Source organism: Pinus tabuliformis, chromosome 5_2, assembly GCF_031772625.1.
Source record: "Pinus tabuliformis cultivar Carrire ecotype Pingquan chromosome 5_2, CPIR1, whole genome shotgun sequence".
Lineage (NCBI taxonomy): Eukaryota > Viridiplantae > Streptophyta > Pinopsida > Pinales > Pinaceae > Pinus > Pinus tabuliformis.
In genome coordinates, this window is record NC_142306.1 from 726,757,959 (window position 1) to 726,830,047 (window position 72,089).

Consider the following 72,089-nt stretch of genomic DNA (forward strand, 5'->3'; position numbering starts at 1 on the left):
TATTTGTTGTACACAAACCACGAGATGGAAGACATGTAAACTCTATTTCAACCCTCAGGGGTAAACATCAAGTTGGGCCATCAAATTAACAATTTAATGGCTTCAATGATTTTGTATGAACATCCCATGAGTTTATTTTTTGGGGTAAACTTTGGTTATATATATATATATATATATATATACCCAAAAGCTTGAGAAAATATGATGTGGTTTGTTGGATGAGCTACAACCCATAAAAAAAAAAAAAAAAAAAAGAAAAGAAAAGAAAAGAAAAAAGATGTTGTGTTGAAAAGTTGATCAAATAATAAAAGTAATAAATCATAAAGTTCACTAAATTAAATTATATTTTTTATATTGTAAATTTGTTTTTATTAATAAAATTATTCAAAAATAAAAATCATAATATGCATAGCATATTTTAAAATTTTTAAATAATAATATTTCATATTTGTAACTATGATATATATATATATATATATATATATATATATATATATATATATATATATATATTAAAAATAAAATATTATAAAACATGTCAAAGAAAAATGTCGTAGATATGTATTATGAAGATTTTAATAAAATAATTTTTTTATTTATTTTTTTATATAGAGATATAAAAAGTTATATGTAATATAAATAATATTATAGAAAACTAGTATAGATCCATCTTAATTATGGATTTATAAAGAAATCAAATATTTGTAGGTTTAAACTTTAAAGTTTTACATCCAAAAAAAGATTTGCATTTTAAGAGATTTAATCTCTTTCAATGCTTAGTCTAGAATTAAAATGAATTTATGTAGATTAAATAGTTTATTGTTTAACTATAAATTTTAAAATCAACTTAACTTTAATCCATTTTCCATATTGATCATATTTTTTATAATAAAATTTATGAAAATATTAAATTTATATTTCATGTTGATCTCACTTTAACTTTATCATTTTTATGTTAATATTTAAAAATTATTAAAATTTTCACATTGATATTCAAAAAATATAATTAATATTGACAAAACTATAGAAATTTTCAAGACAAACAACATATTTATCTCTAGGGTAGTCTAACTTAGGAAATAGTATTTTTCAGGAGAATCTAACAATACAATTTCAAGCAAGGATGTGATTTTTGTTGTTGTTTAGAATGCATTTGGAAAGTATAGATAGATTAAACAACTTGAAAAATGGCTAAGGCACTCAAATTCTATATATTAAGCAACTTAAACTCGTGTTTTTTTAAATCTCTCTTGAATTTTGGTTAAAATTAACCAAACAAAATATCATGAAATTTTCACTAGAATCTAACAACACAATTTCAAGCAAGAATGTGATTTTGTTATTGTTTAGAATGCATTTTGGAACGTATCCATAGATTCAACACCTTAAAAAATAGCTAAAACACTCAAATTCTATATATTAAACAACTTAAATTCATGTTTGTTAAAATCTCTTAAATTTTGGTTAAAATTAAAAACGAAAAAAAAAAAAAAAAAAATCATGAAACCATCCTTTCATATGTTATGTTACTTTGACTATGCCTTTATCTTTTCCATAAAATTAAAATAATTTAAAAATATATTGTTAAAAGAAAATGTACAAGCAACTTGACTTTGCACATAAAATTATTTGGGTTCCATTCATGTCAAGACTCTTGACATTGTTAGTCATTTGTCATTTGATTCGGCTATTGAAAAACAACTTTACAATGGAATTTAAGCATTTATCTTTAAATTAGCGTGTTTTGCTGCTTTTTCTAGTTAATTAATTTGGATGCTTTTCAATATAATAATATTTATAATAATTATATATAAATGAAAACGTAAATGAATGGTTTTTTGTTTTTTAGGTAATATGAGTTCTGAGATTTCTTAAGTTTAATTAGTGGTTGAGTAATAAAGGCATTTAAGTAGTCAAAATCACTTAAGGATTATACCAGTCTTGCCTTAACATACCTAAAATTTTACTATGAAATTTCTAACCAATAACTTTTACATTACTAAATATCTTAACAAAACACCATATCACCATTTACTCTCCTCCATCACCATCAACTTTCTTCCAATAAAAATGAATTATTATTTAAAATAACTTAAATCATAAAAAATTTAATTAATTTAATTAATATTTGTTTTTATTAATATATTTTAATATTATATGTGAAGGTCTGTTCAACCAGCAGTTTAATACGATAGGTTCAACTACGTGTAAAACCATTGAAACTAAATAATGCGCAGTTCATGTTATTGTCGTTCAAAATGGTCCCAGGTTGTTCGTTTATAGAACCTCACTATTTCCGGGGCCCACTTTGACGTTTTGTTTTTAATGGTTACGGCGGCATCACTTGGCTTTCAAAACAACTGTTACTTTATTTTCTTGCTCTGCTTTACACTCCAACAATCACATGGTGAATGATTTTGTACGTGAAGACAGAGAGTGGACAGCTGGAAAGATGTTGACTCGTCCTTCGTATTCAACCGTTGGGAAGCAAGTTGAGTGCAGGCGGGGTCCTTTACTTCGTTTCAGCAGCGAATAAAGTCATTAAATATGAAAGGTTCAACATGTAAAGCCGTTAATAGTAAATATTCAACTACGTGTAAAACCATTGCAACTATAGATTATTATATTTACTTGAATACAATGTTGGGAAAAATAATCCACAAAAATATAATATGCTTAGGTGGTATTTGATCAAATTGCTTATCAATTCAACATATTAAGAAATTATGAGAGTGTCTTGTCTATCAACCCACCTACTCTTAAAGGATTGATTACATTTTCTTTCAAAACTTTAACAAAAGCTGGTGGGAGTCTACAAGATTATTTTTTCAAAAAGTTAAGAAATTATGAGAATGTCTTGTCTATCAACCCACCTTCTCTTAAAGGATTTGATTACATTCTCTTTCAAAACTTTACAAAACGCTGGTGGGAGTCTACAAGATTTTTTATAAACCATACTAGTCTCTAATTTTAAAATAAAGTTCATTATATTTACTTTTTATTTAATCATTTAATTATTTTCACTAAAATTATTGTCTTTGTCAATATAATGCACTTAATTAAACATTTCCATTTTATCTCATTTTGTTTCATATTTTATTCTAACTTTTGTATTTTATATTTTGATGTACAAGCTTTTTGTATTTTATACTTTGATATACAAGTTTCTATACTTGTAGTATTAATAGTTTTATTGAATATCAAGGTGAATAAATAAAATAGTTTTATATAATAAAAAAAAATCCAAACAAATCAAACGACAAGTTTAGAATCACGATATAGTTATATGATATAAGACATTTTATAGGTGATAAACCTCATAGAGGTTTAAAAGGATTTAAGAACCTATAATTCACCTTCATATCATGTAAGTAGTTATGGTAGCAACGGTATTATTGAAGATTTATTTTTATGATTATGATGATTTGGATCGTTAAGGAAATGGTCTTCCCTTTAGAATTGCATTTGTTCACAACAAGACTAAATAGTCGTTATATTTAAGGCTTACGAGTAATTAACCAACATTACCATGAGTGCTTTCCACAAATACATGTGTGTCAATGATATCCTAGTGTATAGAAGCTTGGGATCCATGACTATGTTGAAGCTTGGGATCCATCACTGCATTAACAATGTTTGAAGGGAAGTGGATTTGATGCAACCAAACTTAGATTGATTAAATATGATTAAGTGTGAAGTTACGAAAAATGCATTGTCCGTCTTTCAAACTCCCACAACATATCCCAAATACAATCCATTCTTATCACCGAACCATCATTTCCTTTGGGCACCTAATATATTTTACTTGACTCAACTCCACATGGTATGTGGTATAACAAGAGAAAGAACTAATCTCATTTGAATCACCAATTATTTAAATCAACTAAATTATAAAAATAATTTTACATCTTTACTTATAACTTCAAATATATAATAACAACAACAATAGAATCTAAAAGTATAGACAATCATTTTTATGAGGAGCCTTGAAATTTAAATGTAAAAGTTTACACCATGATATCAACATCATATATTCACACCCTCCCAGTAAATAAAAAAGTGAGTGCTATAGAAATTTCATAATTTTTTCAAAAACAAATAAGTTGGAAAGGGAAACAAACAACAAAAGATGAAAAAATAAAATGTAGAAGTAATTATTAGAATCTCTCACCTTTATTGAGATCATCATGCTTCCATATGGTGATGGACAACTCACAATTGGCAATGGAAATTCACAATTCTACCTCTTGATGGTGAGAGACACCTCACAATATTGTAATTAAAAAAATTGAACGTGATAAAATAAATAAATAATCAATATTAATATTGTAATATTATAAAATACTGGATTTTGGTAAGAATGACCATGTGTTTCAATCTTGTAACATCCCCCAGTAACCTCACATGAAAATGCATGGAGTTAGAACAAGAATTACATCATTTACCCATGTGTAATTATTCAAATTACTATTCCAAAATCATCATTAACCATTAGATAGAATCTCCATCATTACATAGAGTAACTTTAGTAAAGGAATAGTAAATTACATAACCATTATAACCACTATTGTAGCATATTAACATAAACTTTCTGATATAACCTTGCATCCATTTCATTGTTCTTTTAACTAGATTAGTTAACCACATACTTGATATTATAACATCACATCATACAAGGAATCAACATCATCAAACTAACACAATAAGCAATCACATTATTGAACACTGATATACCCTAGAAATTTTATGAGCTAATTTAGGGTATTATTAGAGTTTTTAAGTGATATTTCCTTGTAAGATTCTATAAAATTTTATCAGGCAATTTTATAAGTCAATTTTATGAGCCAATTTTATGATTTTGTGAAATTTCCCTCACTCAATGGTTTATAAGGGATTCCATCCCTTAACCATTGTCATAAAATCCTACAAGGAAATATCACTTAAAATACTACATATCTAGCTAAAAGATATTACAATCATCATCATATCATTTACCCACAAATCTTCAATATTTATATCATTGTGGCCTGGTTGTTTCAACAGTGAACCATCCTGCACCTCGGAATCATCTGCATGGACAATTAATTGTTTACCGGCCACAAAATTAAACATAATATATCCTTTGCACAATGTCACCATCATATCCTGTCATTGTTGTCGTCATCAAACTTTGATATCATGATCAAACCAATTCATAAATATATACTAGTGGTGCTTCATCGTCTATTCATGTACATTCATGAAATGCAAACAAAATATCACGACAAGCCTCCTTTAACAATACTGCATATGCATTAGTTATAAGCGTATAACCATCAATGCATGTTTATCAACAAATACGACATTAACTAGTATTCCCCTCGCACAAGTACACGTTCCTGCAAGACGAATCACTACAACTGTCTAGGAATTCCTTTAAAGGAAACTAACGCATCAATTATAATATTATTACATGTGAATTACCTAAACTTTATCAAAAGAACTAGTCCTTCAACTATTACTTTTGGTGCATGCAAATACATAAATAAATCTAACACAACATGTAGTCACTTCCCGCATGCAAATGTATATGCTTTCGAATGAAAACTAACACAAATCTTGCATGCATATACATCTTGTTCCAAAAGAAACTAAGATAATAATTATGATAGCATAAAAGTAATCACATATAATTTTTCTAAAGAAATATGTTCAATAGTTCTTGTATGTATGCAAAGAACACATCTCTATAACACAATGACTATTCTTTGTGCATGCAAGAGCTTATCATAATAGCCCTTCTTTAATGTACACAACATATATTCCCTTCTCTAGAATTCTACCATCATCAAAGATTATTTTCATGTAAACAATTTCATACTTCTCTTTCAAAAGGAAGTTAATATAACCTGATTTCTCTATCTTTCTATATGTAAGTTTCTCATGCTTCCCTTTCAAAAAATTACCATAGATAACCATCTTTTATGCATAAAACCCAAACAACAATAAAAGGTTAACTTAACCTTTTATGCACCTAAATCAAGAATTAACACAATTCATCTAGCTAGACAATATTTTCATGAGATTATTCTTTTCAAGAAAATTAACATAATAACTTTCTCTATCTACACGCAATTTTATTTTTTTTATATATCACAATGACTACCATTTTGTGCATGCAACAATGTTTGTCTAACACAATGACCCTTACTTCAATGTAGATAAACTTTTCAAGAAACAAGCATGCTTTTTTGTTCTTGCATGAACAAGATTCATACGCATATTTTAAGAAAACAATCTTTATTTTTCATCAATTCATCCAAAAAACTCCTATGCAAGTATTTCTACACTAAAATCCTTGGAGTCTTTAAATAAAAAACATGGGTAATATATACATACAAATTCATGAAAAAACTTCCAAGAAAATTAATCTAATTAAATTTTCTCTTTTCCAAGAATTCGATAATGTATGCAAAGACATTTCACTTCGAAAGATAATAAAATGATGCATGCAACTAATATTTTCTTTTCAAGAATTAACATAGAAATGTATTTCAACAATTCCAATATAATGAAAATTATTATTGTGCAAATATTCCTATTAAGAGGCTATAGGAATCATGCTAATATCTCCAAGGAAATTAATAATCTAATTTTTCTCTCATAATTTCGTGGAAATCTTTTCTTTAATAAAATAGCTTATTTTATTTCTTTTTAAAAAAATTAATAAGATTTCTTTATCTTTTACCAGACAGTTTTCTTTCAAGAATGACATGGTTATTTATCTTTTATATGCAATACCATTGAAAAGCATGGTTACTTATCTTAAAATGTGCATAAACTATGTAAATGATATTTATATACATCTTTCTTCAAAGCAATGGCAACATTCTCTTCTTTTAAATATAAAAAGATTTGTATGCAAATTATAATTTCAAGAATAATGATAAGAGTACTTATCTCTTGAGCGTAATATATGTGAAATCGGTGACTTGTAGGAAATTTGAAATGGAAGCTTGAAACATGTGAGGTGAACAAGGTGTCTCCAGTTGTAGCTTTTTGGAATGAAAAGAAGGCTTTGTTCCTCGTCCAATTATTTTATAAAATCACTCACATTCAGGAATTTCACTTTGTACTATGTATATACAATTCGAGAGAACATTTTTTTTCTTCGCGTCATAGGGTTCTTGCATAAAATAAGAATACGCTCTCCTTGTGTGCCATATCACAAATCTACTGTCGAGAAAGAATGACAAACCATTATCATCCAACAAGAGTACTGTAAAAACCACCCACCCTCTTGACCAAGAAAGAAAAAGTGAAAGTATAAGGTCCAAAACGAACTTACTTAGTTACAACCTTATTTACGACCAAACAGTTAACCATATATTAACTTTAAAATGTTTTACCACTGGTAAATACATGAGTTAGAGTAGGTATATTACAAATCCAAAATATATAAAATATTCATTTTTTATTAATATTTTTGACCAAAAATATGTGTAATATATTTCTTCCATTCTTCATACAATTTGGGAGTTAAAGTGGAGTCATTCTTCTATTTTTCATCATAGATTATTCTTAATAAAAACCATTTTTTTAAGCATCTAGAGCCAAAAGTAATTGAAGTTCGTTAACCCTCATTGAATTAAAACTATCGTCTCCTAAAGTTGATAACCTACCATGTGTTCTTCAAAATAGAATCATAAAAACATTATGATTTTGTGATGTAACTCAATCTATTTTCACCACAAATACATATAAATAAGAGCTTAAGGAATGATGTTTAGATGACTTGTTTTGCTAGAATGTAAATAATCGATCCTAATTGCTTCGATTGTGTGAAACAAATACTAGTAGTTTTTCCTGCAAAAAGTATGATTTGATGTAAAATTCTTCTCCATATATTTTGTCCTTTTAATTTTTTTGCATGCATTTCATCAAGAAAAAACTTCAATTGGATGAGTAATCAATTATGAGAGAGAATTATTGATAGCTAAGACCCATATCAAACTCATTTGTAAAGTTTATCTTTGTGTGTGGTCAAATACTTCCAAGTGATCTTAATATTCAATGCTAAAACATGCACTACATAATATAATAGAAATTCCATCACTAGTAGATGATATGCACAATTCATGCATAGTACATCAATCACCAATTAGTAAGAAACTTGTAAATCTACCCTTAGAAAACCAAAGAAACTTGTAATTTTGACATCATAGAACATAACTTATATGAATGGAATAAAAGAGAAGAATGTGATAGAAACCACTTCATTATTGTTGGCTACATGGATGGCTCCTTAACAAAGCTTAGGGTAGTGTAGTTCCCTATTTAGTATAATACCAAGAGGGGTTTATTAGTTAGGAAATAGGGTAATAAGTCCATTCATAGTCATTGTTTTAATATAATGGAAAATGAAATCAATATTATATCCACTCATGTGAAGGGGTTGAAGGGCTTCTCTTAATTGATTTAATGTTACAAATATTGTTGGGGGGTATAAGTGGGGGTATACAAGTAAGAGTTGGAGGTGTTACAGGGTCATTTTGTCGCATCGAATCAAATGGCTTGAAAACACAAATAAATTAACATCCTTAAGATTTTTTTCATTGTCATTCTGCAAAGCCCTAATCATTATCTCTCCAAAAAGTCTGAGTTTTTGGTTCAATTAGCTCAAACACTAAGTTTTTTGCCCCAACACACCTCACACTTCAGTCCATCTACAATGGTTGCAAGTTTCATAACTTAGCACCTGCACTGACTAATGTAGGTTACTCTCCTTTGCAAGTGCGATGGTTCTAGAATTTCAGAAGAAATATATATATATATATATATATATATATATATATATATATATATATATATATATATATATATATATATATATATACGAAACTTCTCCTTCCAAAAGCTTCTAAGGTGGTTTTAACCATTTACCACTAATAGAGATATCAAATTCCTACTCTAGAGGTCTTATCTCTTATCCTTGGAGCTTATCCTCCTTCATATGTGGATCTCAAGCCTAGATTGGTAAATCATAAACTACCACTTTCACCCTATAAATTCACTTCCTCCCATAAAGTCTAGGTTGGATTTTGGATATTACCAGTGCCCTCATGCTGCTACTTTGAGCTTAAGGAATCATCATCCATTGATGCATTAGCGTTGAAGTTGAAGGTTTTTTTTGTGGTAAGGAAGGACAAGAAAAATGGGGAGATATATACAAATTTAAGCATCTATAAATTGTTGTAACTCTCTCCTTCATTTATTAATAGAAAATGCACTATGTTTTTCCTACACTTGTGTCATATTGATGCTTATGTATTTCAATGCCTTTTAACTCATTTATTAGAGATATTGGTTTATGTTTTGTGGATATTGTAGTTCTCTTTCTTGTTTTAGTCGTTTTGCAAGTTCTATTGATAGCGCTTGGAGCTAAAGTTGGAGTTTACAAGCAAGGAGAAGAAGAGGAATTACTACAGATTCCAGGTAGGTCTTTCTTCGATATTTTAGTTCTTCTAAGGAAAACATAGTTTTTTTTACCCATTTTGTTTCTAGATGAGGCCACTAGATCTAGGAATTTCCCTTTTTCCGTAGAAGATAATTTTCCACATAACAAGAGGATTCCATAACATATGGAAAAAAAGTGTTTTCAAGGTAGAGGAAGCCTTAGAATATGTATCCCAGCACACATAGACAAGTTAAAGCCATAATATATATGTTATATAGCATTTTGCACATCTGGTCAATAGTCCTACAAACCGGATCATTCAACATCCTTATAGATTTTTTCATCATCCATTCACAAATCCCTAAGCATCACTTATCCTAAAAAGTATGAGGTTCTGGGACTGACAGCTCAAAATCGTTGATTTAATCCCTAGTGCACCTCGTCGTTTAGCCCAGTTATGCTCAACGCAGGTTTCATTCCTGATCACCAGCGTTTACTAGCATAGGCTTCTCCTTTCTACAAGTGTGTTGATTCTAGAAATTCAAGAAAAATTAAATACATCTCTGAAGCTTCCTCTTCTAGAAGCTTCTAAGGTGGTGTTGTGGCCAGCAACAACCCCCCTTTTATTTAGTTTTAGTATTAAAGCTAAATAAATGGGTACCCTTATAAAAAATAAAAAACTAGCACTTATGTTTCCCTTTAAATAAAACATGCTATCATAAACTTAGGAAAACACCCGCTAAACCGAAAAAAATTTAAGCTTTATGATAAGTTTCGAATAAAATCGTTCTCTTAACAATAAAACATTGCATCGCAAAGGATAATGGAGGACATCATATAAACTAACTTCCGAAATTGAGAAAACGCGATGCGAGATCGTGCACCTTAAAGACTCATCGCGCATCGCAGCTTTCATATGCCGCAAGTATCACCTAAGGTACAATATCCTAATCTAGCGATATGCGATAAGACATCTTGCAAATTGCATCTTGCAGATGCATAAGGTGATAAATTATTGTTGACAAAACGAATTAGCGATATTGTGATCTACGATATTGTGAAGCAAATCACAAAATCGCTTTATCTCAGATCTACAAGGCTCATCGTTCAATAGAGTTTTTTTCGTAATTCGATACCGAGTCATGGGCATTAACGTCAATTTAATGGTTAGTTGGTGGTCATTTATGAGATAAGATTTAAATCTGATTGAAAGGTTATTTCACGTAGGGTGGTATATTTGATATGATTTCAGAATTAAAGAGCTTTCTTGTCACTTTATCTCTTTCGTTACTTGTAAATTTGCAAGAGCGACAAGCAGAGTAATATACACAGCAGTGTGCAGAACGTAATGGGAAAGAAGGGAAAAGCTCCTGTTGCAAAGGACAAAGAGATGACGCCCTTATACACAGACAGCACCTATAAAAAAGATGCTGGCATAACTACTTGGGAAGGCATGTGTAGTCTGCTCGAAGAAGAAAAGCCGAGAGTTATAGAGGTTAAAGCAATAGCAGACTCATGCCGATCGTCTGAGGCATCAATTACTGAACTTGCATGTTCATTCTTGCACCGAATAGCAGCAAGACCGAAGATTCTTCCATACACAGACATGGTCAAGTGGGTATCGGACACTGCCGATATAACAGATAGACAGTTCAAGACTCAAGGCCAAGAGCTCATTGGGTCATTCACTCCATAAGATTTAAGGCTTATGTATCATTTACCAGAACCGCAGGCAACCTACAACAAGCAGTTCGTAGAAAAGTTTGCCAAGGAAAATGAAGATTTGGCAGAGTGCACCAAGAACTGGTCGGTAAGGGAAGAACCATTAAAAAAAGGAAAAGTGTGCTGACCAAGGCCCATCAAGACTGCGCAAGAGGTGAAAATAGCACATGGGAAGCCCGGATCAGAAAAAGGAAGCAGTTTCCGATGCGCAATTAGTGCATCGCAGGGAAAAACCCCTCGAAAAGGAAAGCCCCCGAGCATTCATTCACATGTAAGCCAGAAAACCATGGGGAAAAGCGCTAAAGGCTAAAGGTGGGACCCACGCCCCAAAACCGACGGTATTTATCAGGTGCACCCTTAGGTGGTAAGCGGATTTGGCTGAAATCTGGCGATTCCATTCAGCGCCCGACGCGTGGCATCAGAAGAAGAAACTACAACGACAAACACCGTCATTGATAGTGTCAATGAAAACCTACACAGAACAAATCTCATTTCAGAGACCACACCAAGATTTCTCTTAAAGGCACAGCAACTGTAGACAAGCTGGAGACAGAAAGCTGAGGAAAAGGCAGAGTCCATCAAGAAGTTAACCAAGTTAAATTGGGAAACTTACTGGCAGTACTTGGTGAAACCGCACAGTCAATGCATGACTCTCAAATGCCTTACGAACTCTGTTGAGAAGATAATGCCAACACTTGCCAATTCTGTTTTCGCAGGGCAACTAAAATCAGAGATCGGCCAACTGACACTCCTCAAGTCTATGCTGAATTCTTGTGACCACAGAGAACATATAAATAGATAGTTTATTCCAGATTCAGTTTTAGTTTTAGTTTTGATTTATTTTTGCCTTAGATGAGGATGGTCATTTAAACCTCCTCCTATATTTTTGTAATAAACTATTTTTAGTATTTAGGAAGTAGTATTTTAACCCCTCTCATGCATTTAGAGAAGGGTCCTGTAATTTTCCAAAAACATTTCCTCAGAACATGCACTTATGCACCCTCAGAGGAGGTTTTGATGAATGAATGGAACAAGATTTATTGATATTTGTGTTTAATGTCTGCTACTGAAATCCACTTTTGTACTCTTAGCAGATATTGAATTAGGAAAAGATAAATCTATATTGCTGAAGCTCATGAGTAGGACTTGTTATCAATCGTACTTTTATCTCTTAATGATTTCTTCTTATGTGTCCAAGTAATATTTTATGCTCAGTTATTTATATATGAAAGCTTGAATGTTTGAGTTATCATTTGGCACTTTTGTACGGTGATGACTATTCTGTTTATGCTCAATATATGAATGACTTATTATGCGATATGCTTCTCACAATTGTGTCGGCTAACTTTTTATACGAAACAATTCACTTTTATCAAATTCTTTTCCTGTAGCGATTGAATGATCTTTATTACCAATTGTTGTTCGAAATCATTTTAGATCACATAAGTAAAAAAGTTGACATCCGGTTTAGTTTCAGACTTAAATATTTCTATTCATTAGAATACAATTGCATTTTTAAATTAGACTTAGATTAAAAGCATTTTACTTAGAAATATTTAGAAAACAGAAATATTAATCAACACACACAAGTTGGGAAACTGGTCCCATTATCCCCAGTCGGACCCACCATCCCAAACGGAAAAGGAGTTGCTTTCAAGGTCCGGACCAGGTGGGTATCCCCCTTGTTGTAAACCCAATTTTTGGGGCTTCAACATATTTGGCACTAGAAGGAGGGCCCCGAACTATGAATGGCTAGTAAATCTAAATCTAAATACGATTCTGAGAGTAAATAGCCCTCAACATCTCCCCCGACTTCTCCATCGCATTCCAAATCTTTGAATCCTAAGAGAGAAGTTAAGAAAACAACAACCACTGCCACAAACCCAAAAATTTCAAAGGAATCTACTATTGAACCTCCTGAAGTTGAATCTTTGATTCATAAACTTCAAGGATTTTCCATATCACCGTAGAAGTCTGAAATATCTCAAGGTAGTGTTACTTCGCTATACAATCCTTCCCATCCTCTAACCAGATTGCAGAGTGAAAATTTTGGTATCGAACCAACAGAATTACCTCTACCTAAAAGGAAAAGAGTAAGGAAATCACCTCAAGGGTCTGATAATGAGACTCTTTCATCATCAACATCCATTCCAACTTCTCCATTACAAAGTCGACCATCCACCCCTCCACTTCAAATTGTTGTCCATCAGAGTACTGGAACTTTAACATCCTCATCCCTTCCACAAGCAAATTCATCTGCGCTTTCCTCTGTTAGTAGTTCAACGATGGCCCAAACCCCATGGAATAACCCAGGGGTAGTCTTAAGGCCTAACCCCTTAAGTCAATTACCGGCCCATCCTGAAAAATGGTTGCCTAAGTTTAATCCTGAAGCAGATATGCTAGCAAAAGAACACATAAACAACTTTATGTTATCAATAAATTTAAATGGTGTTACTAATGAAGATGATGTTGTTCAGCTTTTCCCTTACAATTCACAAGGAGTAGCCAAATCCTAGTATTTTTCATTACCATCAGGATCCATCACTAGTTGGGACATTTTCCAAGAGCAATTATTGACTAAGTTCGGCGATGATAGATATACAGTGACACTGATCAATGATCTATCAAATCTAAAGGTTGAATCAAGAGAACTATCAAAGATTTTAACTCACGTTTCATTAAGCTTTTGAATAAAATTCCGACCGCTTCCAAGCCTAGCTAAGAAGTTCGAAGTGAATGGTACATATCTGCTTTACCATCAAACATAGCGATCTTCATTGATAGGGCTGCCAAGACAACATTAGCTGAAAACATGAAGGAAGCGATAGCGGTAGACAAACGTATTTTAGCTTTAGAAAAGAAAAACATTGTCGATGAAAGAAAATCTAAGAAGGTTACTTTTAAAGATGATCCTAAGAAAAAGCAATCAAAAGACCCATTTGATTTAGAAGGATTACAGAAAGTCTTAAAAACCATATCTAACAAAATGGTTGACATTAAGAAACAAGTAGCAGAGACTTCTTTGAAAAATCCCTACAAGCCTTATAGAAAAAATCCCTCAACTGATTCAAAGCTTCCCGACGCTATAACAAACGCAGAATCAGAAGAAGAAGAAGAGGAAGTTTCTAATGAAGAACCTATTAATGAAGATGAAGTTGTAGAAGTACAGGGAATGTGGGACTTCATTCTTCCAGACGAAGAGGATCAAGAGGTATTACCAGTTAGTACAAGAAGTAGAAATCAACTTGATCCTCCACAACCCAGTCCTAAACAGAAGAGCGCAAGCTCGACATCTAAAGATACAGTCTTAGGTAAGAAATCATCACCAAAAGCGACTCAAACAAGCCTAGTCCAATCCGATCTCTCAACTCCATCAAAAACACTGATTGTTTCTGATGATATGGAGTATAATATCGTTGAAGATATGAAGAAGACTAGGGCTAACATTACTTTTCATGAATTGAGCAAATTGAAACATCAACAAAAGATACTTTTGAAAGAGTTACATGCAATACCCATTGCACCCCTTCCTGCTGTTGTAATCTTGCAAGCTTCTCATGAGATGGGAAAACCTCCAACTAATATGGAAAATAAAGTTGATCCGAATGATATTGCTTTAATTGGAGGTAGGTCAAAATCCCATACTCCCTCATTCCTTCTTACTTACGAAATTTTCAATAAAAACTTGCATAATTGTTTGGTAGATTCAGGAGCTTCATCTAATATCTTACCTAAAACAATATGTGCAAAGTTAAATGTCCAACCTCAAAAATCTGCAATACGCATAGTTCAGCTCAACCGATTGCAGGTTGAAGTAATTGGTGAACTGAATCAAGTTACCATAAGGCTGTCATCTAATCCAAAGGTATGCCAAGTTATTGATATTCTAGTTGCAGACATTCCTGAATTTTATGGTTTAATTATTAGTAGGGATTAGTTTGAAAAGCTTCTTGGATACTTTGCGACCGATTGGTCACGTATGTGGCTCCCTTACAATGGTAAACCAAATTAGATAAAGGTTAAGCGAGAAAGACACCAAAAATACATAGTGACAGAATTGGAAGGAGAAAATGAACCTATAACATACAACAACAATATAATTGGCAACTATTCTGTTGATTCTTTCTTAGGAAATTTTAATGCTCATACTTCGCCTTACCTAGAACATTCTGTTCTGTCTCAAGTGGAAATTTTTTCTCAAACAGATAGTTCTAAATGTGTTAATTTTATAGATAGTCCTGTAAATAAATCTTTATTTTGGAAATTATTTTTTGATGGTTCTAAGTCTAATGATGGAGTAGGAGTAGGATGTGTGTTAGTTAGTCCAGAGGGAAACAAAACTATGCTAACATGTAGACTCGAGTTTGATTACACAAACAATATTGTAGAATACGAAGCTTTAGTTCAAGGACCATACAAGGCAATCAGATTAGATATCAAGTATCTACAAGTCTTCGGAGACTCTGAGATTGTTATTAAATAGGTACGAAATACTATACATTGTGTATCAGGCCATTTAAAACATTATCAATCTTTTGGAAAGCACATATATAAGCTAGGGTTATGATGAAAATGATGTTTGATTAGTCTAATCAGTCTTGTTGTGTTTTTGTTGTCTGGAAATGAAGTCTTACCTGATAATTTGAGTTTAATAGTGATGTTTGAAGTTAAATTCATTGATTGAAGAAGTGATGATGTTGCTAGCTATATGTGACCTGTGATGTTTTTGTGATAGTTTCAGAATGATTTAGTGTTTTAGGGTTTAACTCAATGTTTGTTTCTGAATAATAGTGATTTAGTTTTAGGGTTCAATGTTTTGAGATCTGTACGTAGGTATGCCTCATGGAAAGCACGTATATACGTGGATATCCTAAAGCAAAGTAGCATATATATTTTGATATTCTATTGATCAAGGTTTGCAGTGACAGAATCTAGTTTATGTGATGAACATTATGTGGATTGGTATTCTAGTGAATGGGTTTACAATGATCTAACTGCTTTTGTTGTTTGATATTGATTTGAGTCTCAGTTGGTATAGTGATTAAGTGATTTGATATGATGATTGGTTTCATTTTTATGATTTGATAGTAATGGGTCCAGTCCGAAAATTTGATGAAACGTGGCCTACAGATTTGATGTTTTGTATTAGGGGATCCAATGTGAAAAATTATGAAACATGGTCCATGGTAGTGCAAGGGGTTGGAGCTCCCTTCCAGTGGGTGTTGGAAAATGAGAGAAGGTTGTAGCCTTATGTAAGTGGATGCCTTCATACTTGTATAAGCATGCACTAGTACAAGACTGTAAAATTTACTTCATCATAATAAAAGGAATATGGAGAGGACGACAACGGTGGTTTTTTCCCACATTGGGTTTCCACCTGAAAGTGGTTACATGCAGAAAAAATCCTAATCAAGGAAATAGTTTAAAACTTGTGCTTCATATCCTAAAAGCTTTGTTGTGGAAAATGGGAAAAAACATTGGTTTTTTCACCTTTTCTACTATGGAAGAAAATTCATCACTTCCACTTTTGTTGGTGCAAAGGCCAAGAGGTACTACTAATCAAAGGGGAAACAAGACCTAGTAAATTCATAAACCCATTCCATTGGTGCAAAGACCAGTAAATACTACCACTAAAACGAAAATAAGACCTATATGAGCGTCAACTTAGAATTAAAAATTTAGTCAACAAGGAATGACATACATCCTACTTGCATTAATCAAAACTTATGGAATGGGAATCAATCTAACGACCTTCACAAGTGACCCTTCTTCTTTCAAGATGGAAACAGATAGAGATTGTTCCCTTCTCCCACTATGTTGGTCTTCACTAGCAATGGAAGATGGAAGGCCCTGTCTGAAGGGGTTTTTAGAATGAATTCGTAATTAATGATTTGCTCCCTTCTAGGACGATGACTCGACCACCAAGCAAGATCTATTTGGAAGTGTACCATTAGTTGGTAGTGAGGCAAATGGTGAATTCAATCCAGGTGCATGTTGCGTCAGAGCATGGGTGAAATAACATTTACTCTTGTCTCGTCATTTGAGCCGTCGATGTCACCACAGGGTAAAAAATGGCTGGATGGAAGGGGATGAAAATAGAACTTTGGTATTAGTTGGGATGAACAGTTTTTACCCAACTCAACTCGCTAAATAAATACCTTTCTTCAATGTAATTAGCCTTAAAATGTTGGCCAAGCCATAACCTCTCAATGTCGAACTATAAGTACTTAGTCAAACATTATTTGTTGTACACAAACCAGGAGATGGAAGACATGTAAACTCTATTTCAACCCTCAGGGGTAAACGTCAAGTTGGGCCATCAAATTAACGATTTAATGGCTTCAATGATTTTGTATGAACATCCTATGAGTTTATTTTTTGGGGTAAACTTTGGTTATATATATATATATATATATATATATATATATATATATATATATATATATATATATATATATATATATATATACCCAAAAGCTTGAGAAAATATGATGTGGTTTGTTGGATGAGCTACAACCCATAAAAAAAAAGATGTTGTGCTGAAGACTTGATCAAATAATAAAAATAATAAATCATAAAGTTAGCTAAATTAAATTATATTTTTTATATTGTAAAGCTGTTTTTATTAATAAAATTATTCAAAAATAAAAATCATAATATGCATAGCATATTTTTAAATTTTTAAATAATAATAATTCATATTTGTAACTATGATATTTAATTAATCTATATATATATATATATATATATATATATATATATATATATATATATAAAATAAAATAAAATTATAAAACATGTCAAAGAAAAATGTCGTAGATATGTATTATGAAGATTTTAAAGAAATAATTATTTATTTTGTTTATTTATTTATTTATTTTATATAGAGATATTAAAATTATATGTAATATAAATAATATTATAGAAAACTAGTATAGATCCATCTTAATTATGGATCTATAAAGGAATCAAATATTTGTAGTTTTAAACTTTCAAGTTTTACATCCAAAAAAAGATTTGCATTTTAAGAGATTTAATCTCTTTCAATGCTTAGTCTAGAATTAAAATGAATTTATGTAGATTAAATTATTTATTGTTTAACTATAAATTTTAAAATCAACTTAACTCTAATCCCTTTTCCATATTGATCATATTTTTTATAATAAAATTTATGAAAATATTAAATTTATATTTCATGTTGATCTCACTTTAACTTTATCATTTTTATATTTATATTTAAAAATTATTAAAATTTTCACATTGATATTCAAAAAATATAATTAATATTGACAAAACTATAGAAATTTCCAAGACAAACAACATATTTATCTCTAGGGTAGTCTAACTTAAGAAATAGTATTTTTCAGGGGAATCTAACAATACAATTTCAAGCAAGAATGTGATTTTTTCGTTGTTTAGAATGCATTTTGGAAAGTATAGATAGATTCAACACCTTGAAAAATGGCTAAGGCACTCAAATTCTATATATTAAGCAACTTAAACTCGTGTTTTTTAAAATCTTTCTTGAATTTTAGTTAAAATTAACCAAACAAAATATCATAGAATTTTAAAATCTTTCTTGAATTCTACCTCTACATGGTTATGGACACCCCACCGTATATAATTTAATATACAAATTTTGATAAAATTAATAGTTCTCCCGGTTCTAAATCATTGATTTAGATAAAATAAAGCAGCAATTATTGCAACTCTCCCACCTTTATTGAGATCAATATACCTCTACATGGTGATAAACAACCCCACGAGTGTAACTTTAACTTTGATGTACAACCAAAGAGTGAAGGTAAATTTTGATAATATTGATGGTTCTCCAAGTCCTAAATCATTGATTTCCTATCCAAAATTGCCTGGTTCTTTATGGCGGGAAAATAAAATAAAATTAAAACCCCTTTATTTTCAACTTAACTTTCAAAGCCATGTGAGTGATCGAAAATATGGGTAACGTCCACGGTATCATTAAAATATTTAAAGGAGAGTTTTATATGGGATAATTAGTCTGTAAATTCTAAATAGTAAAATTGTAGTTATCAAACTAAAAATAAATTAAATAATAATTTATTTATTTATTGTTTATAGGTTAATATTTAACTAAAAGAAGAATGAATGGTCACGGTGGTGATTGACCAACGGAGAGCGTGAGCGGAACTAGGGTTCTGCGTAATCCCCAACGGCGCCGACGGCTCTGAGCGGAAGACGCACAAAGCCTGTAAGATTCCTCACTGCAGCGTGACAGGGCTGCAGGGTACTAGCAGAAGGTAATGGATCAGCCTCAGGGGGGGGCGTCAGAGCCCTCCCCTTCACAGCATACGCCTGAGCAAACTGTCATCTTTGGTTCAGTGGATCCGGAAGTCCTGAACAAAGGGAAACAACAGCAAAATAGTGAAAAGGAGACAGGACATCGGAAAAACAAGGACAACAATGCGCAAGAAAGACAAGAAACTCCAGATCCAAGCCCGAAGATCTCCTCATCTACCTGTCGACCAGTGGCCAAAGAACGGCCACGAATAGAGCTGCCTGGTGACATAATAGAAAGGAGAATAGAGTATATGACGGATCATGCCCTCATTGGGAAGTTCATTGGATTTTGGCCGACTGAAAGAGCTTTATATGGCTGGATTGCGGCGAAATGGAAACCCAAAGGAGATGTTACTCTTCAGCTGGGGCCGAAAGGCTTCTTCACCGCAATTTTTTTCTGTCTAGAGGACAAATACAGGGTCCTGGAAGGAGGGCCCTACTTTTTTAACGCAACAGGACTATATCTGAGGGAATGGATTCCAAGATTCAACCCAGATAAAGAAGACCTCACTTGGGCCCCGGTATGGATCAGATTATACTCTCTTCCAGATGAATACTGGGAAGAAGACATACTCAAGGGCATTGGAAACAGAGTGGGAACATATATTAGAGCGGCAGAAGAAACCAAAACGCGTAAGTATGTCTCTTATGCTCGTATTTGTGTTTTTATACGCTTGAATGAAGCTCTACCAGAGTCGATAACCCTTGCCCACAGAGACGAAGAATGGATCCAGCTGCTTGACTATGAACATGTGCCCTTTAGGTGCAGAAAATGCCATGCACTGGGGCATCTCTTCAGAGACTGCCCCCTAAATGCCAAAATCAACCCCCCTGCCTCTTCTGATAACCCATCCCAAGACGGCTTCACCAAAGTCGCAAGCCGGAAGCGCTCGCATAAAAAGCCTCAGAATGGAACCAAACCCCAGCCTAACAGACCCTTAGATCCAGCTTCCAAGAACAGCTTTGACATTCTTGCTCATACCCCTGAGGATCAACCCCTGACCTCTGAACCCATCCCTTCGCACCCATCTTCTTCCTCCCACCCACCTCCCTCTGATTCCCCCTCCAAATCTCACTCCCCCATCCTCTCCCCTTCTATCCTAAGCAGAAGTCAGAAGGAACCAGTGGAGATTCACAAGAACATGGAAGTAGACGGCAGGGAAGAAGTACCCCATGACTCAGAGAACAATATAGAAGATAGCAATCAAGTGCAGAAAATGGAAGAAGAGCCAGAGAGTATAGATCTAAATGGTCTGGATATTCTGGAACTGGAACAAGCATGTAAAAAACGAGCATATGAGTCCATATCTGAGCTTCAGCTCGACAAGCTCGAAGAGGTCATCTCAAGAGCCTTCCATCAACACCAACTCGGGATACAACCAGGTAGTCATTGGGATGGCAGCCTGCGCCCAAAGGATTCCAAGAAGAGAGGAAGGAAAACAGACCTCCAGCGAACCATCGAGGTGGGGAAAATCCTGGTAGATTCAGGCAGATATGCTAAGTTAACAAAGTACTACAGGCCCTCCAACAATAGTTGAACCATGAAGCTTGTATCCTGGAATATAAGAGGGCTAAACAGCCCGGGAAAACTTAGGATGTTAAAAAATATGATCAAAATGGAAAAGCCGCAGATTTTCTTTCTCCAGGAAACCAAATGTAACAGTTCTACCCTAGGCAACATACTTTCAAAAGCATGGCCAGGCTGTCGATCGGTTGCTGTAGACGCCCTGGGAGCCTCAGGAGGACTAGCCATAGCATGGAACACTCAAGCAGTAACTCTCACAGATTTTCATGCCTCTCATCACCTTATACAGGCAGCCTTCCATATTTTGGGCACCAATATTCATGGCAATTTATCAAATGTCTATTTTCCACAAGAAACAGGAAGCAAGATCATGCTCCTGGACACCATAGAAGCTCTAAGCAATAATAGAAGACACCCTCTATGGATAGTGGCAGGGGACTTTAATATGATTACCAACAGCGAGGAAAAGATAGGAGGGAGAATCAGAATGGAGCCGGAAGTTGCTCGCTTTAAGGACTTCATCCAAGATGCGTCTCTAATCGATCTGCCGTTCTGCAATGGTACCTTCACCTGGAGCAATCGCAGAGCTGGCAAATCCCAAATCGCCTCCAAATTAGACCGCTTTCTCATCTCTGATAATTCGGTACACTTAGGGGGAGATATCTCAGCAGAAATATTGGCACACACCGGGTCGGATCACTGGCCGATAGCTTTACAATGGAGGAGACCAGGAGATTTGACCAAAAGACCATTCCGCTTTGAGGGATTCTGGCTATCGCACCCTGCATTCAAGGATTTCGTCAAGACCACTTGGGCATCTTTCGTCCCCCCAGAAGGCGCAAAAATGTATCAATTTCAACAGAAGCTAAGATTTCTAAAAAATCAACTAAAAATATGGAATAGGGAGACCTTTGGTAACATATTCAAGGCGCAACAAGAATTGAATCAAGAACTGGTGAATCTCCAACAAAAGATAATCACAGAAGGGCATTCGGAATCTACTCTGGACCAGGAGCGGCTCCTTCACAGTCAGCTGGAAGAAAGGAGAAAGCAGGAGGAAATCTATTGGAGGCAAAAATCAAGAGTCAGGTGGCTGAAGGAGGGGGAGCGCAACACCAAATTTTTCCACAGAACCACGGTGCAGAGAAGAATGCATAATACTATCCCCTTCATCCAAAATCAGACAGGGGAAAAAGTCGAGAAGCATGAGGAAATAGAAGAGGTTCTCCTAAATCACTTCCAACAGGTCCACCGGGAACCAATAGATGACAGGCAACAGGCTATTGAAAAAATAATCAGAAACGTGCCTAAAATCATCACGGAGGATCACAATGAGCTTCTCATGCGTCCTATACTTCCGCAGGAAGTAGATGACGCAATGGCCCAGCTTAAAGATGGCAAGGCCCCAGGCCCAGATGGATTCACCACCACGTTCTTCCATGCCTTTTGGGATATGATAAAGACGGAGGTTTGGCAGATTGTTGAGGAATCCAGAACCATGCGCTGGCTCCTCCCCTCCCTCAACTCCACTTTTATCACTCTCATTCCCAAAGAGGACAATTCCATCACCCCTGATAAGTTCAGGCCCATCGCTCTGTGCAACGTCATCTACAAAGTCATATCAAAAGTCATTGCAAACAGGCTAAAGCCCCTATTACCTCTGCTCATCTCTCCGGAACAGTCGGGGTACGTGGAAGGACGACAGATAATGGATGGCATCCTCCTCACGCACGAGATAATCCATTCCCTCAAGCACTCTAAACAAGCAGGTATGATTCTCAAACTGGATCTTTCTAAAGCTTTTGACAAGCTCAGTTGGACTTACATTCATCATATGTTAAAAGCTTTTGGATTTGGCTCCATATGGATTCGCTGGATCATGAGCCTAATCACCTCCACTCACTTCTCTATCTTGGTGAATGGTTTCCCCTCTCGTCCTTTCAAGCCATCCCGGGGTATCAGGCAAGGTGACCCCCTATCCCCCTTTCTTTTTGTTCTGATGGCTGAAGGTCTTGGTAGACACATCAAACATGCCCTCCATTCCAAGCAACTCAAAGGCATAACGGTCCACAATACCCCTGCCACCTCTCATCAGCAATTTGTTGATGATACCATGCTTTTTGGCTACCCTTCTGTACAGGAAGCCTCCCGCTTCAAATCTCTTCTCAACGACTTCTCAGAGGCTTCTGGCACCCATGTCAACACCTCCAAGTCGCAGATATTCTTCTTTCATACTCCTCCCTCGGTTAAAGCTGCTGTCACCCGCATTCTTGGCTTCCCCTCTGCTACCCTCCCCTCCAAATATCTTGGTGCTCCCCTCACCGCCTCCGCTATCAAGCATCCAGCTTGGAGCACTCTCTTAGAGAAGCTCGAGTCCCGCCTCAACCTCTGGACTTACAGATCTCTAAACCTCGCCAGTCGAGTGGTGCTCATCAAATCTGTTCTTCAAGCCATGCCTCTTTATCTCTTCTCCATTCTAGCAGCCCCTAAGTGGGTCCTAAAAAGAATAAGAAACATACAGCGTGACTTTCTTTGGGGCAGCTCGGCTACAAATCGCAAATGGGCTCTGGTTAAATGGACTTCTGTTTGCATGCCCAAGGACAAGGGAGGCATTGGGCTAAGGGACCCAGAGCACAGTAACTCCATAATGAATGCTAAGATTTGGTGGCACTGGATCACTAACCCAGAAAAGCCATGGGTAAAAATATGGACAGCCAAATACGCCAACAACAGACCTCAAGAAGAGCTCATCAGGTTCATCCCCACTGAAAAAGGGTCGTTAATCTGGAACGCTGCCAAACAGCACTATCATTTAATTCAACAGCACAGCTTCTGGGAGATCAGGAATGGCAGCACGGCAAGATTTTGGACAGACGCCTGGAACCAAATGCCTAGGCTCATTAATGTTCTCCCTCCTTCTATGATTCCGGACAGGCAGGAGCAGCAACAGGACAAAATCCAGAATTTTTGGCTGCAGATAACGGAGCAAGGATATAGAAAATGGAGACGGAGTAATCAAATTCTTAGCAGCACAAACGCACAGGAGATAGAAGAATTAGAGAAGGAGCTAAGAAAACGAAGCATAAGGCATTATGAAGATCACGACATTCTCAGATGGGGTTATCAACCCAAAGGATCCTTTACCACTTCTGAGGCCTACAAGCTGGTATGCAACTTCCCCTCTCCTACAGATCCTTTATGGAGCAAACTCTGGGAACTTGGATCATGGCCAAAAATTTCCTACTTCCTCTGGCTTGTAGGACACAAAAGAATCCTCACTTGGGACAAACTGAGGAGAAGAAGCTTCCAAGGCCCCTCTGTTTGCTATAACTGCTTTCAAAGTGAAGAATCCCTTCAGCACCTCTTAGATACCTGTCCCTTGGCCAATCAGCTATGGGAAAAGGTGAGCTTCAGATGCCAAAAAAGATGCAGAGGGGACAATGACATCATCAATACCATAAGGCAATGGCCAAAAAACCCCTACAACTGTGAGATCCTCAACCACCTGTGGAAAATCATCCTAGGTATAGTCCTATGGAATATCTGGAAGGAAAGAAATCAACGCATCTTCAAAAACAAGAGCTCTCCTATTGAAGAAATTTGGAACAGGATACACAGGAATCTTAAAGAAACTATGCTGCTCCGAACTTGGACGAAGGAGGATCTCCCCTCAGCAGATAATGAGAAAAACATCCTTGACAATTGGCTTCTGCAACTGCCACAAGAAGGCTTCAAGCCTCGCCCTTCTGATAGCAACACCAAGGACAACAGCTGCTGGAAGGCCCCCCCAATTAACTCCTTCAAACTCAACTTTGATGGGGCTTCCAAAGGCAACCCGGGAGCTGCGGGATTCAGAGGAATTCTGAGGAACCATGTTGGTACTCCCCTACAGATCTACTTTGGAAACATGGGGTGGGACACCAACAATTCCGCTGAACTAGAGGGCCTCTGGCAAGGTCTCTTACTAGCGGAAAATCTCAGTCTCCAACCCCTGATTGTGGAAGGGGACTCCCAGCTTCTCATCAATATGGCCACCCACATCCAGCAGGGCTCCCAAGCCAGGAAAATTGCCACAAGCTGGAGATTAGAAGCGAGGCTAAACATCATGGAACAGTATTTACGCAATAACAGAGCCGTCTCCTTTAATCACATAAGAAGAGAGGGCAATAAGATAGCTGATCTCCTGGCCAATATTGGGGTAGAAAATGACCAGGTCCTTCTTTCAGGAACGATGGACATCATACAAAATCATCCCCAAGCCCAGGATTGTAAAAGCCTCATCCAAAAAGATGCAGACTCCCCGGATGCGGGTGTTCGCACGGCAGAGGAACGGAGGCCACATGGCCTACATGTGATGCCTCGTGGTGATTTAAGGGAGGAAGCACAGAACGCCGCCGAGGTATTAATTACTGAGGCTTTAGCTCAGGGTTGTTAATGAATCCTAAGGTGAACGAGAGCAGCTGCAGAGCGCATTTATGGCGCCGGGGGCGAACCATTCTCAGAGTGAGAGGCTCGCTGCGCAAGCTGGTTTGGGCAATTGTTTCCTTGTGGCAGACGCTGCGGATGCTACAGGCGCTGTGGCTGAAGACTTTTTCGCGCCTGTCCTCCCTGGTGACAGAGCTGTGGGTTACTTTGTGTTACTACCAAGAGGAGAGGAGAGAATTCTTCGCTGCGTTGGGAGGAGATTCGAGCAGGGGCTTCCAACTATTGAAGCTCTGTTCTTCACCGCCATCTCCTCAGCCAAAATGGTCAAGCCAAGAGAAAGAATGCCATGCAGACGCGGCTCTGGTCGAGGGAGCTCCTCACGCCATCCAGCAGCGGATTCCCACCACCATTGCTGCTGTTGCTACTGTCACCGAAGAGCTGGGGCTACCCACATGCAGGCTTCCCAATTCATGGATGTGGGAAGCCCCAATTCAAATCCACCCTCCCTTCCAGCATTCGGCACTGCTGTCTTCACTCTTGGGAGCATTAGTGCACACCTCTCCGTCCTATTCGTTAAGGAATCCAAGGATTATGAAGATGGTGAGGGCAGCCAAGCACCGTTATCCGTTGAACATCCGGCAACTGAGGAGGAACGAAAGGGAGGAGCTCCGGAGCAGGCTCCTGCCCAGAATCAGAGGCCGGAAGCGTCATCCTCCAAGAACGCTGCAGAGGAAGAAGGGGAAGGTGTCCCTGAGGAATATGGCTGGGTTCCAATCATTGAGGAGGAGCCTGAGGATTAGCACTCAGCGGCTGGCTGCGTCGATCATCTTTTTCTTCAGGTTTTGTTCAAGTCCTCTGTCTAGTTCGCGCTCTGTGTCTGGGTATGGGATAAATCACATGTTTAAGTCTGAGTCTTTAAAGGTTTATGTACAGGTTTCTATATGCTCTGTTTTAGTAAGTGGGTCGCCCCTGCGAGGGCAGTTTTTGCTTCAAAGCCCCTACGTGGGTATACATGGGCTGGAATGAAAACTATTCTGTGTTTTGATGTACTGGGTGCAATTCCGGAGGGAAACGCTGCCCCTGTAAGGGCTATTTGGGAGTTGCAAGAAGCCAACCCACAGTGCCACAGTTGGCCTGGGGTAACTTGTTTTTCTGACTGTAATGTTTATTTGTACATAATATAATACAATAGCATAGTTTCACTGAGAAAAAAAAAATATTTAACTAAAAGATAAGTTTTTTTTGTTTTTTTTTAATGTTTTGTTAATGATTTTGACAATAATTAAGATATGATATTTTTAACAACAAAAAAATTATTGTTTGAATTTGATTTTTTCTTTTTCAAGAGCATGTATTAATTTAAAACTAATATAATGGATCATATTTCTTATTTTTTACATAATGAGCTCAATTCTTATACTTCACTATCTAGATCACCCTCAAGAAGTTTGTAAATGTATAAAACTGATGAAATTGTGATGCAAAGAAGAAATTATCAAAATTGGATAACGAACAAATTCCAAGGTCAAAGAATAACTTACTTTTACTATCGAATCATCATAGATATTGTTGTTGATTGTGCACAATAATCAATTTGTAAATGCTTACATGCTCATTCGTTTTTTTAATAAACAATGACTAATGTTATTTTTGTATACTTAATTCCCACATGTTTTGTAAATGAGTAAGAAGTGAAGGAGAAGTAATGGTAGGTTAAAGATGAAAGGAAGGGAAAGATTAAAGACAAGTACAAAACTCACTATGTAAAGGTACATGAAATGATGTTAGTGAAAGAAGATGTTGTGGTGGTGGTCATTGTGGCTACTACTACAACTCATATTTGTTAGGATGTTGAGGACCAATTAATGTTAAGCATAATTATGGCATCAAGTGGTGCCCTCATTGTAGCACAATGCATTTAGAAGGCATATCCCTTGAAGTTGATCAATATCAATTGGCTTCTCTCCTTACCTATGTTAATGTTAAGACCCCTAGGAATATTGCAACCTTAATAATGGAAGCAACGCTAAGTACCACCACTCCATACTTCTTGAGCTTTAATAATCTCATATCTCATATTATGCATTGACCCATTTTAATAAAATTATGATTGATTCTTTTAAGATTTCTATGGTAATAATGTGTGTATGTAAAGGCTTTGAAAATCATATAGTTTATCTTTGTATGTTAGTAGTTTAGATGTCTTTGTTTAGGAAAACAAGGCATTCCATACAAGACAAAAATATTCAATAACCACTCCAACAACTAAATCAAATATCATAAAACCAATATTTTTATGTGGTTTAAATCCTCTAAGAGTCAAACACTCCATGGCCCCAACCAATATGGCCACTGGATACAATTTCATTAATGAAAAAGAAATTTTTTACATGAGAGTGTTTTTAATAGTCGATCATTAACAAATGACCCTCCATGTTATTTAAATAGAGATCATGGACCAATCAAGTTTTAATCTATGGATCAATAGCCATTGATGTCAAGGAGAATATGATCTATCAGATCACTTTATGTCTAGAACATATCATGATCATCAAATTATAATGCAACTAATGCACAAAGAAAATCACATTTTTAACGAAAGACACATTGACCAAGTTGAACTTAACTAACTCCTAAGTGTCTAAATATCCTAACAATCTTTCTTTATAACATATTCTTATTTGTCTTCTCTTTTCATGGATTCTCCCAAAAACCCACATGGAGAAACAATTTTGAAAGAAATCATTATACAAAATGTATTTCATATGAAAAGGGTTTTGTTAATCAACAATAACAATATGTCGAGAGTTGATTTCAATAAATGGCACTAATTTGGAACTTTGCGGTCAAGATTTATTAATGAGAGGATGTGAGCTACTAAAACACACTCACACACAAATGTGTGTGTGGGTGTTAAACCTAATCATATCCCCAATGATGGGTGGACTGTCCACTTGAAACATTAAAGAATTTCAAAAACTCTAACATAGTTTAATATGGAAAAAACTATTGTAATAAACATGATCATGTTCATGTTTATGTTTATGCTTATTCTTGGGTATTAATTTGTCTCAATATTTAACTAATCCATGCATTTCCCATGGCCATGTTTGGTTGTAAAAGGTCACCTTCTCTAAAATTTGGTTTTCTTTGTACATAAAAAATGGTGAGGAAAGCAAGTTATTGTTCCCTATAAAAAATTATATTGAAACACATTAATTTTGTGGAGGTTAATAATGTTATAGCTATTACTTTCCAAGGGTTAGTCAAACCATTAAGAGTGAGCACATCAAAAATATTCTTACAAATAATTAAAAGTGTAAGCATGCAACCTTTAATCATATATCTCATGATGGGTTAGCTCTTTTGGTAGGGTGTTGCTTTGAATTTCACACAAGAGGTCCCAAGCTCAATTCCTTGAGTTGATTGCAATTTATTTCTTACCTCACTCGATGTCCTTTGTCGGGTCAAGGGTTGTAATTAGCATTGATGATTTTTACACTAGTACCATCTATAGTGCAACAAAGTTCCCTAGACTTTCCCTATGAGATTTTCCTTAGATAAAGGACCTTAATTAATCATATATATTTTTGTTCTTAGGATTCATGTTATTAATTTTCTTGAGAACTTTTTAAAACTGTCAAACCTAATGATATGGTAGGAATTTTACATCATGTGTATACTTACCCACTTGGATTTGGAAAGAATAATTAATAGGAACAAGGACATGGGAGATATATATATATATATATATATATATATTTTTCTTGAGACAACAAGTAGAGCAATTTGAATTCCTAAACAAAACAATGAATTGAATATGTATCAAACGGGTTGAAAAGTTGCTTTCTTTATCATAAACTTAGAAGTTCAAACTCTAAAGAGAAACCTTATTAGAAGGGTTAGTCAACTTAGTTGACTAGACCCAATAGGCATGTTGGCGTTATGACCAATGTGTTGTCCTTGATGACAACCTACTTGATGCAGATGTCATCAGTATGTGTCTACCTGTAACAGAGAATGAATATCAGTTCAGAGACATAGGAATGATAAATGTGAAGCTTGAAGAAGTATACGTAGGTTTGGTGAAGCAAAGTCAAGTATACGTAGATTCTGTGAAGCAAAGTCGTGTACGTACTCAAGTTTGGTAAAGAAAATTTGATAATGCACGAGTTCTGTGACTAAAAGTCGCGTACACATGAGAGTATGAAGAAGAAAAGGAACGTACATATTCTACACCATGGTATTCCAAATACCAAGGGTTTTTACCATGGTATTGATTTATGGTATTAAGACCAGTAATGGATATTTGATCCCATCCAAGAATGCCTTTGGCAATAGTATGGTTTTGACCTGTGGTATTGTCTAAGGGCTAAGCTATATAAGGAGATGAAGATCAAAGTGTTTGGGTGTGCAAGTGATGAATATTTCATGAATAGTTAGATCTAAAGCAAGTGTGCATGTAATGGGCTATTATTGATTTGTTTGATCTAAAACTAAGTATGCACCCAGGAATTTGATGATGCATCAGATCCAATAGATATGAAATGACAATATCAATTATGGGGTGATTTGATCTGTGATGAGAATGTTTTGACGTGTGATTATTCTGTGTATGCCAAGATTTGGGTATGTTTGAAGTTTTGTTATGCAGCGAAGGTTTGTGCCAGTAATTGTAGAACTGTACGTGGGTTTGATAACCTGAAAGGCACGCACACACACGTATTTAAAATTGGTAAGTCGCATACCTATTCAAATCTATACATGGGTTTCACTCCTGAAAAGCGCGTATACATACGGAAATTATTTGTGGAAAGTGCATATATAAGCTAGGGTTTTTATGAAAAGGATGTCTTATTAGTCTAATCAGTCTTGTTGTGTTTCTGTTGTCTAGCAATGAAGTCTTACCTCATAATTTGAGTTTAATAGATATGAAGTTGAATTGATTGATTGAAGAAGTGATGATGCTGCTAGCTATATGTGACATATGATGTTTCTATGATAGTTTCAGGATGATTCAATGTTTTAGGGTTTAACTCAATGTGTGTTTCAGAATAAAAGTTGTTATAGACATTTTTGTGCCTCGCGACATGGAGCATGAAATGTTAATAATTACAGGGATCCTCAGTCCCTAAACATGTTGTTCTTACCCCTAAAAGAACAAGGTCATCAAACAACAGCACTTCCAATCAGTTCTCCACCTGAAAACACTTCAAAACAGGCTAATTTTGGATCATGTCAGCTGCTCCACTGAGCATCTGCGCTGGAATGCAACTGCTCCTCCTTGTACCTGCACTGGAAGTCAAATCTAATGAAGGCTACCTGCGCTGGGCGAGATTGGCCAAGTGGCACAGTCATTCTGCAAGGTGTCAACTGCCCAGGAAGCTTCCAAACTGACACTTGGTTCATGAGATTCGCCCTGTGATGAGTAAGAGGTACTTGATCACCATGTGTAAGCAAGGATCTCCAAGTGGACTCAAGAACTGAAGATTAACTGAAGAGGGAGAGGACACTAGTCAGCTCTATGCCAGCCTCAAGCTGACTCATCCTCTCTTCTTCTCTCCTATATATAGAGCTCTTCTATGAGGTCTAAGGAGGCTGGAATTTTGTGTAAAGCAAGGAGGTGCTGTTGGTTTACAGTTAGAGCTATTGGGTGATTGTTTTACTAGAGGTGAAGAGGAGAGTTCTTGCTGCTGGGGAGGTGCTACTGGATTGGAGCCATCATTGGTTGTAACCTTCTCAGAACCCTGTTACTTCTATCAATAAAGTTTTGCATGTTCTCCTATATACTTGTATTGCATTGATGTATTGTATTTACATGTATATTTGATTCACTCTAATCCATGCATCAGTTATGAGTACTTGTATCTTGTAGTTTCCTCTCTTGTTTGTGCAGGATCTGTGTGTAGCTGGACCGGCAAAGAGAGCAAGGAGCTGGGAACAAGAGACAAAGAGAGAGAGTAAGGATCGACTAAGCGAAAGACACCAGGTTGGTTAATCTTTTCTTCCTTCTCTCTGTACTTTCATGAAGGAAAATATCAAAGCTTTACTTTCAGTTGTGGCTAAAGACTGTCACCTTTAGAGTAGGGATAGGGTCATCCGAGTCGGATACTTTTCCCCACAACAAACTGGCGACTCCGCTGGGGAGCCTAGTATCTTGTTGGTGTTTGTAGTATTTTTCTATTCATTTCTTGAAGAAAAGAGTACCAAATCGAAAAGCTTTTGACTATATCAAAAGCGAAGTAGAGGGGCTGCTACTCTTGCTCATTTGCTGAGCAAATTCAAGATTTGAAGAGCTTATCTACAGAAGACTCTTTACTCTTTGTGATAGATCTTCATCCTCTTGATCATCTCTTAGCCTGTACTTGACCTATAGCTTTTTATTTCAGCAAAAACAGTGCATTTTTGAGCTTTTTATGACCCGGAAAACTGTGTAGACGTAACTCTCGTGTCCCAGAGCAGGCTGTCCACAGGCAGTCTGCATTACAGCGCAGGTACTCCCTTCGGGAACTGCGCTGAGATTCAAACTGACAGACCAGAGCCTGCGCTGGTCCAGTTAGCCTTTGTCTTGCTCAGTTTTCCCATTGTGTCTTGGCCCTGTTTTCACTGATTTTTTGCTGATTGCTTGCTGGTCATTGTACTTGCTGTAAACCACTTCTCCTTGACATTATTCCGCCTCAGTTGTGTGATGAAACTGTGAATGTTCTTTTAGTATTTCTTGTTTCAGTTACAGTTTCCCATTGTGAAAAGCGAACCAGTATAGCTGTGGCCTCTTAGATCCTGAACTGTAAAAGTGTCTTTGTGATCTTAAGAGCTAGTTTTATTACTGTTCATGGCTGTTTGAGTTTGTTTTTTTTTCATTTTATGGTTTGGATCTATACATTTCCTGTGTTTAAACAAGTCGATCATAAGGTGTCTTTTTGATTTTGGACAAGCTTGTTTATTTCTACTTGAAATTAGATTCAAAATTATACAATAGTTTCCTTTCTGTCTTACATCAACATTAAGGATAACGAAAAGAAATACATGCATTGTGCATTTTGCATTTGACTGTGTGCTTGACGATTTAGGAAAAATGTGCATTTTAGTGTGTGTTCTATGATCTGTGGAAAAAGTTGTGTCTTTCTTTTCCCTCAGTAGATTAAGGTTTTCAAAGTTGAAAGATTGAAAAGATTTGCTTCTCATCTTAGATTGCATATAGGAAGTTGTATATATACATCTCGTGGCGACCCTGAAAGGCAAACTGTTAAGTAAGATCAACATTAAAATAAACCCAATTTACATAACAACGCTTTGTAACATAACGCAAACATCTAGAGGTCTAGGTAGAGACGTGTTCCGGCGTCGTTAAACATAGTGACTGTCGATCTCTACGAAGGTGGGTGATTCCTCCTGAGAGTCGGTGGCACTAACACGGACTTGTGCTCCCGCGTACCGTCGCGTATATTGGGAGACCCCTATAGGCTTTTATCCTTTATCCTTAGGAAACCGTGTCGGCCGCCCTACTGATCGCGATGCAGTGAACACAGCATTCACGAAGATCGACCACCCGTACCGTAAAACGTATTCTGTGGTTTCGCGAAAGGTTTGGCACACCCTCTGCCTAGATCTCCAGAGCAGTTTCTTTTGGCCTTTTTCAAACTCTATAACTGAAAAAGTCCAACCGAGCATTTGTCACTTCGGGCTCGTTAAAACATCGAAGGCAACTAGAGTCATCTTTAGCTTTTTCTCGACTCTTAAAACATGAAAAAGCAAGTTTGTGTCTAAAAGCGTCGTTAATAAAATTTATTTTAAGCGGAACATAATCACCTGTTATTCCCACGTTGATCTTTCAGTTGAAAAGTATGGAGCCCACCAACCAAGGAGGTAACCTTGGCGGAAGTCCAAATCCCTTCTCCTCTTGGGGAGATGTTGGTGCGCCTCATATGGCAACATTGTCACTTCCAGGATTGACAATTGGCCTACCTGTATGGCTCTTTTCAACCAATGTAGTCCAGATCGCCACTAATCCTGAGCAGTCGAATCAACAGTCAGAACAATCTAGAACTACCCACCAGCCCTCCACTTCTTATGATACTTCCTCTGATCCTTCATCTTCGCAAGGTAGAGCTGGCAAAAGTCAGCCTCCCAAGGAGAAGAAGGAAAAGAAGAAGAGAGAAAAGAAGCAGAAGGAGCCTCTGGCGAAGGCGACTGGGGGCAAGCAGAAGAAAGCTGACAAAAACCCACACACTGCACCGACCGGGCCTAAATCGCCATGTGTCATTTGCAAAGGGATCCACTTCCATCGTGATTGTCCTTGTATTCCCCGGATACTAAGGGACTGGTCCCCAAGGTTGCACAATCCGGTGGCATCAACCTCTGGTTGTCATGTTGATTGCAATCCGTCAACTAACGAGAGTGAAGGACGAAGAAGGGGACCAAGATCACCCTGTCTATTGTGTGAAGGCAATCATGCCATCCACAAATGTCCATTCTTAGATGAGGCAAAGAGAGTTTTGGAAGATCGTCCGGTATCACCGTTACGACTTCCTCCTGGATACCAAAAACTCGTGCCTAATCCCTCGATAGTTGAAAATCCAGCTGGCCCGCTCAGGTGGTCAGCTGAAGTGTCGGTCATTGAGAATGAACCTACTGAATCTAGACCAGACAAAAGTCTAAAGGTCGAAACGGCAGTTGACCCGGTTCTTCCTTCAGAGGTTCTATCGTCCAATGACTCCGTCATTGAAAACCCGTCTTCAAATGACACCGTCGCCGAAGGGTCATCTTCATGCGATACCCTCACTGAAGAGAATAAGGATGACACCATCCAGGTTCTTTTCATCAGCACCGACTCTGATGAGCGTCAGGGCAATGCACCCATTCCTTTATCGCAGGAAGGAACATCATCAGGGTCATATCCGGCCGTATATTCGGTCCCACCACCAAGCAACCTGGTTGTATCCTTTGATTGGAATCAACTAGGCAGACCCCGGTTACCAGCCAGTACACCATTCAGAATCATTGTCCAGATCTATAGAATGATTATGGCTGGTACTATCATTGATGAAGGGGCGTCTGTGAGTATCCTTTCCTCTGTTGCTTGGAAAGCACTGGGTTCCCCAGCGCTTTTACCTGAGTTGAGAAATCTCTCAGGTTTTGATAAAGGAACCAGTCGACCATTGGGAATCCTCCCCAATGTACCTGTTACATTGAAAGGGAAGACCGTTAATTTGAACGTGATGGTCGTCCAAGGACCCTTGGATTATAACCTACTCCTTGGACGCGACTATATTTATTGCATGGGAGCGATAGTCTCCTCACTCTTTAGAGTAATGTGTTTTCCACACGAAGGAAGGGTGGTCAAGCTCGTAGACCAACTTTCGTTTCCGGGATATCGCATCGCAAATAGTCAAATACCATTCCTAAATGGTATGTTCACTCAAGATTCGCCTCCGCCCCCAGTCCTCCTTCCCGATGAGTGCGAGTGATTCGGAAAGAAAGACTAGGACCCAGGGGGCATGCACCCTGGTCTGCTTCGGGCAGAAGAAACCCCGGGTATAAGGAAGAATTTCCGCAGAAGAATATGACTAGTCCGTACCCCGTCCGTGGAAGGAAGTGGGGTTGTTCTGGAATAGTGTTCTTTTGTTAAAGTTATGTGTTTGGCAAAAGAGTCATTCACCTTTGTCTAAAAAAGTGGGCAATGCCCAAGTAGGAATTCCCTTATCGCAACGAATAGTAACCATCTTTGAATTCAAGCCTCGCCCATTAAAACATAGGTTTTGAAGGATAAGCAGGGGCAGCCTACAAAGTAGGAGACTATATTGTTGTGACAGAGGGTAACCATCTTTGGACAACCCAATGATAGACACCGCCGAAGAAAGGGATTGATTTGCGGCAGCAAATAGAACCCTCTTCGGATAATAAGAAAGAGGCAAACCTCGTTAATTAAGGGGCAGTCTCGAAATTCTACCCTATACCTGGAGGCATGCAAACTTTTGGAATGCAAGCAAGGGACGACTATTTATTTTTTAATTTTTAGGTCCTCCCTTTAAACCTGTAGGTCTAACCCGTTAAACTCGTAGGATTAGCCGTTTCCGACCTTGCATGAAGAAAGCCTGTGGGGCAAAGGTAAAATTTGCCAAAATTGGAGCATAGCTTTGTGAGATAAAGCTCCTTAAAAAATAGTTATCTCATAGGAGGCGTTCTTTTTATGACTGGTATATCGAGCAGTTTTAGCATATAGTTCATGCTCGTTAAAAAATAAACGCAAAATCCGAGCAGTTTTAGCACATAGTTCATGCTCGTTAAAAAATAAACATAAGTTTATGAGCAGGCTTTCCTTCAGAGTTCAAGCTCATTCAGAAAAAACGAACCGGTAAATCACCTTTTGAGATTGTAAATTCATCAGCCATAAGAACCTTGATCGTGTTTTCATCCATCACCTCCACTGTTCATTTGGCCGATCATTCACCTCCATTTGTGTGTTTACCTCTTTTGAGAAACAGCTGCGAAGAGTGATTTCACCTAGCCATCCTTGTGACACTGCCGTGATTGGAAAATTCCAATTTGTACCTGGAATCTGCTGCTATCCCTGTTTATCACTCGTTCCTCAAAAGACGAGTCTTCTTTGAGCTCTTTTCACTGACTCGTAAAATATGAAAAGTTTGCCGAGTTTTGGCCCTCCAGCTCGTTAAATGACCGGAACGCTATCCCTCCTCTAAATTTTAATATTTTTGGACCTGAGGGATTATTGCACAAAAGGATCGAGCGCTTGTCTTGTTCGGCTCGTTAAAAGTACCGAACAACCATCCCTTCTGTATTGTTTTATACTTTTTCAGACTTAAGGGATTAGCTGACGAAAAAGGAATTATGGAGTTAACTTTCTGTACCTTTTCAGACTCTCTAAAAATGAAAAGGACCGAGTTTTCTTTGTCGTTAGACTCGTTAAAATGATTAAATAGCGACAAACTTGTCTTTAGACGAGAACGAGTTTCCCTATCGCTAAGCTCGTTAAATCATAGCGATGGGCTTGCCCGAAGGGCAGGTTATAGAACAAGCATATGTTATCCTCCTCAAGCTTGACAAAAATAAAGAGGTACTGGTCAGAAATGACTGGGGAAAAATTGGGAGAACATCAAAGTTTAATGGTAGCAAGTCACTCTTGAACATGACACTTTTCCTCCGTACCACATCGGGTTGGGTTGTTTCATTCACCGGTCTCATCGCCATGGTCCTCGCCAAACCATCCACATTTGGGGTAATGCTACCGATCCATCACATCAGTGTCGTTATATGTTCAAGAGGGGTCATTCTAAAAGTGTCAACCGTGTCCCATCCACTGCCATACATTATCCTTCATCCATTCATGATCGCCACCCTGAATCATATGTCACAGTTTGTTTTCACCTCCACTAAAATCATTAGCTCCGTTCCGTGTCATTGATGTGGGATTCATTAAGGCCCTCCTTTGACGGATCGCTTCTTGTCGACTTCAGCTCATTATCCAAGAAGTTGATCTAGGAACACCCCCATCAGTACTTTGAAGCTTGCATGCCTCAATGGCAAGTTTCTCACTTCCGGCGACAGGTATACATCAATGACCTTCGACCAGAAGATTTTGCGTGGCGTTCGACGCCAAGTCCTTTATTCACGCCACGTGAATTGTACTACAGTACCTTGAGGGTCATTATCATTATTGGTGATTCCTCTCGCGCTTGTTAACGGTTTTCATTATTGACCGGTAATCAAGCGATGTCTTTCCATGTTCGACTTCAGCGAAATTCTCACATGGATCGACTTGTACTTAGAGTGAAGATCGAACGAGTTTGAAGACCCCGGATCTAGTTTCATCCATCCGGGCTGCGATATATATTCAGGAAATATAAAAGCATTTGCCATGTACATCATTGCAGCAGATGATCATCCTGCTCAAAGGATGATAATTTCAGCAGAGAATTATCAGTCTACTATCAGACGATCGTCTGTTCTATGTACCAAAATGTATTTATAAAGCTGAGCATGGGAATGCCCGCCTCAGGTAGATCATGAAAACAAAATGAAAAATAATGTATTGTATTGTATTGTATTACAGGGCGCCTCCTCAGCACTGGAACGAACTTCGGACCCTCTAGATAAAGCATTTCACCCGATAAACGGCCTCATACTTTAGGGGGCAACTGTTATAGACATTTTTGTGCCTCGCGACATGGAGCATGAAATGTCAATAATTACAGGGATCCTTAGTCCCTAAACATGTTGTTCTTACCCCTAAAAGAACAAGGTCATCAAACAACAGCACTTCCAATCAGTTCTCCACCTGAAAACACTTCAAAACAGGCTAATTTTGGATCATGTCAGCTGCTCCACTGAGCATCTGCGCTGGAATGCAACTGCTCCTCCTTGTACCTGCGCTGGAAGTCAAATCTAATGAAGGCTACCTGCGCCGGGCGAGATTGGCCAAGTGGCACAGTCATTCTGCAAGGTGTCAACTGCCCAGGAAGCTTCCAAACTGACACTTGGTTCATGAGATTCGCCCTGTGATGAGTAAGAGGTACTTGATCACCATGTGTAAGCAAGGATCTCCAAGTGGACTCAAGAACTGAATATTAACTGAAGAGGGAGAGGACACTAGTCAGCTCTATGCTAGCCTCAAGCTGACTCATCCTCTCTTCTTCTCTCCTATATATAGAGCTCTTCTATGAGGTCTAAGGAGGCTGGAATTTTGTGTAAAGCAAGGAGGTGCTGTTGGTTTACAGTTAGAGCTATTGGGTGATTGTTTTACTAGAGGTGAAGAGGAGAGTTCTTGCTGCTGGGGAGGTGCTGCTGGATTGGAGCCATCATTGGTTGTAACCTTCTCAGAACCCTGTTACTTCTATCAATAAAGTTTTGCATGTTCTCCTATATACTTGTATTGCATTGATGTATTGTATTTACATGTATAGTTGATTCACTCTAATCCATGCATCAGTTATGAGTACTTGTATCTTGTAGTTTCCTCTCTTGTTTGTGCAGGATCTGTGTGTAGCTGGACCGGCAAAGAGAGCAAGGAGCTGGGAACAAGAGACAAAGAGAGAGAGTAAGGATCGACTAAGCGAAAGACACCAGGTTGGTTAATCTTTTCTTCCTTCTCTCTGTACTTTCATGAAGGAAAATATCAAAGCTTTACTTTCAGTTGTTGCTAAAGACTGTCACCTTTAGAGTAGGGATAGGGTCATCCGAGTCGGATACTTTTCCCCACAACAAAAGTGATTCAGTTTTAGGGTTCAATGTTTTGTGATCTGTACATAGGTATGCCTCATGGAAAGCGCATATATACGTCGATATGCTAAAGCAAAGCAGTGCTTATATTTTGATATTCTATTGATTAAGGTTTGCAGTGACATAATATGGTTTATGTGATGAACAATATGTGGATTGGTATTCTGGTGAATGGGTTTGCAATGATCTAACTGCTTTGTTGTTTGAGATTGATTTTAGTCTCAGTTTGTATAGTGATTAAGTGATTTGATATGATGATTTGTTTCATTTTTATTATTTGATGGTAGTGGGTCAAGTCTAAAAATTCGATGAAACGTGGCCTACAGATTTGATGTTTTGTATCAGGTGGATCTAGTGTGAAAAATTATGAAACGCAGTCCATGGTAGTGTTGGGGTTGGAGCTCTCTTCCAGTGAGTGTTGGAAAACAAGAGAAGGTTGTAGCCCTATGCAAGTGGATGCTTGCATACTGGTATAAGTCTGCGCCACTACAAGACTATAAACATTACTTCATCATAATAAAAGGAAGATAGAGACGATGACAGCTATGGTTTTTTCCCACATTAGGATTCCACCTAAAAGTGGTTACATGCAGAAAAAATCCTAATCTAAGGAAACAAATTTAAACTTGTGCTTCATATCCTAAAAGCTTTGTTGTGGAAAATGGGAAAAAACATTGGTTTTTTCACCTTTTCTACTATGGGAGAAAATTCATCAGTTCCACTTTTGTTGGTGCAAAGGCTAAGAGGTACTAGTAATCAAAGGGGAAATAATACCTAGTAAATTCATCTCAACCCCTTCCATTGGTGCAAAGACTAATAAATACTACCACTCAAACGAAAATAAGACTTATATGAGCATCAACTTAGAATTAAAAATTTAGTCAACAAGGAATGACATACAACCTACTTGCATTAATCAAAACTTATGCAATGGGAATCAATCTAACGAACTTCACAAGTGATCCTTCTTCTTTTAAGATGGAAACAAATAGATATTGTTCCCTTCTCCCACTGTGTTGGTCTTCACTAGCAGTGGAAGATGGAAGGCCCTGTCTGAAGGGGTTTTCAAAATGAATTTGTAATTAATGATTTGTGCCCTTCTAGGAAAATGAACCGACCACCAAGTAAGATTTGGTTGGAAGTGTACCATCGATTGGAAGTGAGGCAAATGGCAGATTCGATCCAGTTGCACATTGCGTCAGAGCATGGGTGAAATAGCATTTACTCTTGTCTCATGATTTGAGCCGCTGATGTCACCACAGGGTAAAAAATGGTTGGATGGAGGGGGGTGAAAATTGAACTCTTGTATTGGTTGGGATGAACAATGTTTACCCAACCCAACTCACTAAAGAAATAACTTCCTTCAATGTAATTAGCCTTAAAATGTTGGCCAAGCCATAACCTCTCAATGTCGAACTATAAAAACTCAGTCAAACATTATTTGTTGTACACTACCCAGGAGATGGAAGACATGTAAACTCTATTTCAACCCTTAGGGGTAAACACCAAGTTGAGCCATCAAATTAATGATTTAATGGCTTCAATGATTTTGTATAAACATCCCATGAGTTTATTTTTTGGAGTAAACTTTGGTTATATATATATATATATATATATATATTCACCCAAAAGCTTGAGAAAAATATGATGTGGGTTGTTGAATGAGCTACAACCCATAAAAAAAAAAAAAAAATTGTGGTGAAGAGTTCATCAAATAATAAAAATAATAAATCATAAAGTTAGTTAAATTAAATTATATTTTTTATATTGTAGATTTCTTTTTATTAATAAAATTATTCAAAAAAAAAATCATAATATGCATTAACACATTTTAAAGAATTTAAATAATAATAATTCATATTTGTAACTATAATATTTAATTAATAATCATATTTTTTTATTAATAAAATTATTCAAAAAAAATCATAATATGCATAACATATTTTTAAATTTTTAAATAATAATAATTCATATTTGATATATATATTATAAAACATGTCAAAGAAAATTGACACATAGATACTAGATACGTATTATGAAGATTTTAATAAAATTATATATCTATATATATATATATATATATATATATATATATATATATAGATCTATATATATATATATATATATATATACATATATATATATAGATATATATATATATATATAGACATTATATGTATTTTTATATAAAAGGTTATATGTAATATAAATAATATTATAAAACACTAGTATAGATCCATCTTAATTAATGATAAGAAAAGGAAAAAGGGCAAACCGCGCGCGCTCCTCTGCTCTTGCCGCCATCTACAACATAGGTTTGATTCGTTCCTCGGCCGCTCGAAATGGCCCCTCCGGAGGCTCCACTGGAGGAGGCAGCGCTTCAACAAGCCTTCTCTGCGTTAATCAATTCCTTGCCTCCTCAGCGAGCTCGCCCTACTGTTTCCAAGTTTGTAAAAAAATTGACAGGTTACAGGAAGTCTCTCTCCCTCCTACTTTGCCCAGAATGGCTGCTCTTGCCCTGGCGGAAAAAGGGCTTATAGGGCAATTTACAGGTCTCTGGCCCTCCCCAAAAACCGTCCAGAGGTGGGTGGAAAGGAATTGGACAAACAAAATTCAAGGAAAAATTTCTATCAAATTTTGTGGAAAGGGATACTTCACCTTTCATTTTGAGACAAAGGAAGACAAGGATTTAGTCTTCCGTAATGGACCTTACTTCATGGATTCCAGAGGTTTGTACTTAAACAAATGGACCCCGGACTTCAATCCGGAGCTTGATATTCCTAATGCGGTCCCTGTTTGGGTTCGTCTTCCTCACCTCCCCTTGCATTGCTGGGGAGACGAATCAGTTCGTGCTATTGGGAATGCTGTCGGGAAATACATTGATAGGAGTGAGCCGAAAGACAATATGCAGGCTTGTGCCCGTATCTGCGTTGAAGTTGATTTGGGTAAAGGTCTACCAGAAGCCATTAAACTCAAGGTCGATGACTGGACGCACATTCAGCAACTCGACTATGAGTAGATCCCCTTCAAGTGCAAGGTATGTCACGAGTATGGTCACTTTGCTAATCGTTGCACTAAACTCTCTAATGTTGAAAATACTCCGCAAGAAGAACAATGGGAAACCGTCAAAAAGAAAAAAACAGCCCCTAGCCATAAACTATCCAATGAAGCTGGTCCTTCCTCTCAACCCCCCCCATCTCTCCTACCTCTTCTCCCCCGCCTTCATTCCCTCTTCCTTCTTCCCCTCAACCGCCCCAATCTTCTGTCCGCCAGTTGGATCCCCTTCTTTCCTCTCCCTCCTCCAATCCCTTTCATGTCCTCTCCCTTCCTGAGGAATCCCCTGCCCCCTTGACTCAATCTGAGCCTCCCTCTTCTCCCCATCCCCAGGTCATTCCCTCTTCCCTCCCATCAGATCCTCCCCCACTCAGAATCACCCGAAGCAATTCCAAGGAACATGGATCCACTCTAGAAAGTCAAAAGAAGCCTGGAAGAAAGTCCGCCAAACAGCACAGGGACGAGAATGCGCAAAAAGACATAGCACTGGGACTCCAGAACCCTATTGAGTCATATATACAAGGATCAATAGAGAAAGACACAGCAAGCAAAGATAAGGGAGGGAGAGCAACTCCTCGAATCTCACTTTTGAAATGATTAAAATTCTCTCATGGAACAGCAGGGGACTAGGGCACCCCTCCAAAACTAATGCCTTAAAGGATCTTATTAACCAAGAGAAGCCAACCATTGTTTTATTGCAAGAAACAAAACAACGACAGTCAGAAATTAGCAAGATCATTGAATGCCATAAGCGCTCTAAAGGTAGTATTTGTGATTCCAGAGGGGCCTCAGGCGGAATTGCTACACTTTGGTGTCAGGATGAGTGGAACAGTGCAACAGAAGTAATAGAACAACATTGGGTAAAGACAATATTGCAGAACAATATGAGCAAACAACAGATTGTAATTTACAATGTCTATGCCCCTAATCATTATAGGGACAAAGAAGTTTGCTTGGATTCCCTCAGCAGGAACATAGCAGAAGAAGACAACAGCAATATCATTTTAGGGGGTGACTTAAATCTAATATTACATGCCAATGAAAAACGTGGAGGAAACTTCACTTCAGACCCTTTTAGAAACCAGCTGGAAAACATAATGCAACATGGTGATCTTGTCGATATCATCCCCAAAAATCGTGAATACACCTGGAGTAATCACAGATTGGGTAGCAGCAATATTATGGAGAGACTTGACCGAATTCTAGTAAATATTTCCTTTCTTTCCACCTTTTCATCTGTCAACGCCACCATCCTCCCCTTTGCTGCCTCAGATCATTACCCCACTACATTAACTCTTGAATCTCACTACCCTCTGGGCTCTCTTCCCTTTAAATACAATCATATATGGAACGACTACCAAGCAGTCAAAGATCTGGTCCAGCAAACCTGGTGTCAACACATTGAAGGATCTCCAAGCTTTATATGGGAAAGTAAACTCAAAAATGTGAAAAATGCACTCAAGAATTGGGCCAAAACGCAGTATAAAGAGCCAGAGAAAAAAAAAGAGAAGTGAAAGCCAAAATTGAAGAACTTCACTATGCAATAGAAAAACAAGAGTATCAACAGGCTGAAAAGAATCAAGAAGAAAACCTTTACAACCAGCTATGTAGTATCAGAAGAGAAGAGGAAGAAAAATGGCGTATAAAATCTAGGCAGACTTGGCTGAAAAGTGGAGATAAGAACACAACTTTCTTCCATAAGCAAGCCACTATTCGGAAAATTAGAAACAACATAACAGCCATCATAGATAACGCAGGCACTCAACACAGTGACCAAACATCCATCAAAAGCGCTGCCTCAGATCACTTCAAAGAGCTCTTAACTGAATCCGGGGAGGACGAAAACTATGTTGACCTCCTGCAGCATTTGCCAACAAAGATTACATTAGAATTAAATGAAAGGTTGACAGAAGAAATAAAAGAGAAAGAAATCAAGGAAGCAATTTGGTGCCTCCAGCCAGACAAGGCTCCAGGGCTGGATGAATTCTCTATATGTTTTTATAGAGAATATTGGGAAACGATAAAAAAGTACATCATTAAATACTTCAAATGGATACAGAGGAAAAGCAAAATAGGAGGCTACACAAATTCAACTCATCTGGCCGTCATTCCAAAGGAGAACTGCCCTTCCAACTTTTCCCGTTTTAGGCCAATATCATTATGTAACTCTTCCTACAAAATCTTCACTAAAGTCCTTGCTTCCCGTCTCAAACCTCTTCTGCCAATGTTAATTTCTGAAAATCAAGGAGGCTTTATGGCTAACGGGCAAATCTCAGACTCTATCCTCCTAGTTCAGGAAGCCATTCATTCAAGCCATTCTAGGAATGAAAAGGGCTTCATTATGAAATTGGACTTGGCTAATGCCTTTGATAGGGTAAGACATTCCTTTCTATTTGTTGTTCTTCAGAAAATGGGCTTCTCCTCCTCTTTTATAGATATCATAAGAGCTTGTATCTATGGGCCTTGGATTGCTCCTCTTATCAATGGCAAACCTGGGCCTTCCTTTCGATCCTCAAGAGGATTACGACAAGGCTGTCCCTTATCTCCCTACCTTTTCCTCTTAATGGCTAAGTCCTTCAATTGCGCTCTTGACCATAAGCGGCAGACAGGCCTCATCACTGGTATTAAATTCGAAGATGGAGTGAAAAACATCAATCACTCTCAGTTTGTTGATGATACTCTGCTGCTTGGAGAGGCGACCACAATCATAGCTCGAAGATTCAAATCTTTATTAGACAAATTCATGAGATACTCAGGGGGCCTGATTAACCACATCAAAATTTGTATTTATGGATGGAATGCCTCAGCACAAATGCTCCAAAGCATTGCCAACATATTTGGAGTACCTTGCAAATTAAATTGGGATCACTTCAGGTACCTGGGAATGCCTGTGAGTATAGGGAATGCAAGGGTTGATGTTTGGGAATTAACTTTAGATAAAATGAAAAGAAAAGTCCAAAAGTGGGGAACTACTTGGCTCAACCCAGTTGGATGACTGGTGCTCCTCAAATCGGGCCTTTCCTCTCTTCCCCTTTATCAATTTTCCCTTGCTCAAGCTCCAGCTTCTTTTCTCCGCAAAATGGACAGTGTTCTCAGATTCTTCCTCTGGTAGGGAGGGAAAAATGAGAGAAAAAAATTTAACTTGGTTGGATGGAAACAAGTCATTCAAAACCAAGAGAAAGGAGGTCTTGGCATTAGATCTCCAACACTCACAAATTTAGCCTTTGGCAGAAAGTTAGTCTGGAGACTTATTGAAGACCAATCAACCTGGTGGAAAAAAGTTATGGAGGCCAAATACCTCAGTCACCCAAGGCAGCAATTGCTTACAGTAGAAATACCCAACAAAAACTGCACAAAGATTTGGAAACTCTGTAAAAAAGCCATTTCCTTCATGGCTCAAAACGTTTCCAAGGTGCCTAAAGGTGGTAGGAAAGTCAACATCGGCACTGAAAAAATTATGGGGAACCCTCCAATCAACAGTCTCCCAGGTATGGCTCCAATAATACTCTATCTTCAAAGCAAAGGGATATGCAATTTAGACCAAATTTCTCAATGGAACGCAATAACCCATGCCTGGACGCGATGGAATTTTCCTCCCATCCCTCAACGCCTCAAAGAGAATTTTGACAACTTCCGTAAACATCTTCACAGTATTGCACCCACAATTAAAAATGGCATGGATGAATTCAGATGGGATCCCACTGGCACCAGCTATTCAATACAAACAGGCTATGATTATTTATGCAGCAAGGACTACCCGGCACCAACATGGATACATTGGAAAACAGTGTGGAAAGTAGAAGCAATCCCTAAGGTGAAATTTTTTATGTGGACCCTCTTAAAAGAAAAAACGCTCACTGCAGAGAATCTTAAAAAAAGAGGCATTGTTGGACCTTCCAGATGCCCTAATTGCCAAGAAGCAGAGGAGTCTATTCAACATCTCTTCATCTCATGCCCCTTTGCTCTTTCTTGTTGGAAAAGCATTAATCCTTCCGTGTCTCCCTTCTGGAATTCTCAGCTATCCATTGGAGAAGTCCTTAACAACTGGAAAAAAAATTACCCATGGCAATCCATGAAAAATAACCCTGCTAAGAGAGTGTGGGATGCCCTCCCTTTGGCCCTTTTATGGAGGATCTAGATTGCTAGGAACAACAAGATTTTTAAAGATAAGGAAACCTCAACCAGGCATCTTTGTCACAAGGCTAAAAGCCTGGCGATAGAAACCATCGCATCCAAGATCACAAAAAATTTGACATAATCAGTCTTTGGACTGAGGAAAAAGATTTCATAAGGAGCCTACTTGACAAGAATAGCATCCCTCCAGCAATGAAAGCCTACAGCAGCCTGGGCAATACTCACAGCAACAGATGGAAAATTTGATTAAAGCAGGACAATTTCAACAATTGGCTCCGCTCAAGCAACACCTACTCCTTGTTCTTTGACGGTGCCTCCAAATCAAACCCGGGAGCGGCGGGAGCAGGGGACATCATCTACAATCCCAATGGTGAGCCCTTAGTCACCTTTGAATGGGGATTGGGGATCCTCTCAAATAATAGAGCTGAAGCCCTGGCCCTCTATCAAGATATACTCTAGCTACAGGTTCTGGGAATTCAGAAAGCTATGATCTTCGGCGATTCAGCTATCATTATCAATTTAATGACTAGCAAGCGGAAAGCCTCCAATATCTTCTTGCAGCAAACCATCAGCAGATGCCAACTCTTGATCGATCAAGCTCAGGAATTCCAATTCTTCCATATCCTTCGTTCCATCAACTGAGACTCTGATAAATGTGCCAGCGAAGCTTGCACTCGGTCAAAAAGAAGTCTCCTCTATAACAACGAGGACATGTACCAATCTCTTCCTTGACTTCCATGTTTTGCTCAAATCCCTCATATCAATTGACTTGCATCTTTCTCAAGGCGTACCCTAATCAAATCAATAATAATCCCGAGGTTCACTGTCCTACGCCGCCGGAAATCCTTTCAAATCCCATTGCAGATTCCTCTGTCTTATTGAATTCATGTTGCTCCTGTGAAATCTGTGACTGCCCAGGCACACTCCACGTGATTCAGTCCTTCATACCTCTCAGCTTGCCTGCTATTTATCCCAGGATGCTCCCTCTTTATCCCCAAGCTCTCGTTATCTTGGATTGCAGTTGGCTTGCGCTCCTTTTCACTGCTTTCCCACCTTTTCACTGTTTTTTCCCTGCCCGAGCCTTCTCTTCCGCGTTGACAAGGATCGCTATCCTTCTTCTTCATATCCTATTCCCCGTTAATCATCCCTCTTTACTCTCAGCTCTATCATCTGTCGTTATTTCTGGAATCTCCTTTCGCCCTGCTCCCGAATCTCTGAGCCCTCTTTTTCCCCTCCTCCCTGCTCCTCTGATCCCTCATTTGGCACTCACTGTCTCATCTACAGCCTACGGGAGCTCCCTTTCAGCATCGCTTCAGGATAGAGTTGAGGTTCTTCAGATGGCCCGCAACGAAGATTGTCTCCACTGTCGTGACTTGCAGGTAGAACTTGAGCAAGTGTTGTGCCCTACAACAACCCCCCATTTCATAACATTTTTATCACAAACAATTAACATATGAAATGGGTCCCTTTTAAAATTTTAATTGGCATTAATGAATTTATTCGAAAAAGGCATGATAATCAAATGAATTTGTGAATAAAAGCCTTTTTGAATAAATAACAAGCAATTTTTGGTTAAGTCCGAAAAAGAAATCACAAGATCACTTGTTACCTTGGTCCTTTCCGATGCGATATCGCTATCGGCCATCGGCAACAGCCAATACACACACAGAAAAAGCACATGTCTTTTCCCCGATGCGACATAATATCGGTGACCAACTATCGGCGCTACTCCTTATGAAAAGCGCTTTAAGCCATGACCCGATGCGATATCGCTATCGGTAGTCGGCAGAATCCCATACGTTTTCATAAGACGTTCAGATATTTTCCCCGATGCGATGTTATATCGCTGTCGGTAGTTGGTAAATCATTTGATATACATCTAGGGATTATGTTCGCGCGCTAATTTGATGCAATGTCGCAATTGGCATTCGCCAAGATCTCTCCCAAATGATAATATCACTCACACCCTCGATGCGATGCGATGACGCTTAATGATGACCAGAATTCCTAAAAGATGATTATTTCAAAGCCTTAAAGTTATATTTAAATCCGATTTGACAAAAGCAAAGATTTCAAAATGCCGTTAAATGCAGGGATAAGGTAATGCATGCGTATTTAAAGCTTTGCCCCTTCGATTTAACGAACATTCACGATTAGACCTTTGAAAAAATCTGTTGCACGCTTTAAGGGGTCATTCGGTTTAATAACTTAAGTAATGGTCATTTATGGAGCTGCAGGCTGTAAAATCACCATCATTGCATCTGCAGTGCCTTCTCAAATCATTAGATCCGCAGCCACTTTTAGAATTAATCTCACCACGCTTCAAGTAATATATCTATCCCGTTATGGATTATCATTGTTATTTCCTTGTTACGATTTCTCTTGCACTTGTGTAGAATTCAACCGTCGAGAGAAGCCTGAACATGATGGGAAAGAAATTCAAGAAGGTGGCAGGTTCTACTGTAACACCTGTCGCAGGTCAAGTTGCTATAGTTTCAAAGAAAGGCTTAATCTCAGATACTACATGCACTGGTCTTCCTAGCACTACATGGCAGGGTACATATAATCTGTTAGAGGCTGAGCAACCAGAAAAAACAGTAAATGAGGCTAGTGTGGATGAACTAAGGAAGTCCGAGGCAACTCTCAAGGACATGGCCGACTCCTTTTTGCACAGAATAGTAGCCAGAGAACAAGTCTTACCTTACACTGATGTGGTACGCTGGGCAATTGAGGAAATTACCCTCACTGATAGAACCTTTCATACAAAGGATGGAAGGATTTTCGGGTCCTTCAAGCCTGATGACCTGAGGCGGATGTATCATTTGCCTGAACCTGAGCTAGTTTATAACAGAACCTTTGTGGAGAAGTTCGCGAAAGAGAATGAATCACCATCCGAACCTCTCCGAGATTGGAGGCAGAATCCAGCCAAACACAAGCATGACAGTTCGGGTAAGTACTCCAATGCTTCTTTAGCTTCTCCCTATTGCTATGCTGGGATTATGATGTGTAGATTGTGGGGATTACATGACTCTGCTAATATCCATATTGACATGGTTCCCTTAATGGAAGCGGCCGTCAATAGTACAATTATGGATTGGGCCACTATTCTGTCTGATAAATTGGTCATAGCTGTTCGTGAGTTTAGAGCCAAAACTAGAGTCACCGAAAGGAAAATCCCACCCTTTTATTACTCTGCTTACATTATGGATACCCTGTGTTTTAATTCTGAGTTTCCTGTCCTTGGTTGGAGATGGACCACCCATGACCCAACACCCATTCACTTGTACCATCGGAATTATGGAAACCTTCTTACAAAGACCATTTGTATCAAATTTGCAATGGTTTCATGGTGCCCGTCCACTATTCTATTTTCGACAGACCTATCCCAAGAATTTCCTATGAAGCTTCTTTTGACCTACCAGCCGTAGCCCATTGGTTCGGGGAAGAACATTTTACCTATATTAGAGTTTTTGGAAGCAAGGCTAGGCCACACGTTCTCCCTCTGTACATCCCAGATAAATTGTTAGCCCGGGAAATCTCCTACCAGATTATGTCTGAGGGTGTCACACAAACTCTCAAAGAGGAGAAAAAGAGAGGATGGCCCTCTTTTCCTTTAAGAATTGGGGTTTATACGCTGCAGAATTACAAGCATGCAGAAAAGGAAGCAGCAAAACTCCAAATGGTATCCCTGGCTTCTATTCCAAACAGACTCTATGATCCAAAAAAGACTGCTTTCATTGCCTTGGAACAGGCCAAACTGTCAAAGGTTGTCCATCAAGAAGATCAGTTTGATGACCTGTTCGTGAGTGCCGATTCAATAAGCCAAATCAAACAACTTGCTGCAATGAGATACGAAGATGTGGAGCTAACTGAATTTAATAAACTTAGAAAGAAAAGGTTGCAAACTTTGCCTCTAGATTTATTATCCACAACCCCAACATCCTCCTCAAGCAAGCCTGGTCAGCAGCAAATACATCCACCTCCTGTTACAATTAAAGAGTATGATAAACAACAGGAGGAAAGGAAAAACAAGCTGCAGGCAGAGAAGCATAAAAGGGAGCATATAGAAAGGCAGCAAAAGGCACAAAAGGATCAAGAGCAAAGAAAACAGAAAGAGTTAGAACAACAGAGGAAGAGGGAAGAAGAAGAGAAAGCAAAGAAAGAACTGGAAGATAGGCAGAAAAAGGAATTTGAGGAGCAGCAGCAGAAAGCACAAGAGGAGCAGTAGCAGAAGGCATTCAAGGAACAGCAGAGGATTGAACAAGAGAAAGAACAGAGTAAAGCCCACATAGAACAAAGTGAGCAAATCTCTACCGATCCTGAATTGATTAAGGAATGGAACCAATTCGATTCCATTATCAGTGGTAAGGAAGCCTCCAAAGACTCAGACGCCTCTAAAACAAGTAATGCTCCCGATACTACTTCTTCTCAGGTTCTAGAAGGAACCAGCGGCCCACCCATGTTACAGAATGTTGAGGTAATCACTCAAGACCCATCCGATCAAATTGACCTTCAGGTGGAAGAAATTCCTCCCCTAGATATTTTCTACAGCCCAAAGCATAGAGCCGTTGTTAGGCGCTCTAGGAAAAGACGAAGGCTTGATCAACCTTCTATTTCACCCGAGCAAACAGTCACGGGCAATGTGGTCTGGAAAGGGGAATTAGATCCCTCTGAAGATCTGACTAAGCTATCGCAATTTGCGGGAGCTTATTCGGCAGCAACTATTGACAAAGCATCAGAAGTAAGTCTTCTGTTGAAGACTAAAGATCATGAGATATATGCATTGCAGGCAGAAGTAATTGAGGCGAGAAATAAGGCAGCGCAGGTAGAGGAACAGTTGCTGGCTCAACAGCAAGAAAACAATTTGTTAACCCAACAACTGCTAATCGAAAAACAGAGGATAGACCAAAGTGAGGTTCAGAAGGCAAAAGAATTATCAGAGGCAATATCTCAGTTAAAAGCATCGAATGAGCTGATGATAAAATCTAAATATGAGCAAATAATTCAGCTATCAGCACAGCTCGAAGGTATCAAGGTCGCCCAGAGTATTGATGATTTCAGAGTAGAGGCAACTCGAATAAACAGCGCATTAATATCTCAGATCAGGCTCTTGTGCCTACAACTTGTTGACGCTGAGTCACTTTGTGAAACATCTACAGTAGTGTGTGAGCAAATAGAGAAGGCCAGGAATAAGCTAGATCAGGCTGAAGATGACATATCAGAATATATTGAGTGGCAAGACACTCCAGAAGGGAAAGCGGCGAATTTGTCCCGAATCCATATAACATACAAGGACATACTCTTCACGGAATGGAATACTCAGGTAATGAAAGCTGAAAGGGCGGCTTCCAGATGTAAAATGATTGCCAGCAACATGATCAATCTGGTCAACGACACATTGTACCTGGCAAACATGATTTCCTAGTGCACACCTGGAAGTATAACAACAGCAAGCATGCTAGAACAGAGAAATTACCCTGATCTGGAGAAACAAGGACGGTTAATCGCCGGAGTAAATACCTTAACCGCCGACGCATACTGGCTCTTTCTGATTAAACCACATTCTCAAAGGTCGGCTCTTAATTGTTTAACAGATGCCCTCCGATATCTGATTTCCGACATTCAGGATGCCACATATGATGCCCAGCTAACTTCACGCCTCAATACTCCACCAGAAGTAGAGCCAATGCTGGCGATATGTCAGCGAAGGAGTAAAGGCAAAGAGACCTCTGAATGAAGCATCACCGCCGACTGCCAGATCACCAGGAAACAAGATGATATTTGTTAATGCCAATTTAGTAGCTTTTCAGTTTTTAGATATTTAGATATTTAGATTAGCATAGTATTTATAGATCCTTTCATTGTTTTGGAAAGGGTCGTAAAATTTTGTAAAAGACTTAAAGGCTGAAGTTTGCACTATTGTGCTTCAGTCTATATCCTTTTGTGAAACTCGACCACTGGTTCTTAATTTTGCTTAGAAGGCTGTTTTATGCAAATTGTGCACTACTGTCATTTGCTTGGAATGCTTTCTGGTTTGAAGGAAAGACCGCGACATAGTGATTAATATACTGGATTGATTAAACAGCTTACATGGTACTATTATCTGTATCTGTCCTCTTTTCTATTATATGAATTGCTGTGTTATTATGTTTGCTATTGTTGAATACATGTATGCAATATAACAACAAATCTTCATTTGATATCACTATTGAATGTTTTGTGATTTGTTTTCTCTTTTACTCATGCGTGTAGCAACAATATAAATGACTAAGTGTAGTAATTCGCTATTATCGCTTTGCATAACTAATTATGCAGAGCAATCTCAAATGATTTAAACATCTATGCTTTAGTGTTAGAGTCATCTATATGCCTGCCAGTAAGCACAGATTATCAAACGTTGCACTCTATGAATCGATAAATCCCGGGATTAGATTATAGTTATTATATTTCTCTTATAGTTTAGCTATTCACTTATTACCACCTTATATCGTAAATCATTCATCCATCCCGTTTACTTATAATTCTTGGGAAACTGGTCCCATTATCCCCAGTCGGAGCCACTATCCCAAACGGAAAAGGAGCTGCACTAAGGTCCGGACCGGGTGGTTTCCCCGATGTTGTTGCAACGAATTTCGGGGCATCAACATTTTTGGCGCTAGAAGGAGGGCATCGACTGTGAATGGAAAGCAGGTCCAAATCTGCAAACCATTCTAAGAGTAATTCTCCCTCCAAATCCTCTCCTCCTTCTCAATCACATGCTGGTCCTCCGGCACACAATCGAGAAAAAGAGGAATCAACCACCACTGCTCATACCCATCATATTTCAGAACAATTAAGTCTTGAATCCCCTGAAGTTCAGTCTCTTATCCATAAACTTCAGAGCTTCTCGATTTCGCCTCAGAAATCTGAAGTATCACAAAGCAGTGTGACCTCGCAGTTCAACTTATCCCATCCACTTACCAGACTTCAGAGCGAAAAACTCGGTATTGAACCTACTGAGTTCCCTTACCGAAAAGGAAAAAGGCTAAACAGATTACTGAAGAATCTGATAGTGAAGACCTTTCTTCCATATCCTCCATCTCAACTCCTAATCTGCGAAGTCAACCATCCACTCCTCCGTTACACACTGTTGTTCATCAGGGAATAAGTACTACAGCATCTCAAACTACTCACTCTTCAACGATCTCTTCTCCTCAGTCATCTGGAATCCCAACAGTAGTAACAACTATTGTCGCCAGCATAATGGCAGATCCATGGACTACACCAGGTGCAGTCAATATGCCCGCACCATTGCATGATCTACCTGATGCTCCCGAAAAATGGTTGCCTAAATTCAATCCAGATAACGGAACACAAGCTGAAGAACATATTAACAATTTTATGTTAGCAGTTAATTTAAAAGGAGTGACAGAGCAAGATGTTGTTGTCAGGCTTTTCCCTTATACCTTGCAAGGATCGGCAGGATCCTGGTACTTTTCCTTACCTTCTGGTTCTATTACCAGCTGGACCACATGCCAAGAGCAGTTCCTTACCAAATATGGAGATGACAGGTCTCTAGCCACTTTAATAAATGACCTCTCCAATTTGAGAATAGAGCATAGGGAACCAATAAAGGAGTTTAATGCCCGATTCAACAAACTCCTAAATAAAATCCCCACCGCTTCAAAACCAAGTGAACAAATTAGGAGCGAATGGTATATTACTGCCCTCCCTTCCAACATAGCTATTTTTGTTGACAGGGCTGGCAAACCTACCTTAGCCGAAAATATGAAGGAAGCACTTGCCGTTGAAAAGCGCATTAACGCTCTAGAGAAGAAAGCTGCCTTGGAGGATAGAAAAGCTAAAAAAGTTTCATTTAAAGAAGATTCTAAGAAAAAAACCCCAAAAGACCCGTACGACATGGAAGGTTTACAAAAAGTCCTTAAAACATTGTCTAATGAAATGGTTGAGATTAAAAAACAGGTGGCTGAGACTTCAAACAAAAGACCATTTAGGACTTTCAAGAAAACTGAAACAAAGCCACCCAATGTTATATCTAATGCAGACTCAGAACAGGATGAAGAGGAAGAGGAAACAACCTCTCAAACAGATGATGAAGAAGAAGTAGTTGAATGCCACGGCATGTGGGATTTTATACTCCCAAACTCTGACACCGAGAATCAAGAAGAAGCCTTTCCTGTTACTACAAGAAGTAAAATCGCTTCTGAACCTACTCAAACAACTACAAAGAAGAGGAGTGCAGGCGCTGCCACACCAAAGGAAAAAGTTCTCCCAAAAAAGTCGCCTGTAGCAGCTCCTCAAAGCCAGCCTCCAATTTCTAATTCTCCTTCGACATCTAAGACACTAGTGGTATCTGACTCCATGGAGTATAATATTGTTGATGATATGAAAAAGACTAAGGCAAACATAACCATGTTTGAACTTAGTAAGTTAAAACATCAGCAGAAATTGCTCCTAAGAGAATTTAACGCTGTCCCTTCTTCTCCTCTTCCCAGTTCAAAAGCTGCTAATGATTCAGGACAACCCCCTCCAGGTATGGTTGAAGCTACCGATTCGGTTCTGATCGGAGATAGATCCAATTCTCATACCCCACCTTTCTTGCTCACCTATGAAATCTATAATCGAAATCTGCATAACTGTTTAATCGATTCAGGGGCTTCATCTAATATTATGCCAGCTTCAGTTTGTTCTAAACTGAACATAGAACCCCAGAAGTCCGCCATCCACATTGTACAGTTAGACAGAACCAAAGTACAGGTTATAGGAGAAATTAATTCCGTGACTATCAGGTTGTCTGCTGATCCCAGAATAGTACAGAGAATAGATATTTTGATTGCTGACATACCTGAATTCTATGGTTTAATTTTGAGCAGAGATTGGTCTGAAAAACTGCATGGATACATTTCCACTGATTGGTCACATATGTGGCTCCCCTACAAGGGTAAGCCAAATCAAATAAGGATCGACCGTGAGAAACACATGACCCATACAGTAACCGATTTCGAACAAGAAAACCAGCCTGTGGCCTTCAATAACAACATTTTGGGAAATTATTCCTCAGAATCATTCTTCGGCAACTTTGTTGCCCAGCCTTCCCCTTTTTCAGTTAACCATTGTACATCTCAGGTAGAAAATTTTTCACAAACCAATTTATCCAAATGCTTTAATGAAAATCAAAAGGATGTAAATATTTTTGTTAATTCTCCTTTATTTTGGTCTTTGTATTTTGATGGCTCTAAGTCCAGCGAGGGCTCAGGAGCAGGTTGCATTTTGGTTAGTCCGCAAGGCGAAAGGACAATGCTTTCCTGTAGATTAGAATTTGAATGCACCAATAACACGGCCGAATATGAAGCTCTAGTGCAGGGATTATATAAGGCAATTGACCTTAAAGTCCAATATATTAAAGTATTCGGCGATAGTGAGATCATTGTTAAGCAGGTAAGAAATGCAATTCATTGCCTTTCAAGCCACCTTAAGCATTATCAATCGCTAGTGCAAGATCTTACTTCACATTTCTCAGCATTCAACATTTCCTCAATTCCTAGATCACAGAACTCAGCAGCCGATTTACTAGCCAACGTAGCTTCCAAACTTCTGCCTTCCGAAGACTATAGCCTTGATAGATTTTCTATAGAATTAATTTTTAGACCTTCAGTTCCTGATAATATCACCAACTGGAGGGTTTTCAACCATGACGAGGACATCTTGCAATTCTTAACCTCTGAAAAGTCCTATGACAATCAAATCATTGAAGAAGATGAGCATGATTCTCAAATGAAAAGAACATCTCAAGATAACGCAATTCCTAAGCCCGTAGTAAAGCTCGAAGACCTTTATGACATTAAAGACAGGTTCAAACCTGTAATTAATACAAAACTCCAAAGCTCTACTCTTAGGTTTGAATTGATTAATTTGGGAACAGATCAAGCTCCTCAAAATATCAACTTAGGATTAGGACTTTCTATAGAAGAAAAGGAAGCATTTATCAAACTCTTAAGAAAAAACAAACAAGTTTTTGCTTGGAAGTATGACGACCTCAAAACATATGATACATCTATCATACAACATACTATTCCTATGCTTCCCAATCAAAAACCGATCCAGCAGAAGTTAAGAAAAATACATCCGAATTTGGAGAACCAGATAAAGTCGGAACTTAATAAGCTCTTAAAAGCTAAGATTATCTTCCCTGTCCGACACTCAAACTGGGTCTCTAATATGGTACCAGTCAGGAAGAAAAACGGCGACATCCGAATCTGTATTGATTTCAGAAACTTGAATAAGGCAAGCTTGAAAGATAATTTCCCACTGCCTACCATGGAACAAATCCTCCAATCGGTAGCAGGATCTGAATTGATGTCCTTTCTCGACGGTTTCTCAGGATATAATCAAGTGCTGGTTCATCCTGATGACCAACTTAAAACCACATTCAGAACAAAATGGGGGACTTATGCATATCAAAAAATGCCTTTTGGACTCATAAATGCAGGAGCAACATTCCAAAGAGCTATGGATACAGCCTTTAGAGGGTTAATTAATCAGACAGTAGTCGTCTACCTCGATGATATTACTGTATATTCTAAGAAGAGATATAATCACTTGCATGATTTAAATCAGATTTTTCAACGATGCAAAACACATGGTATCTCTCTTAACCCAAAAAAGTCTTTCTTTGCTCTTAACCAGGGTAAGCTTTTAGGATTTATTGTATCTAAGGATGGCATTTATGTAGATCCTGATCGAATTAAGGAAATTTCTGAAATTCCTTTTCCACACAACAAAAAATCGATGCAGTCGTTTTTAGGTCAGATTAATTTTGTTAAACGATTTGTTCCAGATTTTTCACAGATTGTACTACCACTACAAACGATGATTAAAAAGAATTCAACCTTCAGATGGGGATTAGAAGAAAAGCAAGCTTTTAATGACATTAAGCAATCAATAATCAATGCCCCAGCTCTGAATACTCCAAATATTTCTAATCATTTTACATTATATACCATTGCATCCGACTTATCTTACGCAGCAGTGCTCACCCAGTTGAATGATGACAATTTGGAAGCGCCTATCTCGTTCTTTAGTTCAAACTTTCAAGGCGCCGAATTAAACTATTCCGATGTTGAGAAACAAGCTTTTGCTGTCTTTAAAGCAGTCAAACATTATCGACCCTTTCTTTTAAAAACCCACACTAAAGTGATAGTTCCTTTCTCGGCAGTTAGGCAACTATTAATCCAAAAAGAATTGGGCGAAAAAAGGGCAAATTGGGTCGCGGCTCTCCAAGAATATGACCTAGAAATAAAGCCAGCAAAGATTGTTAAAGGTCAAGGTTTTTGCAGGATATTAGCAGGAGCATCAAACATTCCGGAATCAAGTGATACAGAGCAAACTCAAGAAGTTAATCAGCTAAGTGTTCCTGATTCCGAATCTCAATATGCAGATTTGATCTTTTATTTAAAGAATGGTTATGCTCCTACCAATTTGTCCTACAAAAACAAAAGGGCCATTAGATTGAAAGCTAAGAGTTTTTCCATTATCGATGATGTGCTCTTCAGAAGAAACTATGATTCTGTCCTATTAAGATGCCTTGAGAAACCTGAGGCTCAAAAAGTTTTGCAGGAGCTACATGACGGACCAGCAGGAGGACATTTTGGAGCTGATACAACAGCTCATAAAGTCATTCATGCTGGATACTATTGGCCTACTTTGTTTAAGGACGCTCACGAATATGTAAGGAAATGTCTCAAATGCCAAACTGCCAGTGGAAGACAACAAAAACCAGCTTTCCCTTTGCAACCAGTCCACATTGAACAGCCTTTTGAACAATGGGGATTGGACATCATTGGAGAAATTAATCCACCTTCCTCCAGGCAGCACAAATATATCCTTACAACGACTGATTACTTTACAAAATGGGTAGAAGCAGTTCCGTTAAAGACAACAAACTCTGAGGCGATCATTGAATTTATAGATCAGTTCATCATTACCAGGTTTGGTGTTCCAAACGCTCTTGTCTTTGATAATGCTTCTTATTTCTCAGGTAATGCGATGATTGATTTCGCTGTCAAAAGGGGATTTAAATTAAAGTATTCTGCTAATTACTATCCTCAGGGTAATGGCCTAGCGGAATCAACTAATCAAAATCTAATCAAAATCATTAAGCGAACAATCGAAGAGAATCATAAGAACTGGCACAAATCCTTGGTATTTGCATTATGGGCCGATAGGATAACACAGAAAGCCTCCATAGGAACCTCTCCGTTTAATCTTGTCTACGGAAAAGAAGCAATCGTACCAACCAATCTTCTTCTTCCATCTCTAGCCCTAGTGCAATTTATTGACGAAACTCCTTCTTCCTCTATCCAGTTTAGATATGATCAAATTCTCAAACTTGAAGAAGAAAGGGAAAAAGCCAAGGTTACACACGCCAAACATCAGCAAGTCATTAAAGCAGCTTTTGATCTAGCTTCGTCTAGTCCTAAACAATTCCAAGTCGGAGATCTAGTTCTGAAATGGGACAAAGCCCATGAAGACAAAGGTAAACACTCCAAGTTTCAGAAACTGTGGCTTGGACCATTTCAGATCTGTGAAAAAGTAGGCCATTCCACTTTTATACTGCAAAATCTATCAGGGGTGAGAGATTCTCTCCCTGTCAATGGTCTGATCTTGAAGAAATTCTTTAATTGAGGAGGTAACCCCTTCTCTTTGTAGTTTGATAGTTTTTATATAGTTTGTAGGATTTGTAGAAATAAGGATGTGGGATATCTTCCATTGACCTTTCGCTGTAATTAAAAGTTGTCTCACCACGGCACTATTAATATTTGCTTTTGGATAATAGGGTCTTAAATTAAGAGAGAGATCATTTCTAGGAAATTAGATATCTTTTTATTCTGAGATCATAGTCTAACTTTTGTAAACTTCACTCTGAACGAAGTTCTATGAGTCATCTTGGGTTTTCAAAATTGGTCTCCAAAGGTTATCTATATTAAAATAGGAGCTAATCCATCTTCAGCATCTTTAACTCTCAACCTGTCATCCATTTACTCTTAAGAAGATAGTTGTTCATCCCATTCACCAAAAGTTTATGATTACTCAGAGTGTAATTCTAAAATATAAAAGATTAAAGATAAGAGGTCTTATTACAAGCCTGCTTACCATGTTCATAGGAAAATAATTTAACTGACATTACCAAAACTGCATATCAAACAGGGTAATGGCTTGAAATTTCAAGACAAGGGGTCTCATCACGAGCCAGCTTGTTCAGTTTGATTACTACCCGTGAGTGGCATTGTCATTATCTGGCCACCAAACCAGGACAATGGCTTTTATCTTAAGCAAGAAGAAAAGAAAATGAAATTCAAAGGCAATGAAAATATCTTTTGAATTCATTCTGTTTAGTCACACTCTTAAGTGAATGGAACAATGGACAACAACATGGTTAAAAGGTAACCCTGCCGAGACTATAAACGTTTGCTGGCAGCAGAGGCTCTACCTGTGACAGAGGAGTTTATTTTAAAAGCTGATATGGAAAAGTTTTCTATTTTACCTTTATGAACCATTAAAGACTTGTTTTAAAACTTAAAATGCATTTATTTTCTTTATAAAAAGAGGAAGTCAACTGAAGAAGCCTGTTTTATTCAGAATCAATAGACATCTAGTTATATTAGAAATTTCCTTTCCCTTATAAAGATTCTATTTGAAAAAGTGTAAGTATGTTTATTAGTCCAGAGATAACTGGTTCTACCAACGAATCGCCAATTGTTGTGCCCTACAACAACCCCCCATTTCATAACATTTTTATCACAAACAATTAACATATGAAATGGGTCCCTTTTAAAATTTTAATTGGCATTAATGAATTTATTCGAAAAAGGCATGATAATCAAATGAATTTGTGAATAAAAGCCTTTTTGAATAAATAACAAGCAATTTTTGGTTAAGTCCGAAAAAGCAATCACAAGATCGCTTGTTACCTTGGTCCTTTCCGATGCGATATCGCTATCGGCCATCGGCAACAGCCAATACACACACAGAAAAAGCACATGTCTTTTCCCCGATGCGACATAATATCGGTGATCAACTATCGGCGCTGCTTCTTATGAAAAGCGCTTTAAGCCATGACCCGATGCGATATCGCTATCGGTAGTCGGCAGAATCCCATACGTTTTCATAAGACGTTCAGATCTTTTCCCCGATGCGATGTTATATCGCTGTCGGTAGTTGGTAAATCATTTGATATACATCTAGGGATTATGTTCGCGCGCTAATTTGATGCAATGTCGCAATCGGCATTCGCCAAGATCTCTCCCAAATGATAATATCACTCACACCCCCGATGCGATGCGATGACGCTTAATGATGACCAGAATTCCTAAAAGATGATTATTTCAAAGCCTTAAAGTTATATTTAAATCCGATTTGACAAAAGCACAGATTTCAAAATGCCGTTAAATGCAGGGATAAGGTAATGCATGCGTATTTAAAGCTTTGCCCCTTCGATTTAACGAACATTCACGATTAGACCTTTGAAAAAATCTGTTGCACGCTTTAAGGGGTCATTCGGTTTAATAACTTAAGTAATGGTCATTTATGGAGCTGCAGGCTGTAAAATCACCATCATTGCATCTGCAGTGCCTTCTCAAATCATTAGATCCGCAGCCACTTTTAGAATTAATCTCACCACGCTTCAAGTAATATATCTATCCCGTTATGGATTATCATTGTTATTTCCTTGTTACGATTTCTCTTGCACTTGTGTAGAATTCAACCGTCGAGAGAAGCCTGAACATGACGGGAAAGAAATTCAAGAAGGTGGCAGGTTCTACTGTAACACCTGTCGCAGGTCAAGCTGCTATAGTTTCAAAGAAAGGCTTAATCTCAGATACTACATGCACTGGTCTTCCTAGCACTACATGGCAGGGTACATATAATCTGTTAGAGGCTGAGCAACCAGAAAAAACAGTAAATGAGGCTAGTGTGGATGAACTAAGGAAGTCCGAGGCAACTCTCAAGGACTTGGCCGACTCCTTTTTGCACAGAATAGCAGCCAGAGAACAAGTCCTACCTTACACTGATGTGGTACGCTGGGAAATTGAGGAAATTACCCTCACTGATAGAACCTTTCATACAAAGGATGGAAGGATTTTCGGGTCCTTCAAGCCTGATGACCTGAGGCGGATGTATCATTTGCCTGAACCTGAGCTAGTTTATAACAGAACCTTTGTGGAGAAGTTCGCGAAAGAGAATGAATCACCATCCGAACCTCTCTGAGATTGGAGGCAGAATCCAGCCAAACACAAGCATGACAGTTCGGGTAAGTACTCCAATGCTTCTTTAGCTTCTCCCTATTGCTATGCTGGGATTATGATGTGTAGATTGTGGGGATTACATGACTCTACTAATATCCATATTGACATGGTTCCCTTAATGGAAGCGGCCGTCAATAGTACAATTATGGATTGGGCCACTATTCTGTCTGATAAATTGGTCATAGCTGTTCGTGAGTTTAGAGCCAAAACCAGAGTCACCGAAAGGAAAATCCCACCCTTTTATTACTCTGCTTACATTATGGATACCCTGTGTTTTAATTCTGAGTTTCCTGTCCTTGGTTGGAGATGGACCACCCATGACCCAACACCCATTCACTTGTACCATCGGAAATTATGGAAACCTTCTTACAAAGACCATTTGTATCAAATTTGCAATGGTTTCATGGTGCCCGTCCACTATTCTATTTTCGACAGACCTATCCCAAGAATTTCCTATGAAGCTTCTTTTGACCTACCAGCCGTAGCCCATTGGTTCGGGGAAGAACATTTTACCTATATTAGAGTTTTTGGAAGCAAGGCTAGGCCACACGTTCTCCCTCTGTACATCCCAGATAAATTGTTAGCCCGGGAAATCTCCTACCAGATTATGTCTGAGGGTGTCACACAAACTCTCAAAGAGGAGAAAAAGAGAGGATGGCCCTCTTTTCCTTTAAGAATTGGGGTTTATACGCTGCAGAATTACAAGCATGCAGAAAAGGAAGCAACAAAACTCCAAATGGTATCCCTGGCTTCTATTCCAAACAGACTCTATGATCCAAAAAAGACTGCTTTCATTGCCTTGGAACAGGCCAAACTTGCAAAGGTTGTCCATCAAGAAGATCAGTTTGATGACCTGTTCGTGAGTGCCGATTCAATAAGCCAAATCAAACAACTTGCTGCAATGAGATACGAAGATGTGGAGCTAACTGAATTTAATAAACTTAGAAAGCAAAGGTTGCAAACTTTGCCTCTAGATTTATTATCCACAACCCCAACATCCTCCTCAAGCGAGCCTGGTCAGCAGCAAATACATCCACCTCCTGTTACAATTAAAGAGTATGATAAACAACAGGAGGAAAGGCAAAACAAGCTGCAGGCAGAGAAGCATAAAAGGGAGCAGATAGAAAGGCAGCAAAAGGCACAAAAGGATCAAGAGCAAAGAAAACAGAAAGAGTTAGAACAACAGAGGAAGAGGGAAGAAGAAGAGAAAGCAAAGAAAGAACTGGAAGATAGGCAGAAAAAGGAATTTGAGGAGCAGCAGCAGAAAGCACAAGAGGAGCAGCAGCAGAAGGCATTCAAGGAACAACAGAGGATTGAACAATAGAAAGAACAGAGTAAAGCCCACATAGAACAAAGTGAGCAAATCTCTACCGATCCTGAATTGATTAAGGAATGGAACCAATTCGATTCCATTATCAGTGGTAAGGAAGCCTCCAAAGACTCAGACGCCTCTAAAACGAGTAATGCTCCCGATACTACTTCTTCTCAGGTTCTAGAAGGAACCAGCGTCCCACCCATGTTACAGAATGTTGAGGTAATCACTCAAGACCCATCCGATCAAATTGACCTTCAGGTGGAAGAAATTCCTCCCCTAGATATTTTCTACAGCCCAAAGCATAGCGCCGTTGTTAGGCGCTCTAGGAAAAGACGAAGGCTTGATCAACCTTCTATTTCACCCGAGCAAACAGTCACGGGCAATGTGGTCTGGAAAGGGGAATTAGATCCCTCTGAAGATCTGACTAAGCTATCGCAATTTGCGGGAGCTTATTCGGCAGCAACTATTGACAAAGCATCAGAAGTGAGTCTTCTATTGAAGACTAAAGATCATGAGATATATGCATTGCAGGCAGAAGTAATTGAGGCGAGAAATAAGGCAGCGCAGGTAGAGGAACAGTTGCTGGCTCAACAGCAAGAAAACAATTTGTTAACCCAGCAACTGCTAATCGAAAAACAGAGGATAGACCAAAGTGAGGTTCAGAAGGCAAAAGAATTATCAGAGGCATTATCTCAGTTAAAAGCATCGAATGAGCTGATGATAAAATCTAAAGATGAGCAAATAATTCAGCTATCAGCACAGCTCGAAGGTATCAAGGACGCCCAGAGTATTGATGATTTCAGAGCAGAGGCAACTCGAATAAACAACGCATTAATATCTCAGATCAGGCTCTTGTGCCTACAACTTGTTGACGCTGAGTCACTTTGTGAAACATCTACAGTAGTGTGTGAGCAAATAGAGAAGGCCAGGAATAAGCTAGATCAGGCTGAAGATGACATATCAGAATATATTGAGTGGAAAGACACTCCAGAAGGGAAAGCGGTGAATTTGTCCCGAATCCATATAACATACAAGGACATACTCTTCACGGAATGGAATACTCAGGTAATGAAAGATGAAAGGGCGGCTTCCAGATGTAAAATGATCGCCAGCAACATGATCAATTTGGTCAACGACACATTGTACCTGGCAAACATGATTTCCCAGTGCACACCTGGAAGTATAACAACAGCAAGCATGCTAGAACAGAGAAATTACCCTGATCTGGAGAAACAAGGACGGTTAATCGCTGGAGTAAATACCTTAACCGCCGACGCATACTGGCTCTTTCTGATTAAACCACATTCTCAAAGGTCGGCTCTTAATTGTTTAACAGATGCCCTCCGATATCTGATTTCCGACATTCAGGATGCCACATATGATGCCCAGCTAACTTCACGCCTCAATACTCCACCAGAAGTAGAGCCAATGCTGGCGATATGTCAGCGAAGGAGTAAAGGCAAAGAGACCTCTGAATGAAGCATCGCCGCCGACTGCCAGATCACCAGGAAACAAGATGATATTTGTTAATGCCAATTTAGTAGCTTTTCAGTTTTTAGATATTTAGATATTTAGATTAGCATAGTATTTATAGATCCTTTCATTGTTTTGGAAAGGGTCGTAAAATTTTGTAAAAGACTTAAAGGCTGAAGTTTGCACTATTGTGCTTCAGTCTATATCCTTTTGTGAAACTCGACCACTGGTTCTTAATTTTGCTTAGAAGGCTGTTTTATGAAAATTGTGCACTACTGTCATTTGCTTGGAATGCTTTCTGGTTTGAAGGAAGGACCGCGACATAGTGATTAATATACTGGATTGATTAAACAGCTTACATGGTACTATTATCTGTATCTGTCCTATTTCTATTATATGAATTGCTGTGTTATTATGTTTGCTATTGTTGAATACATGTATGCAATATAACAGCAAATCTTCATTTCATATCACTATTGAATGTTTTGTGATTTGTTATCTCTTTTACTCATGCGTGTAGCAACAATATAAATGACTAAGTGTAGTAATTCGCTATTATCGCTCTACATAACTAATTATGCAGAGCAATCTCAAATGATTTAAACATCTATGCTTTAGTGTTAGAGTCATCTATATGCCTGCCACTAAGCACAGATTATCAAACGCTGCACTCTATGAATCGATAAATCCCGGGATTAGATTATAGTTATTATATTTCTCTTATAGTTTAGCTATTCACTTATTACCACCTTATATCGTAAATCATTCATCCATCCCGTTTACTTATAATTCTTGGGAAACTGGTCCCATTATCCCCAGTCGGAGCCACTATCCCAAACGGAAAAGGAGCTGCACTAAGGTCCGGACCGGGTGGTTTCCCCGATGTTGTTGCAACGAATTTCGGGGCATCAACAGCAAGTCAGAACGCATCAGCGCCTTTTGGACGAGAAAATTGAGTCTGCTACCAGGATAATCACTGCCAAATATGAAGCAGATCTAAACCTATTCCTTCATCGTATCTCCTCACTGCAGGAGAAATTCAATGCTCTATCAAATACCTGTGCACATATACAGGAATCTATAGACACTCTCAAGTATATGATGGAAAAGATCAATGCCCCAAATACCAGTTCCTCTAGCATAAAGAATGTAGAAGCTGACAGCCACCCGGAGGACTCCGCTGCTCGACAGATCAGTCACATAAGTATAGATTAGATGTTTTGTAAAGTCTGTTTACTTCTGTTTCAGTTTGTCCGAGTTGAAAATGAAAGCAATCTAGCTGAATGCTTCAATGTAATACAGTTGAAAGCTCATCCAATGAGCTCTACTCATGTAATGTTGGAGCTTAGCCTCCCTATCCTTTTTTGAATACAACCAGCAGCCGAATTTGTTAAAAAAAAAAAATAGATCCATCTTAATTATGGATCTATAAAAGAATCAAATATTTGTAAGTTTAAATTTTCAAGTTTTACATCCAATTTTTTTTTGCATTTTAAGTGATTTAATCTCTTTTAATACTTAGTCTAGAATTGAAATGAATTTATGTATATTAAATAGTTTATTGTTTAACTATAAATTTTAAAATCAACTTAACTTTAATCCCTTTTCCATATTGATCATATTTTTTATAATAAAATTTATGAAAATATTAAATTTATATTTCATGTTGATCTCACTTTAACTTTATCATTTTTATATTAATATTTAAAAATTATTAAAATTTTCACATTGATATTCAAAAAATATAATTAATATTGACAAAACTATAGAAATTTTCAAGACAAACAACATATTTATCTCTAGGGTAGTCTAACTTAAGAAATAGTATTTTTCACGAGAATCTAACAATACAATTTCAAGCAAGAATGTGATTTTTGTTGTTGTTTAGAATGCATTTTGGAAAGTATAGATAGATTCAACACCTTGAAAAATGGCTAAGGCACTCAAATTCTATATATTAAGCAACTTAAACTCGTGTTTTTCTAAATCTCTCTTGAATTTTGGTTAAAATTAACCAAACAAAATATCATGAAATTTTCACTAGAATCTAACAATACAATTTCAAGCAAGCATGTGATTTTGTTATTGTTTAGAATGCATTTTGGAATGTATCCATAGATTCAAACCTTAAAAAATAGCTAAAACACTCAAATTCTATATATTCAACAACTTAAATTCATGTTTGTTAAAATCTCTTAAATTTTGTTTAAAATTAACCAAAAAAAATCATGAAACCATCCTTTCGTATGTTACTTTGACTATGCCTTTATCTTTTCCATAAAATTAAAATAATTTAAAAATATATTGTTAAAAGAAAGTTTACAAGCAACTTGACTTTACAATTAAAATTATTTGGTTTCCATTCATGTCAAGACTCTTGACATTGTTAGTCATTTGTCATTTGATTCGGCTATTGAAAAACAACTTTACAATGGAATTTAAGCATTTACTTTTAAATTAGCGCCATTACGTTTGTTTGTTTTGCTGCTTTCTTTTTTTTCTCTGAATTCTAGTTAATTAATTTGGATGCTTTTCAATATAATAATATTTATAATAATTATATATAAATGAAAACGTAAATTAATTGTTTTTTGTTCTTTAGGTATTATGAGTTCTGAGATTTCTTAAGTTTAATTAGTAGTTGAGTAATAAAGGCATTTAAGTAGTCAAAATCACTTAAGGATTGTACTAGTCTTGGTTAGTCCTTAACATACCTACAATTTTACTATGAAATTTCTAACCAATAACTTTTGCACTACTAAATACCTTAACAAAACACCATATCACCATCTACTCTCTTCCATCACCATCCATTCTCTTCCAATAAAAATGAATTATTATTTAAAATAACTTAAATCATAAAAAAATTTAATTAATTTAATTTATATTTGTTTTTATTAATATATTTTAATATTATATGTGAAGGTCTGTTCAACCAGCAGTAAAGCCATTTAATACGAAAGGTTCAACTACGTGTAAAACCATTGAAACTAAATAAGTGACGAAGCACTTGATTTAGGATAATGTGCAATTCATGTTATTGTTGTCGTTTATAGAACTTCACTATTTCCGGGACCCACTTCGACGTTTTGTTTTGTTTTTAATGGTCACGGGGGCATCACGTCGCTTTCAAAAAAACTGTTACTTTATTTTCTTGCTCTGCTTTACACTCCAACAATCACATGGTGAATCATTTTGTACGTCAAGACAGAGAGTGGACAGCTGGAAAGATGTTGACTCGTCCTTCGTATTCAACCTTTGGGAAGCAAGTTGAGTGCAGGCAGGGTCCTTTACTTCGTTTCAGCGGCGAATAAAGTCATTAAATATGAAACGTTCAACATGTAAAGCCGTTAATAGTAAAATGGTCCCATAATGTGCAGTTCATGTTATTGTCATTCAAAATGGTCCCACGTTGTTCGGATAATGTGCAGTTCATGTTATTGTCGTTCAAAATGGTCCCACGCAGGGATCAAAATTGAACACGTCAGAGCCCTTCAAAGGGTCTCTGGCAAGTCAGAGAAGTAACAAGAAAATTTTACCAGTCAAAAAAAATTTAAAAATTGATTTTTGTCATTTAAAAAAAAATTGGAATAATATCTTAAATTTTTTTAAGAAGTGCTGTCAAATTGTTAATTTTTTTTTAAATTTCATTTTTCCTGAAATTAGAATTTTAGGAATGAAAAAATTAGAATTTTAGGAATGTTGAATTTGTAAATTTCTTTTCATGTTAAAACTTAAGTCCCATTTTAGAAACTCCCATTTGAAAAACAACAGTTTCCTTTTGAGTTGTTTTTTCTAATTGTGCATATGATGCAAGTTCTTATTACGCCGTAAGGCGTTTCCCTCTGAAATCAACTCCCCTCTCTGCTTACCTGTCATCGTGTAAGCCACACGATTATATGTTAGACGATTGCAACAATTTCAGCCGTTGATCGTTGATTCAAAAGGGTTGCCCAAACAGTTTGGGTGTTTCATTTGGCGGATCGAATAGTTTCATCAGGGCAGCTGAACCGGGCTCTCTAGTGCTACATGCATCCCACTCAGTGATCAAATTTGAACACATCGGAGCCCTTCAAAGGGCCTCTGGCACGTCACAAAAGTAGGGAGAAAATTTTACTAGTCAAAAAAAATTTAAAATTTGAATTTTTCCATTTTAAAAAGAAATTGGAATAATATTATAATTTTTTTTAAGAAGGGCTGTTAAGTTGTCAACTCGTTTTTTTTTTTTTTTTAATTTCATTTTTTCTGAAATCCAGACTTTGAGAGTTTCAATTTCCAACTGTTAGTGCATTGTGCCTTTATCACAAATTACAATAGTTAAACTTGTAAATTTCCTTTCTCAACTGATGTTAAATCCCATTTCAGAAACAACAGTTTCCGAGTTGCTCCCATTTCAAAAACAACAGTTTCCTTTTGAATTTCATTTTCTAATTTGGGCCTAAAGCTTTTCATGCTAGCTTCAAATGAAATAAAGCTAGATTCAAATGGAATAAAGCTTTCCATGCTAGATTTTACAGAAAGTCGGTGACGATCGAGATTAGGGCCAACCAGTGCAGAACGAAGAGGAAAACATTTCGGAAACAAAAGTATTTCAATGAAACACATTAGGTTGTTCCTATGTTGAATGGATGGATGAATTAGCTCGTTTCTCTGTTGAATGGATGCATAAGGTATGAGAGATCTAAACTTTCTTCATATTAATATGAACAGCAATTGGAATCTCTAATTTTTCTGGTTTCTGTTTCAGTAATTCATTTGTTATTTGTAGGTGTTTCTGGATTAACATTTCTTTGTCAATTTGTTTTTAATTTCTTTATTCCAGCTTCGAGGGTAGAGCATTGGGTGCAAAGCGCCTAGTGAATAGTAACAATACTACTGTAATTTCTTGATTCCAGTGTCTAGGGCAGAGCATTGGGTGCAAAGCGCCTAGTGAATAGTAAGAATACTACTACAGAGTCATACTTTTTTAAGGTACTGTATAGTGTGGTGTTTATCGATTTGATTTCTTTGTGAACAATAATTCATCTAATTATTTTCAAAATTGGTAAGGTGATTTGTTTGTTCATTCATTGTTTTCAGCGACTTTGTTGAGTGTGTAGGGTGGAGAGTTTCCTGTACAAAGGTTCCGGTGAGCACTGTTTCTCTCAAGCAATATCGTTCTAAGGTACCTTCCCAACTTGTCTAGACTTTTCTCTAGACTTCTACTCCTATTCTTCATGATTCCGCTCGTGTTGGTGCAGTCTGTTCAATGAGCAATTATCTCACGAGAGAGCTGCATTTTTTTCAAATTCTGTCATTATTATTTTTATCTATTACTAATAAAAACCATTAAGGCTTGATAGCTTTCGATTTGATAATGGTAAAAATCACCGCGGCTTAATAGCTTTTCATTTATGATATAGTGAAGTTATAAAAGAAACTTTGGTATGCACAAGAGAAACAATCTATCATAAACATCTTACAAGCCAGAATGGAAGTTTTCCATACAACATTGCTGGAATTGGAGGTATTGTATTGAACAGTGTACTACATACATACACACACAGATATATATATATGTGTGTGTGTGTGTGAAGGTATTGAAGTGTGTACCATATATATATATATATACAATGTGCTCAGTGGAAAGATTCTATCATTAAGTAAAAATGTTAACCTCACAAATTCTCAAACAACATATAAGAAACGACATGCTAAACATTGGAGAATTATTACATTTGAACTTAGAACTATTGTATAAAAGAAAAGTTCAATATATAAAAAAATGAAGCTTTTCAAATGCTGGCAATTGAATATTTTTAGAAGATCAAAAATCATGCCTTGAGTTTAGATTAATTACCTTATGAAACAATTATATATTCTATTGTAAATGCAGATTAGTAGGTCTTCAAGCTATTCTTGTTGGAAGGGAAGTCTAGTGAGAGGAAACACCAATTCCTACTCCAAATAGATTAGTACAAGTTCCTTCTCTAGGTGAATTAGTACAAAGACCAAGAAGTAATGATACAACAAGATAAATGTCAAACCACAAAAGCAAAGGCAGCAAGACATTACAAAATATGCATGATAGAAATTAGTTGTGGTAAGGGAATTCCTGGCCCCCAAGAGTGGAATTGTAAGTTGTTGAAATGAAACAGATAAAGAAGGGCAGAACTACCATTTGCATGAAGTCCAAACAATAGAGAATGCAACAAACATGTTAAAAAGGGGCCATTCTTGATGTTGTAAGGCAAGGGAGAAGAGTTTCTTTTATCAAAGAAAAAAAAAATGCTCTGATGTGGTAAGCATGTTTTTCTTAACTTTGTGAGTATTATCATAAAGTTTAGTTTAGTTGGGTAACATTTAAGGAATAACTCTTCAACTAAGGTGCTGAGTGTGGGTGAAGGTATTTATTCCACCAAAGATACTCAGTTAATCCCAGAAACTATTGGAAACCTGTTTATATGAGCAAAATGGCCCAGTTACTCCCAGAAACTTGAAGAAATCTAGCTATCTGAGCAAAATGGCCCACAGATGGCAAACATGTCCTATTGGGGAAGTTGAATTGATGTAAAATATAACCATTCCTTAGAGCAACAAGGAGTTCCATCTCCTTAGATACTTTATTCAAATGCCACATCTATTTTACTCATCATTCGAAAACTACCAAAAGCACTCTTTCAGTCCAATGTAGCATGTTTGTAATTACAAATCCCATTAACCATAGTTTGATCATGCATCGAAAGAATTTCCTTTTACTATTTGGATAACATTGTATTTCTTACACATATTTTCTTCACTACTCGTATCAATTTAATATGGCAATTTCCCATACCACATCAAATGACTCTTGGCATAGTGGAATTTGTACTGTGAAATCATCTTATTGAGGCTCTTCTGCCCCATGTGTGAAATCATCTTATTGAGGCTCTTCTGCCCCATGTGTGAAATCATCTTATTGAGGCTCTTCTGCCCCATGTTTTCTTCAACTACATGTTGAGATGTAAAGTTTTTCTTTCATCTCAAACTAATTCTTTTTTGGATGTTCTTACACCAATCTCTGCATAATATAATAGTAATTCAAATACAGAAAACATAACATTTGGCGAACATAAATGTTATGAACATAGTTGCCCTATCACTTGTTAGTTACAATGCGTATGAAGTGTACGATGAATAGTAGACTTGCAGATGTGTTGGAAGGGGTTATTGTTCTTGATAAACTGAGGAATATCTTGTAGCTTGCAACATTGTAAAGGCATTGAAAACCAATAGTATGTTGTCTTAGAACTCAATATTAGTTCCAAACTATTACCGATTCACCATGTGTTAAAATTTTTTTTTGAAGATAATTTACTGTTGTCAATTGAATTGCTTCTTTTTTTTTATGCTTGTCATTATGGAAGGGCGACGTGAATTTGCACCCTTCTAAATAAAATTAAGACCTGCCCTTCAAATTTGATCACTGGTCCCACGTTGTTCGTTTACGGAACCTCACTATTTCCAGGGCCCACTTTCACGTTTTGTTTTATTTTTAATGGTTACGGGCCATAAAGTAGTAGCCATTATTGTACTGATTCGACTTTAATTTATTCTCAGGTTGAGTCAACGACTAAGGCTAGAATTTCAAATTTATTTTATTTCCATGTGTTGTTAAAAATTATAATATTTTATTTTATGTATTGTTAAAAAATATAATATAAAGTATATTAAGTTATATAATATAAGAGATGTTATTGGGTGGGTATTATAATGGAGATTTAATCATAGTTATTTTCTGCCTGTCATTTTCTTTTCATGTCTGTCAATTATCAAATTTTCATACCTGGTTGTAAATTCTGGGCAACTCAGCTGCCATTGAAGGAACCTAGAAAAAAAAAAAATCAAAAGTTAGGACGCACTCTAAATTCCCATTACCACTTGTAATTATTATGAATGGGGAAGTGGAACTCTGGTTTCTTAAGGTGGGAATGAAAGCGACTTAAAAAAAGCATTATTGAATTTCCATGCATCTTCCTCATTACACAATGAATAACATATAAAAGTGATTTGCAATTATTCTACAATTTCCACCTTTATTCCAATTCCTTTCTATCACTTTACAAATTGAATTAACAAAGTATAGATTATTATATTTACTTGAATACAATGTTGGGAAAAATAATCCAC

The 72,089-nt window shown here is 37.5% G+C and overlaps 1 protein-coding gene across 1 annotated transcript; it reads left to right on the top strand.

Annotated features, from left to right (window-relative positions):
• The first annotated feature begins 21,090 nt into the window (after positions 1-21,090).
• LOC149161266 (uncharacterized) lies at positions 21,091-25,434 on the top strand. Its single transcript, XM_089434820.1, has 3 exons — positions 21,091-21,642; positions 22,183-24,165; positions 24,550-25,434. The coding sequence occupies exons 1-3, from the start codon at positions 21,091-21,093 to the stop codon at positions 25,432-25,434; spliced, it is 3,420 nt and encodes a 1,139-aa protein (XP_089290946.1).
• Positions 25,435-72,089: the final 46,655 nt, after the last annotated feature.

What these genes read in the sequence shown, in the direction of transcription:
- LOC149161266 (XM_089434820.1), top strand. Translation starts at nt 21,091, where the DNA reads ATGGAAAAGCCGCAGATTTTCTTTCTCCAGGAAACCAAATGTAACAGT. An exon ending in TTCTCATCTCTGATAATTCG is followed by an intron (nt 21,643 to 22,182) that starts GTACACTTAGGG and finishes ATCCAAAATCAG; the next exon opens with ACAGGGGAAAAAGTCGAGAA. An exon ending in CTTCTGAGGCCTACAAGCTG is followed by an intron (nt 24,166 to 24,549) that starts GTATGCAACTTC and finishes AATATCTGGAAG; the next exon opens with GAAAGAAATCAACGCATCTT.